The following is a 72,089-nucleotide window of genomic DNA, read 5'->3' as shown; positions in this document are numbered from 1 at the left end:
CGTTCGGACACAGTCCTTGTTCATTGTTTGCCTAATTGAGAGGGAAAGGAGCCGCGGATTACCTGAAGTGGAGGAGAATCCGAGGAGGGTGCGAGCACAATCAACAACCGCCGCGGCTCCGCTGTTCTTCGTCGTCACTGCGGATTGGGCTGGATGAGGCGGGCAATCGAGGCGGCGATGGAGGCGGGCAAAGCTGCTTCTCCTCCTCTGAAGAGCGTCCGAGAGTCTGATCTGAACAACGGAGCAGCAAGAGGAGAGCTCGCACGAAGCTTCCTCCATGCCCATTTTTGGAAGGAGCGCGTGCGTGCTCTAATTTTGGTAGCCATATGCTTTTAGTTCAGTTTCATGATTCTTTCTTGATGAGTGTAGGAGGTACAAGGGGAAAAAGGGAATAGACGAAGCACAGAAGACCAATATGATCTTTAGTACTAGAGTTCAGCCAAAGGAAAGGGGAAGAAATTTTTTGGAGCATTTTATTGCAATAGTTAATTAAGTTGCACAATTGCTTTGGTTGATATTAGAGATAAGTGGGGAGTAAGGTTAGTCAGATCAGGTGACCTGTGTCACGAAATAAGCCCAAACAATATTCTCTATATTTTAATTTTATCCATAGTATATTTATCACGCGGTATAAATTCCGGATTTTTAGAAATATGAAAAGAAAAATCCCGAGCATTTAATATTTTTCGTGATACTAATTAACCCTATTATTAATGACCCCGTCAAAAGCGTCACAATCGAAGCGCGAAGATCGTTCCCTCTTCAAAGTCGCAAAAGTACACAAAACAGCAAAGAAGGAAACATCTCTCTCTCTTTCTCTCTCTAAAACTACGTTGCTTTTCGTCGTATGCGCGGGACGTGCGTCAGCCGATCTCTGCCCCCGCCCGCCGCCAGCCGCCGGCAATCCATGGCTCACCCGCGCTTCCGTGCCGGAGCGGAGGTGGAGATCACCAGCCCCATCCACCGCCTCCGGGGACCCTCTTCCCCGGGAGGATCGTCGCGCCGTCGCGCCGCAAGCCCAACTCCTTCCTCGTCGAGTACCGGACCCTGGTCGCCCCCAGCAACGCCGGCCGCCCCTCCCGGCCCTACCGGGAGGAAGTCCCCCTCGGCCTCCTCCGCCTCGCCCCACCCGCCGAGGTGGAGGCCAGCCTCGGCCCCGGCGGCCGCAGGTTCCGCCTCGGTGGTGGGAGGGCGCGATCACCAAGGAGCTGAAGAGCGCGCGGTTCATGGTTTACTTCCGGTGCGTGAAGCGGGAGTACCGGTTCGACGCGGCGGAGCTGCGGCTGCACCATGTTTATTTGAAAAGGCATTGGGCATTGCTTTCTTGATTTCATTTACCCTTTTTTAATCCAAAATGGATATATTTAGAAAGGTAATTCTTCGATATCTCTCAAAATTATTTCCTAAATAGGCTTTTCATCGCCCCCACCATGTTTGAAAGTTGCCTGTTCATCATCATCCTCCTTTTACCTCTCTCCTCCAATTATTAGAATAAATTTCAACAATTTACACAACCTCTGTTTTTATGTTTTGATGGAATTAATCCATCATAAAAATTTAAATTTTTATATTTATTTGTTTTTTTCTTCTTATTCACGGACCACTGACCGCCGCTCGCTACTACACGACGGCCACTTGCCGCTGCATGATCGCCGCACAACGGCCGCACGATCGCCGTACGACTGCCGCACGACCGCTAAACGCGAAAAGAGGATAAATTAATTATAGATAAAACATAACAACATGAAATAAAGAAGGAACGAAGAAGTACTTTCTTGAACTATATCATAAACAGATCTTCCCCTCCACACCAAAATCCCCAAACCCTAAGTTCATCCCACGATTCCCACCCCCACGGCGATTGATTCAGAGAGCCTAACCTGCGGATTGGTCTGGATGAGGGGGCGACCGAGGCAGGCGAGGCTGCTTCTCCTCCTCTGAAGAACGTCCGACCTGCGGATTGGATTGGATGAGGGGGCGACCGAGGCGGGTGAGGCTGCTTCTCCTCTTAAGAACGTCCGAGACTCTGAACAACGGAGCAGCATAGGAGAGCTGGTTACGTTAATCAACGCAGCAGCTGGGAAGCAGAGAGCTCGCACGAAGCTTCCTCTATACCCATTTTTGGAAGGAATACGTTATTGTTGCTAATTTTAGAAGGCCAACTTCTCATCTGCCAAGGTATTTCACGTTCCATAGACATGAGAACCTTCTGAAGCGGACCTTTCCTTTTCCATCTACCATTTTTTCTTCTTATTCACGGACCACCAACCGCCGCTCGCCATTACACGACCACCGCACGACCACCGCCTGCCGCTGCACGACTATCGCACGACGGCTGCACGATCGTCGCATGATTGCCGCACGACCACCGAAAAAAGAAAGAAATAATAGATAGTAGTTGGATCACAAAATAATAGATTTCGTTCATTGATTAAAAATTCTTTAAGTTCGTATATACATTCAACTATACTTTCAATAGAAAATATCATAAAACGTACGTAATTACGAAGGTTATAACCGAAGACATACTACTTACCACCCTTACTAATTGTCAATATCACAAACTGAGGAAGTACTCCTCATTTCTAGGAAAGTATTCAAACAAGTAGTTTGCTCTGTCCAACGGAAAATATCAGGTATTTCACCAATACCACATAGGCTATACTTGCACTCTTCAAAAATTTATTCTCCTTTTTCGCTTCCACAGCTGGCTCATGCGACTCGCTCCCCGGATGGTGCCGCAGCCACTGCCGCCGCCAGTGTCGGACCACTACCTCTGCGCCTGCCCCAACTCCAACAGCGGAGGGCCATGCCAATAATGGCCATCGCGAACAACACAAGCAAGAAGCTCAGTGCCGCGATGACTAACCCCCGAGGGTAGTCCCTATCGTCCACATATGGTGGGTAACGGACCTCAGTCTGAATGTCACCTGACATCTGCAAGAGAAAATATTAGCTTGCAAAAAACGAGTCCATTCATACATCATTGAATTTTATTAACCATATACATAATTTGAGTGCAACGGTGGAAAAGCACGAGTCACCTGGATTTAGTTTGATGCAATTCTATTCCTCTCAAGGACTAATCCAAATTTGAAATAACCCAAATTTGATACCCGAATATTCGGTTTGATAACCTGCTACTAATTCTTCCTCTGCTTCTGGTAAATCGAAAGGTAATCTCTCACATTCTGCTAGGGATGCATGAAACGGTCAAAAGAACTATGAACCGGCACTGGTGCAGCAAACAGAGCACGACACAGACGGTAATATATCTATGTACACTCGAAAGCAAATATATTACTCCAGAAAAATGTGGCCATTTTAAATGTAGCGTAAGAAACCATGCAAGCCCAATATGTCTAAATCCCTAAAATCCCTACATTACCCTGAAGCTGCAAGGATACCCCATGCACCCACCTCAATGTCGAAAGCAGATAAATAGTAGAATCTACCTCCTAAATGTGCCTGAGTTTTGCAGTGTCTTCGCATACTCTGCAATGATCAATGAATTCTTCACTAATTCCCATATCTTTGCGGAATTTCTCAACCTATCTCGTTCGGACACAGTCCTTGTTCATTGTTTGCCTAATCGAGAGGGAAAGGAGCCGCGGATTACCTGAAGCGCAGGAGAATCCGAGGAGGGCGTGAACACAATCAACAACCACCGCAACCTGCCGTTCTTCGTCTTCAACTGCGGATTGGGCTGGATGAGGCGGGCGATGGAGGCGGCGATGGAGGCAGACAAAGTCCTCTCTGAAGAACGGAGCAGCAAGAGGAGAGCTTGCACGAAGCTTCCTCCATGGCCATTTTTGCGATCCAACTGCTATCTATTATTTCTTTTTTTTTTTGGCGGTCGTGCGATGATCGTGCGACGATCGTGCAGCCATCGTGCAATGGTCGTGCAGTGGCGGGCGGCCATCGTGCGGTGATCGTGTAGTGGCGAGCGACGGTCAACGGCGGCGGAGATCGGCTGATGCACGTCCTGCGCATACTACGAAAAGCTACGTAGTTTGAGAGAGAAAAGAGAGAGAGACGTTTTCCTTCTTTGCTGTTTTGTGTACTTTGCGACTTTGAAGAGGGAACGATCTTCGCGCTTCGATTGTGACGCTTTTGACGGGGTCATTAATAATAGGGTTAATTAGTATCGCGAAAAATATTAAATGCTCGGGATTTTTCTTTTCGAATTACTAAAAATCCTGAATTTATTTCGTGACATAGGTCACCTGACCTGACTAACCTTATTTCCCACTTATCTCTAATATCAACTAAGGCAATTGTGCAACTTAATTAACTATTGCAATAAAATGCTCTTTTAGAACAAATTGAATGATTATAGATACTCTAGTCATTTTGACCTCTATGAAAGGATAGGGAATCAAATTCTACTATTGCACACTGACTTGTCGAGCAGTCAGTGAGCAAATAATCTGCAGCCTTCTATGAATTTTGGCTATTACTTTGTTCATCCATCGATCACAGGTAGTCTTATTCTCACGTTCTAATCATTAAAGGTGAACATTATCAAGGTCAGAGACACTAATGCACATGATGCTGTTATCGGCATATGCCTGCACTTCTAAAATTAATAATAGGGTTAATTAGTATCACGAAAAATATTAAATGCTCGGGATTTTTCTTTTCATATTTCTAAAAATCCGGAATTTATACCGGCGTGATAAATATACTATGGATAAAATTAAAATATAGAGAATATTGTTTGGGCTTATTTCGTGACACGGGTCACCCGACGACTAACCTTACTCCCACTTATCTCTAATATCAACCAAAGCAATTGTGCAACTTAATTAACTATTGCAATAAAATGCTCCAAAAAATTTCTTCCCCTTTCCTTTGGCTGAACTCTAGTACTAAAGATCATATTGGTCTTCTGTGCTTCGTCTATTCCCTTTTTCCCCTTGTACCTCCTACACTCATCAAGAAAGAATCATGAAACTGAACTAAAAGCATATGGCTACCAAAATTAGCAGCTCGCACGAGCTCCTTCCAAAAATGGGCATGGAGGAAGCTTCGTGCGAGCTCTCCTCTTTGCCGCTCCGTTCTTCAGATCAGACGCTCGGACGCTCTTCAGAGGAGGAGAAGCTGCTTCGCCCGCCTCCATCGCCGCCTCGATTGCCCGCCTCATCCAGCCCAATCCGCAGTGACGACGAAGAACAGCGGAGCCGCGGCGGTTGTTGATTGTGCTCGCACCCTCCTCGGATTCTCCTCCACTTCAGGTAATCCGCGGCTCCTTTCCCTCTCAATTAGGCAAACAATGAACAAGGACTGTGTCCGAACGAGATCGGTTGAGAAATTCCGCAAAGATATGGGAATTAGTGAAGAATTCATCAATCATTGCAGAGTATGCGAAGACACTGTGGGTGCATGGGGATATCCTTGCAGAGGGTAATGTAGGGATTTTAGGGATTTATATATATTGGGCTTGCACGGTTTCTTACGCTACATTTAAAATGGCCACATTTTTCTGGAGTAATATACTTGCTCTCAGTGTACATAGATATATTACCGTCTGTGTCGTGCTCTATTTGCTGCACCAGTGCCGGTTCATAGTTCTTTTGACCGTTTCATGCCTTTAATTTGGATTACGTACATTTTACGATATTTTCTATCGAAAGTATAGTTTAATGTATATACGAAATTAAATAATTTTTAATCAATAAACGAAATTTATTATTTTGCGATCCAACTGCTATTTATTATTTCTTTTTTTTTTTTTTTTTTTTTTTGCAGTCGTGCGGTGGTCGTACGGCGATCGTGCGGCCGTCGTGCGATGGTCGTGCAGCGGCGGGCGGCCGTCGTGCGGTGGTCATGTAGTGGCGAGCGGTGATCGGCAGTCCGTGAGTAAGAAGAAAAAACGGTAGATGGAAAAGGAAAGGTCCGCTTCAGAAAGTTCTCATGGCTATGGAACGTGAAATACCTTGGCAGTTGAGAAGTTGGCCTTCCAAAATTAGCAACAATAACTCGTTCCTTCCAAAAATGGGTATAGAGGAAGCTTCGTGCGAGCTCTCCGCTTCCCAGTTGCTGCGTTGATTAACGTAACCAGCTCTCCTCTGCTGCTCCGTTGTTCAGTGTCTTGGACGTTCTTCAGAGGAGGAGAAGCAGCTTCACCCGCCTTGGTCGCCGCCTCGGTCGCCCCCTCATCTAGACGAATCCGCAGTGAAGACGAAGAACGGTAGGGCCGCGGCGGTTGTTGATTGTGCTCGCGCTTCATCGAATTCTCCTCCGGTTCAGGTAATCCGCGGTTCCTTTCCTCTCAATTAGGGAAATCTATTGATAAGAGTTTGTGAGATAGTTTGGGACGAACAAGAACAGTGAGGCATGATTTTCTATATGCTGTGTTTGATAAGGTAAAGAACATGTGCCTCGACCTTGTAGCTTTTCTTGTAAGGCAGGTGCAAATTTTAAGCTGATATAGGAAGATGATATCAGATTAGTACATTGAGGCATTTGACGTTTCAAGTGTTCTGTTTTAGATCTAACTGTGTAAAAATTTATAAATTTTTGTATTTATTTATTTTTCTTCTTATTCACGGACCGTCGACTGCCGCTTGTCGTCGCACGAACGCCATACAACGGCTGCCCACCGCTGCACGACCACCGCACGATGGCCGCACGACTGCTGCACGATCATCGCACGATCGTCGCACAATTGCCGAATAAGGGACATAACTGTAATTTTAGAAAGTAGGCCCATGGCTTAAGTGCCAGTACTCCTTTTTTTCAATGTTGGCGTCGGTGCTAATATTGGAAATTCTCTTTAAAAAAGAATTTCGTTTATATTGACACTTGATTGAAGCTCATATCTAATCCATGCAAAAGTTAGGATATGATTCCACAAGTATATCAATCAAGCTTCACTAAGTCTTTCACCGTGTGAATTAACTAGAGCCACAAAGTTGCTGCTCATGATTAACACATGACCTCTCATTTATCGCAGATGACCGATCAAATTGTTCAAAAGGTGCAATCCAATAGATCATCCCTATCTTTCATCTTGACTTCATTTTCAGCAGAGGCGCCCTCAATAGCCTACAATCTATGAATCAATGGAGTTTGCATCTTTGCGTGTGTCAAAAGGCCAATGTTGCTCTTACCATCAAGCTTTTCAGTCCCAAACTTTGTATTCGGGGTATTGATGTTTGTTTGATGTACACGATTCGATTCGGCCACTGCGAGCTACATCCATTGTCCGTAGATTTGGGGGTAAGGAATGAATTTCTGACTATTGGTTCACAAGTTTCGATGACAGATTTGGTTGGGGAACGTTTGCCTTATGAAGAAGCTACATGGGACCATATTCGTAAGGGGTTTGGTCCAAAGTTTTGCTTAGAAAATGCTCAAAACCTGGTGTGAGCCCCCTTTGGTTTGGCTCTGGCACTTTCAAGAAGAACAACTTCCCTCAATTACTAAATATTTTTTATCCTTGAGTTTTTTCTTTTTAATAATTTACATGCATTTTTTATCTTCTTCAATTTACAAAAATTCACAAAGAAAGAGGCGAGTGCTAATAGTTGGAAGTTTGTTTGTAAAACAAATTAAATGTATGTTTCTCCTACCCTTCTAACCCATAACTCCATCCATTCATCCACAAGCTCCACCTGCCTCCTTAGGCGCCTCCCTCGGTGCCTTGAGCTCCCCCTGCCTCCTCAGGCGCCTCCCCCGGTGCCTCGAGCTCCACTTGCGTTGGTGCCTCTACTGGCACCACCGGCGTAGCTATGACAGACCGACGACCACATTTGTACATCCACCAAAAAACGAAGCTGCCGATGACTAGAACGACAAATCCTATGATCACGGCCAATACCGCCATAGGATAGCGCTCACTGTGGTCATCGTAAGGTGGGTAGCGTGTGGTCGTCTGAATGTCTCCATGAACCTGCAATTCAAACCAAGAAAAGAGTTAGAAAATATTGAAAAATTAATAAATTTTAAAAAATAAAATAAAATAATATTAAAAAATCCACTATCGCCGACGAGTGTCCACATCAAAAATTTAACCCAAACTAGAGCTCGAGTTTTCTCAGCATCCAACTTTAACAGATTTGGCTCCCATTTTTTAAGAAGCAGGGGAAAATGCGCAATATGCCAGGACCCCTTTTTAAGAATTCAATCTTATATAGAAGAATTGGCAAATATGATCATGAATAAGCCATTTTCCAATCTCATGAACGTCAATACTCCCATCTCTGCACCGCAAATCCTACTACCAGACCCACGAAAATATATACATAAGTACCCACTCACCATAGTAATCTACCTTCAATATGCCGTTTCTTTTCCCTGTCGTAGTAAATCAAAGGCTAACCCTCCATAATTTAATAAGAACATACTGAATTTTTTCATTAACACGTGAAGCTAAACAATTACAAACATAATCAAACACAGAAAACCACAGCAACCAGCTCGTATCAGGTCATTTGCACAAAAGGTCATCTGAAACAGAGAACTAATTAGAACAACAAAATTTTAAATAAGGTCAGGGATATTCTAGACATACTCGGCCTGGGTAAATGATCTTCAATTATCACGACATTTTTATTTGATATAAATTGGAACCTAATGAACATCTTTCATTTAGGCATCAACTTTAGAATCTAATCACAAAAAATCATGTGAAAATGCCAAACAGCACAGGTCATTAAAGGCATGAAAACAGAACACTTAATCATTTACAAACTGTAACTCTGTTTTTAACAATTGTTGAATCTAGTAAATGCTGACCAAATCCAAGAGCTCTCGGCATTTATTACAAAATATCAAGAAAGAAGCAAAATCTATCCAGACATGCCTGCATGTTGACACAATCATAACGTCTACAGATTGAAATTAGCAGAACTTCATCAAAAGGACACATTACAAAGTGCACATTCTTGTACCACATGAGGAGGTAGACAAAAGGACTCAAAACAACATAAACCATATAGAACAGAGCAGCAAAACAGCAAAACAGAACCAAGCTTTTTTTTTTTTTTTTTTTTTTTTTCTGATGTTGGTGCTTTTGGTGCCTAATTTCTATCAAACGGATGAAATTTATACAAATGATCAAGCGGTGTGAGGATGCTCTTGATTCATGTAGATATTAATAGCAATACCTTTACTATGTACTAAAGTTACACAATTTAGGCATGGAACTCTTCCTCAGTATGGAACTAAAGAAAACAAGTTTTTTTGGGGGAAGGTCTACAAATTGTGTCATAAATGCTTCTGTTATGTATGCGCTTTGAGAGAGAGATTCTAGTTTTCTTGTATACTCTTTTCCTAACAGAATCTGTTCCCTTTGATGTCCTATTTAACGACATTTACTTCAAGGAAGATGCACATGTGGAAGTGGATGGCATTTGATCATGGTGATTAGCTCTTTGAATCAGGAGCAGAGAATAACTGTGGTGAATTGGTACTCAGATTATCGTCGCAGGTCAATCATGTATTCAGGTCAATCATGTACTTAATTTCCTCTCTTTATTTTATGTTGTTATGTTTTATCTATAATTAATTTATCCTCTTTCGACGTTCGGTGGTCGTGCAGCGGTCGTGCGACGATCGTGCGGCCGTCGTGCGATGGTCGTGCAGCAGCAGACGGCCATCGTGCGGCGGTTGTGCAACGGCGAGCGGCGGTCGGCGGTCTGTGAATAAAAAGAAAAAAAAAACAAATACAAAAATTTATAAATTTTTACCAAACGCATTTCTATTCCAAAATAAAAATTTTGTATAATTACCAAATATCTTATTTTACTCATAAAGAATATAAAGTTGGATGTCTACGCGCAGCTCCTACTAAGAATTTTGGCTATTACTTTTTTCATCCATCTATCACTGGTTGTCTTATTCTCACGTTCTAATCAATAAAGGTGGCCATTATCAAGGTCAGAGACACTAATGCACATGATGCTGTTATAGGCATATGCCTGCACTTCTAAAATTAGAGCACGAACGCCGTCCTTCCAAATATGGCCATGGAGGAAGCTTCGCGAGCTCTCCTCTTGTCACTCCGTTCTTCAGATCAGACACTCGGATTTCTTTAGAGGACTTTGCCCGCCTCCGTCGCCGCCTCGATCGCCCGCCTCATCCAGCCCAATCCGCAGTTGAAGACGAAGAACGGCGGAGCTGCCGGCGGTTGTTGATTGTGCTCGCGCCCTCGTCGGATTCTCCTCCGCTTCAGGTAATTTCCTCTCGATTAGGCAAACAATGAACAAGGACTGTGTCCGAACGAGATTGGTTGAGAAATTCCGCAAAGATATGGGAATTAGTGAAGAATTCATCGATCATTGCAGAGTATGCGAAGACACTGCAAAACTCAGGCACATCGACATCGAGGTGGGTGCATGGGGTATCCTTGCAGCTTCAGGGTAATGTAGGGATTTTAGGGATTTAGACATATTGGGCTTGCACGGTTTCTTACGCTACATTTAAAATGGCCACATTTTTCTGGAGTAATATACTTGCTTTCGAGTGTACGTAGATATACTACCGTCTGTGTCGTGCTCTATTTGCTGCACCAGTGCCGGTTCATAGTTCTTTTGACCGTTTCATGCACTTTAATTTGAATTAGTCCTTGAGAGGAATAGAATTGCATCAAACTAAATCCATGTGACTCGTGCTTTTCCACCGTTGCTCTCAAATTATGTATATGGTTCCGAACTTCTGAGTCTCCGTGTGCCAGTCTTTATAGCCTGAATGTGCAATTGCGTCCTTGGGGCAATTGTTTGACAGGTCCGTTACCCACCGTATGTGGAGGACAGAAGGGACTACCCTTGGGGGTTAGTCATCGCGGCGCTGAGCTTCTTGCTCGTGTTGTTTGCGATGGCCATTATTGGCGTGGCCCTCCTCTGTTGGAGTTGGGGCAGGCGCAGAGGCAGTGGTCCAGCACCGGCGGCGGCGGCGGCACCATCCGGGGAGCGAGTCGCATCAGTTGTGGAAGTGAAAAAGGAGAATAAATTTTTGAAGAGTGCAAGTATAGCCTATGTGGTATCGGTGAAATACCTGATATTTTCCGCTGGATAGGGCAAACTACTTGTTTGAATACTTTCCTAGAAATGAGGAGTACTTCCTCAGTTTGTGATATTGACAATTAGTAACGGTGGTAAGTAGTATATCCTCGGTTATAACCTTCGTAATTACGTACATTTTATGATATTTTTTTTTTATCAAAAGTATAATTTAATGTATATATGAACTTAAAGAATTTTTAATCAACGAATGAAATCTATTATTTTGCGAGTCAACTGCTATTTATTATTTCTTTGTTTTTTCGGCGGTCGTGCGGCGGTCGTGCGACGATCGTGCGGCCATCGTGCGATGGTCGTGCAGCGGCGGGCGGCCGTCGTGCGGCGGTCGGCGGTCCGTGAATAAGAAGAAAAAACAAATAAATACAAAAATTTATAAATTTTTACACAGGTGAATGTCTACACATAGTTACCGGTATATCATAGATGTTAAAAATGAATAATTCTTGATTTGTTTTGCTTTAACCACACGTGTGTTATAAATTATTGCTATCTTGATTTGTTCTACCATTTTTTTTAATCCAAAATGGATATATTTAGAAAGGTAATTCTTCGATATCCCTCAAAATTATTTCCTAAATAGGCTTTTCATCGGCCCCACCATGTTTGAAAGTTGCCCGTTCACCATCGTCGTCCTTTACCTCTCCTCCAGTTATTAGAATAAATTTCATCACTTTACACAACCTCTACTCTTATGAAATTAATCTATTATAAAAATTTAAATTGCAAACGAAATTGCACTCATACAACCACTAACTTTTGTATTCATTGATCATTGTCTTTACATATGTAATTTTTTAGGATAAAATAAAAACCTAAAATTTCATTAAAAATCATGACACATATCATAATTTCCACAACTGGCTCATGCTATGCTCCGACTTGCTCCCCAGATGGTGCCGCCGCTGCAGCTGGTGCCGGACCTCCACCTCTACGCTTGCCCCAACTCCAACAACGGAGGGCCACGCCAATGATGGCCATCGAGAACGAGAAGCTCAGCGCCGCAATGACTAGCCCTCGAGGGTAGTCCCTTTTGTCCTCCACATATGGTGGGTAAAGGACCTAAGTCTGAATGTCGCCCGACACCAAAATTCAGGCGATGTCCACAAAAGGAAAATATTTTCCGGCCGGTCAAAAAGAAAATTCTCCACACGAGGCGGCTCTCGCTTGATCTCTCTGGTTCTTCGTTTTTCTCTCTCGGTGGCTCTCGAGCGGGTTCGGCTCTCTGATTGGCGACATCGACGACGACGGCGATAGCAGATCTGTCTCTCTTTCTAGAGATCGGAGGTTAGCTTGCTCAAGCAAAGAGACTCTCGGTTCTCGATTCTCTCTCAGAGCTCCCTCTCTGAATCTCTCGGTTTTCGCTTTTCTTTCCTGAGCTCTGGTCGGAGGCGACCAAATAACATATTTGGTAATTATACAAATTTTTTATCTTTGGAATAGAAATGCGTTTGGTAAAAATTTATAAATTTTTGTATTTATTTGTTTTTTCTTCTTATTCACGGACCACCGACCGCCGCTTGCCGCTACACGACCGCCACATGACGGCCGCCCGCCGCTACACAACCATCGCACGACGGCCGCACGATCGTCGCACGACCGCCGAAAAAGAAAAAAGAAATAATAGATAGCAGTTGGATCGCAAAATAATAGATTTCGTTCATTGATTAAAAATTCTTTAAGTTTGTATATACATTAAACTTTACTTTCGATAGAAAATATCGTAAAATGTACGTAATTACAAAGGTTGTAACCGAGGATATACTACTTACCACCATTACTAATTGTCAATATCACAAACTGAGGAAGTACTCCTCATTTCTAGGAAAGTATTCAAACAAGTAGTTTTCCCTGTCCAGCGGAAAATATCAGGTATTTCGCCAATGCCACATAGGCTATACTTGCACTCTTCAAAAATTTATTCTCCTTTTTTGCATCCACAACTGGCTCATGCGACTCGCTCTCCGGATGGTGCTGCCAGTGCCGCCGCCGCCGCCGCCACTGGTGCCGGACCACTACCTCTGAGCCTGCCCCAACTCCAACAGCAGAGGGCCACGCCAATAATGGCCATCGTGAAAACGCGAGCAAGAAGCTCAATGCTGCGATGACTAACCCCCGAGGGTAGTCCCTTCTGTCCTCCACATACGGTGGGTAACGGACCTCAGTCTGAATGTCACCTGACATCTAACCCTGAGGGTAGTCCCTTCTGTCCTCCACATATGGTGGGTAACGAACCTCAGTCTGAATGTCACCCGACATCTAACCCCGAGGGTAGTCCCTTCTGTCCTCCACATATGGTGGGTAACGGACCTCAGTCTGAATGTCACCCGACATCTGCAAGAGAAAATATTAGCTTGCAAAAAACGAGTCCATTCATACATCATTGAATTTTATTAAGCTATGCTATACTGAAGAAAGAACAGAGAATTCTTGAATTTTTTCCCTGCCGCTGGGAAAGAATTTCTTCTTCAGTTCAAGTTCATTTCAAAATACTTCAATCGGTACGTGCAAGAAATAGGCCAATTCGCCAGATCGGCGAGGCTCAAGGCTCGCCCGACGCCAGCAAGCTTGAGGCTCGTCAGATCGGGCGAATTCTTCTTCAGTGCCTTTTGATCATAATCGAAGAGATTAAACACTTGGGAAAGAGGATCTCCGATCGTGCTTACACAATTCTACAGTGCCTGTCTCCCGAGAGCTCAAGCACATTGATAAGATCTAAAACAGAAGAACACCTGAAACGTCAAATGCCTCAATGTACTAATCTGATATCATCTTCCTATATCAGCTTAAAATTTACACCTGCCTTACAAGAAAAGCTACAAAGTCGAGGCACATGTTCTTTACCTTATCAAACACAGCATATAGAAAATCACGCCTCACTGTTCTTGTTCGTCCCAAACTATCTCACAAACTCTTATCAATAGATTTGCCTAATTGAGAGGAAAGGAACCGCGGATTACCTGAACCGGAGGAGAATCTGACGAGGTGCGAGCACAATCAACAACTGCCGCGGCCCTGCCTCTTCACTGCGGATTCATCTGGATGAGGGGGCGATCGAGGCGGCGACCGAGGCGGGCGAAATTGCTTCTCCTCCTCTGAAGAACGTTTGAGACTTTGAACAACGGAGCAGCAGAGGAGAGCTGGTTACGTTAATCAACGCAGCAGCTAGGAAGCGGAGAGCTCGCACGAAGCTTCCTCTATACCCATTTTGGAAGGAACGCATTATTGTTGCTAATTTTGGAAGGCCAACTTCTCATCTGCCAAAGTATTTCACGTTCCATAGCCATGAGAACCGTCTGAAGCGGGCCTTTCCTTTTCCGTCTACCATTTTTTCTTCTTATTCACGAACCGCCGACCGCCACTCGTCACTACACGACCACCGCACGACGGCCGCCCGCTGCTGCACGACCATTGCACGACGGCCGCACGATCCTCGCACGACCACTGCACGACCGCCGGAAAAAAGAAAAAGAAATAATAGATAGCAGTTGGATCGCAAAATAATAAATTTCGTTTATTGATTAAAAATTCTTTAAGTTCGTATATACATTAGACTATACTTTTGATAAAAAAATATCGTAAAATGTACGTAATCCAAATTAAAGTGCATGAAACGGTCAAAAGAATTATGAACCGGCACTGGTGCAGCAAATAGAGCACGACACAGACGGTAATATATCTATGTACGCTCGAAAGCAAGTATATTACTCCAGAAAAATGTGGCCATTTTAAAAGTTGTGAAATGGTCATACTTATAAGGATTGATCCCGCAATTGCAGATAAGAGAAGGTCGACTACAAGAAGTTGGTTAATGCCTTGTTCGAGAATACAGAATGGTTTGCCATGTAATGCGAGGCCAAGTCAGCAAGGACTTTGTTGAGGTTCTGTTATTTAATCAGATGATTATTGTATAGTTTTGTTTGAATTTAGGTAATAAATTGACAATTGTTTGTGTAATGCAGGGCTGCAGAGCCTTACTCTTGGATAAGGATAAGAACCCAAAGGTTCGACAAGTGTTCTTTTTCCATTTTTCAGGGATCGCTCCTTCCTTGTTTATGAGTTGCTTTACAACGATTTTCATTCTTCTCTGTTGTAGTGGGAGCCTCCTAGATTGGAGCTTGTCACTGACAAGATGGTAGAAAGCTACTTCTCCAAGGTGGATGATGAAGACTGGAAAGATCTAAAGCTGCCCCCCAGATCAAACTTGCCTGTATCTGCAATTGCAAAGCTGTAACTCTCGGCATCGCAGATATTTTCACTATCAATAGATTCAATGGTGCGAGGACCAAGCTATTTGGCATTACTATATGTAAATTCAGGTGCATGGTACACATCGGTGCTCCAGTGCATTTCTCCCTCTGATTCAGAATATATATGTTTTCGAACCCTCTCTTTCAAATTGAAAGTGTATGTTCCATGTTCGCGCGCGAATTTCAGCAATCACTTGTTCTGATTCTACATATTGATTATTTTGAACCAAAAGAAAACTTTTTGGTGGAATAGTCATGTTATGTAGAATATCTTCACTCTCAATAGTTACATACAAGTCTATAGAACATAGAAAGGCAGGATGCCCATGACGCCTACGTTGCTTGCTATCAAGATAAGTACTTGTGGGTCATGGAAAAGGCTGTCACACCAGTGAACTTTAGACACAAGAACATCTCCTAGGATTCACTGATTAATTGATCTGTGATGGATAGCTCTCTAGTTGGAATAACTCCCGTATGTGTTGTTTTAATAAAATATATGTTAAAGTGTGATGCATATCATACATTGAACTTGGCACTGCTAACTTATTACACTCTGGCATAAGCTTTACCTTCGCTTTGGGATAAGCATAATAGTGCAAATCGATTAATTTGGTCTGTCAACTTTATTTTCAGACCAATTAGGTATCTTTTTCTATTCTAACCAATCTTTCGAGGTTGGGACTGGAGTGCCATAACTTGACACGGAGAGACACTTAAGTGCCATAACTTTAAAATGGTACACTTAAGTGCCACTCAGAAAATCTGGCCAAATGGGCGACGTGGCAATTTTCCGGCGAGGTTGGTCCAAACGGCGTCGTTTTGCGCGCGACGTGGCGGAGAAAATGCAAAACGACGCCCGTTTCGGTCGATGTGTAAATAATAATATAAAAATAAATTAAATTAGATTTAAAATTAATTTTATTTAAAATATTCAAAAAAATTTAAAAAATTTAAAAAATTTAAAAAATTAAGAAAAATTAAGAAAATTTTAAAAAATTAAGAAAAATTAAAAATTAAAAAAAGGGGGAGGTTGAATGGGGCGGGAGGGTGAGCCCTCACTGCCGCCGCCACCCGCCGTCTTGGGAAGGGGCGGCGAGAGAGGGGAGGGTCGGCCGGGGTCGCGGGCCCTCGGCGCCGTCGGCTTGACCCCAGCCAAGGCCGTGAGGCCGGCCGACCCTCCCACTCTGTCGCTGGCCCTTCCGGTGGCGGCGGGGGAGGCGGCGAGGGTCGCGGCCCATGCCCGGATCTAGGGTGAGGGTCGCGGCCCTTGCCTAGATCTAGCGGGCTCGCACGCCTCGCCGCCTCCCGCCACCGCCAGGAAGGGTCGGCGACGGAGTGGGGGGAGGGTCGGCCGGGTCGCCGGGCCCTCGGGCCGGGGGCGGCGGGCGGCGAGCCCTCGCCGGATCAGGGCGGGTCGCGGCCTCGCCGCGATCCGGTGAGGGCTCGCGGCCCTCGCCGTCGGTCGGTCGGGGGCGCGACCCGGCCGACCCTCCCCCCCTCCGTCGCCGGCCCTTCTCGGCGACGGCGGGCGGCGGTGGCGAGGGCTTAGCCCTCGGCCACCTGTTCGACCTCCCCCTTTTTTTTAAATTTTTCTTAATTTTTTAATTTTTTTTTCTTAATTTTTGAAATTTTTCTTAATTTTGAAATTTTCTTAATTTTTAAGATTTTAAAATATTTTTTTTAAATTTTTTGAATATTTTAAATAAAATTAATTTTAAATCTAATTTAATTAATTTTTATATTATTAATTACACATCAGGCCGAAAGCTTGTGTTTGCATTTTCTCCGCCACGTCGTGCAACGACGGCGTTTTTGGACCAAACTCGCGAAATCGCGTAAGCCATTTGGCTGGATTCGCCGAGTGGCACTTAAGTGTCCCATTTAACTTCAAAAGCGGCACTCGAGTGTACTATTTTAAAGTTATGGCACTTAAGTGTCCCTCCATGCCAGTTATGACACTTGGGCTGTTCTTCTGTCCCAATTCTTCTAGTCAAAATCGTGATATAAATCGTTGATATGACCATAAAGTCGGTACACAGGCAACATAGCAAAAACATCATCCTTTACTTAGGCGTCCAATTGATTTTCATCGACGTGTCGACCAATGCTACAATAAAAGAGAGGGATTAAGACAGAAGAGAAAACATTCTAAAGGCACTATTGTGCTTGGACCAAGGGAAATGATTGAAAGAAATGAGAAGCGATTAGTTGGTGGATTTTATATTTATTTCAAATCCTGCGGCATCCGTGACATATGGAGGGATTCGGAATATCTGGAACAGTCACCACTTAAGATGGTGCCGCCGCTGCCATCGCCGGTGCTGCCGCCGGTGCCGCTGCCGCCGATGCCGCCGACAGTGCCGGACCGCTGCCTCTGCGCCTGCCCCAACTCCAGCAGCGGATGGCCACGCCAATAATGGCCATCGCGAACAACGCGAGCACGAAGCTCAGCGCCGCGATGGCTAACCCTCGAGGGTAGTCCCTATCGTCCTCCACATATGGTGGGTAACAGACCTCAGTCTAAATGCCACTCGACATCTGCAAGAGAAAATATTAGCTTGCAAAAAACGAGTCCATTCATACAGATTACAAAGTGCACATTCTTGTACCACATGAGGAGGTAGACAAAAGGACTCACAACAACATAAACCATATAGAACAGAGCAGCAAAACAACAAAACAAAACCAAGCTAAGACAGAATTCATCGCATCTATACTTAATCCACAACTTCCAGCATGTACGGAATGGTAACAGAGCATACGAACTGCAAATTGTGATTCTTTGATGACAAATTGCCATGAAATTGAAGCTATATTTTCTCACAAGCATGAATGAGTCTACTTGATCAAAATGGCATCAATCCATAACCAAACTAGCCTCAAGTTGGAATCAAATGCACACCCAATCATGGGATATTAAAACATGGTCAGCATCTGGTATATGTAATCTCGTAACTACTACAATTGCAAAAAATGCCAAGAACAGCCGAGAGCAATCCCAACATCATTATTTGCTTTAAAAGCTTTCAAACATAATATGAATGGCAGCTTAAATCAAAGGTTATGATCATTAAAATTTGCTGCTAGAATATCTACACCAGAAAAAGTCAGATGCGAAGGAACCAGCAACAATTTTCTGTTCACCTCAAGTTGGAATCAAATGCACACCCAATCATGGGATATCAAAACATGGTCAGCATCTGGTATATGTAATCTCGTAACTTAAGATGGTGCCGCTGCTGCCGTCGCCGGTGCTGCCGCTGCCGCCGTCGGTGCCAGACCACTGCCTCTACGCCTGAAGTCAATACAAGACTTTCATAAATTTATTGTGCATACACTTATATGGCCGCACAACTGCCATACAACGGCCGCCCGCCACTGCACGATCACCGCACGACGGCCGCACAATTGTCGCACGACCGCTACACGACCGCCGAACACGGAAAGAGGATAAATTAATTATAGATGAAACAGAATAACATGCAATAAAGAGAGGAAATTAAGTGGAAACAAGTGCATTTTTACAAAACCATGGACTTGTCGACATTGCACAACTTTATATCCTTTATGATATGCCGGTAACTGTGTGTAGACATCCAATTTTAATCAAGAAGCTTGAGGGCTAGCGTCGGATCTTGCTGAAGAATAGATTTGATCAATCGATTAGATGGTTGGATCCTTGTACGATTCGAAGATTTTATGAGGATATTTGTTGGCAATGTCAAGTTATGTGAGCTATTTGAACCACTTTGTTCATTTCATCAATCGGACTTTTCCGTCGTCCAGTTCTGTAAGGGGCAAAGGAAATTAAGGTCATGATTTTGACAGAAGGATCAACTCGGATGAAAAAAGAAATAGCATATGATTCAAGGACCTAATTGTCAAAATAGAAAGTCAATATGCCAAATTGATCAATTTGCAGTAGTTTAAAGATCTCTGGTTTTTACCTCACGTGTAAACAAACAGAAAAGCAAGTAACGTGGTCTATGCATTAGGAAATGGTCTTTGTGAAACAAGTCCTATCACTTACGCATCCTATCCCATTTTAAGCATGATCCTGCACTTCACTTTAATTGAGGCTCACCGTTTGTTTCTCGAAAAATGAATAATTTTAAAAATATTTTTCTAAAATGAACCGGTTTGTATCGCTTAGAAAAATGAATAAACGAAAAATATTTTCATCTTCCATGAAAATGTTTACATATAATTTGTTCTTCAAGCGAAATAAGTGATCATTTTACAATCATTTGTGTTGCTTAAAATAATCAATTAATGAAAAATGCTTTGAATATTGATAACAATGCATGTCTTAATATTCATGGGCAATGAATATAATATTTTTTATTCATTTTTCTAAGCGATATAAGCGAATATTTTGGGAAAATTATTTTTCAAATCATTTTCATTTTTTTATAAAAGAAACGGAGCCTAAGTTCACTAATTTCGAATTTTGGTTTAACGAGGCCCAAATCTTATTTTTTGGTGAGGCCCAAACCTGTTTAATAGAGTTCAATTGACGAATGTCTTAGACTTTTAGGCCCAGCTTAACCGTCTAGGACTGCCTCATTCGACAAAGCTAAACGGTTTCGACCATTTCCCTTAATTTTCATTTTAAAAAGGTTTTTCTGAAATTTTACATTAATTCAAACATTCCCCCATATAATTTTGGTTGAAATAATTTTATTATTGGACCAAATGTGCTTGGTAAAGAGTTTTGGCCCCACGGAAATTATAAGCCACGAATCCACGTCTTCATGCTATGGCTAATAGAGAGGCTAAAGCTAATTTGGATAATATCATATGTTTGGGTATCTATTAGGAGAAAATCTTAGGATAGGTACAATCGAAATACCTAAAATTGATCATAAAAATTCAATCAAGCCACAAAATTTTTAATTTATGCAATCAAGTTATAAATCTAGTCCAATTTGTTGCAATCGAGTACCTATGATCGCTTTGTCCAATTAGACTGACGGAAGATGCCAAATTGACTTTTATTTATTTATTTATTACTTTCTCTTTCCATGATTGCCATTATGTTAACGAAGAGTGCAACATTGATAGCAACAATGCCACTTTGTACCTAACTTTAATTAAAATTAGATTAAGAAGGCAAAAAAAAAAAAAAAAAAAACATACTCTACGAGATCCTGATATGCACTTTAATTTCAATTTTGGCTTTATAATTTTATTTTTTTTTCCTCTTTTTTTTCGTTTTCTTATCCTTTTTTTCCTTTTATTTTTTCAAATATTTTCCCATTTTAATTTTGCAAACTTTATTTTTCCATGCAATGCCAATCAATGCCATTTTTACTCAAGAAGCACGGAAAAGTGTCACATCAATGTTTTCAATAGCCAAAGTGGGCAGAGCTGATGAAGAGACTCGATTGTACCAATTTGACAAATATTAGGATGTAATTGCACTTTGATTGCACCATCTTTGAAATCTAATAGCCAATGTTAGAATATATGATTTGCCCAAAATGGAGTTAAAGCTGATGCTCAAGTGTATCTTTTTATAGCAATGATAAGGTTCAAAATATTGAATACATCATACTTTAACACGAGTCATTAAAATAACACATATGGGTCGCGCCAACTAGAGAATGTCCTGTGCAATTCATGACTTCTTTTTGAGGATTGAGATAATATTCAGTTTGCATATAAACCTTTAAGTTGAAATTTAGAATTCTAATTAACCAACCTCAATATTTTTCGAGGGCCATTTTCATTTTCAAGAGAAAAGTAACCCAGAAATTGTGAAAATCCTCACGCATTAAACACACTTTTAGTGATGAATGCAAATGGATCTCTGTTTCCAATCAAGACACTTCCAAACTCTTACATCTAATTTGTTCCGGGCAGACTTTCATTCATTGATGAGAGCAATTGCTCTATTAGATATACAACACAACTATCGTCAAGTTAATTTTCACGTGTCAATCTCCAACCATTGACCTCATGTCAGAGTGATAGTTAAATTGGATAAAATTGACGAAATTAACGGAATGACTATATCCCGCTAATTGACAAGTTTTAGTATATAACTGCACTTTCTTCTATGACTTAAATCCCACTTATTTCTAAAATCTCAAAGCCAGTGTTGGAAAAAAGTAATTCGCCCAAGGTGGAGGTAAGTTTGATGCTAAAGCGTATGTTTTTACAGTGGTAACGACTTTGAAGTTTTTATTTTTTTATTTTTTGAGAATTGAGAATTGAGATAATACTTCGTGAGCATATTACCGTCTATGTTAACCAACCCCCATGGGCTAAACCCAAACATGTGTTCAGAGTCTGCTTCATTTTCCAGAGAGAAGGAAAGCAGAAATTAGGGATGAATGCAAATGGATCTCTCTTTCCTACCAGAGACACTTCCAAACTATTGCACTCTGCTGAACTCACTGTATTGGCCAAATTCAACACGACATGTGCACCTGGCAAAAGAGAAAGTGACCCTCTATAAATACAGTACATTCCTCTTGGAAGACGGTCCAGCAAGCCGAGTACGTCATGTGTCGTATATGATGTTTACCAATCCTAATACGAAAGGGGATTTCTATAGGCCAATAGATAGTAACAAAGTCAATAGGATTCCCTTATAAGTTAGGCACAAACTCTTGCAGAAGCATGTATCTGCGCCGTGCGCACTGTATGCATAAGCTCTACCTATATGCAAATTAAAAGTTTTGAATCAAAACCATCTGAACAGGAAGAACCCTTTTCTCATTAAGATTATTATGATTTTGCTTTGGGAAATCTATAAAAGATAGATGATTCACTCAAAAGAAAAAAAGAAAAGAAACTGCAATGCTTGCCATGATTTTAGTTCTTAAGAAGATTAATTTACCAAGATCATATACAAGAGCTGCAATAAGATTAATGAGTCACAAGTCACTCATTGATGAATGGAGCAATTGCTCTAGATGTACAATGCAAGAATTGTTTGACTTAAATGTTCAGTCGTCTATCTTCAGCCATTGACCTCATGTCCGATCATGTCTAAAGTTCGTTGTAGCGACAGCTTATTCCATACCTCATTATCTTGATAGTTATTCCGCGTCATGCAGCTTAGTCCTAATGGCACCACCGAATTAATTGACAGTAAAAATCTGCCATACTGAGAGTTACAGCTTTGCCATAGCAGATGCAGGCAAGTTCGATCTAGGGGGCAGCTTTAGATCCTCCCAGTCTTCATCATCCACCTTCGAGAAATACTTGTCTACCATCTTGTCACTGAGAAGCTCCAATCTAGGAGGCTCCCACTACAAAAGAGAAGGATGAAAATCTCCGTAAAGCAACTCATGACAAGGGAATAAAAAGAATAGGAATGACGCTGAAAATTGGAAAAGGATGCTTGTCAAACCTTCGGGTTCCTATCCTTATCCACGAGTATGGCTCTGCAGCCCTGCATTACATGGACAAGTGTCACTTTATCAACTGGATTCAAATTAAACTATACAACAATCGTCTGATTAATTGCAGAACCTCAACAAAGTCCTTGCTGACTTCGCCTCGTATTACGTGGCAAACCATTCTGTATTCTCGTACAAGGCACTGCCCAACTCCTTGTAGTCGACCCTCTCTTATCTGCAATTGCGAGATCAATGCTCATAAGTATATGACCATTTCACAATTTTTAAACAGGTCACCTGACTAACCTTACTCCCCAATTACCTCTAATATCAACTAAGGCAATTGTGCAACTTGATTAACTATTGCAGTAAAATGCCCTTTTAGAACAAATGAGTGATTGTAGATACTCTAGGCACTTTGACCTTTATGAAAGGATAGGGAATCGAATTCCACCATTGCACATTGACTCGTTGAGTAGTCAGTGAGCAAATACTCCGCTGCCCCATTATGAATTTTGGCCATTACTTTGTTCATCCATCTATCACTGCTAGTCTTATTCTCACGTTCTAATCAATAAAGGTGGCCATTAATGCACATTATGTTGTAATAGGCATATGCCTGCACGTCTAAAATTTAAATCAAGAATACAGTTGTCACGATATTCATTCCAGTAGGTGATCTAAGGCAAAAAGAGAAGAAAAGTAAGTCTCGGTTTTCCAGTACAGTAATGATGCCATTCCCTTTAGTTGACTTTACAACAAGAAGTTGGTGGGGGCATATTAGATGAAAATCATTTGAACATGTTAACAATTCACATTATCTACAAGTCATTAGTTGTGTTGAAAGTTGCACTGCTGACATATCATCCAAAGATTCAGCAATCTCACCGATCTAAGAGAAATTTTAAGGCTTGTTGGTGATGCTTTCTTTAATGACTGAATCGAGGCAAGTATCCAACCATCTACCTTATTTGTGGCTTCTCGCTCCTGCAAAAGAGACATCTAGGAAATGTTGAAATCAACATAATGTGGATCAGCTTTCAGAAATTACCCATAAAAGAGCTCATGCATGTAAATAATACATCAGCAGAGGTCCTCTCATGAACACAACGAGGACTCGAAATGGAGAACAAATCACCAACAGCTTACAAGAGCAGATAGAATGTCTTCCACTGTTCTTCGTGAGAAGCACCTATTGATGACATCCAACCTGTCAAAAACACAAATGGAAAATGATGAATGAGACATTGATTGTGAGAGTGAGTCAGCAGGATCCGACGCTAGCCACTCGAGCTTCTTGATTAATGTTGGATGTCTACATGCAGTTACCAGTATATCATGGACAATATAAAGTTGTGCTATGTTGACAAGTCCATGGCTTGGTAAAAATGCATTTTTTCCACTTAATTTCCTTTCTTTATTTCATGTTGTTTTGTTTTATCTATAATTAATTTATCCTCTTTTGCTATGAATAAGATTTTCAGGTTTCTTGATGAGAACATTTGTGCATGGACTGCTAGACATAACCATTCAGAGAACTCGACAAGAAGATATAGGAAGTGGTAGGTTGAAACTAACCGATGGTATGCACTCTGCTCTTTCAACATAGGCAGCTCAGAGTATTCACCAATGATTGCTGAAATTACAGCTTGATCGCTAGAATCTACTGTGTGTAGAGCTGCTTCGAGTGATGGCAATTTCTGAACAATGTCATGAACATACAAAGATAAGTCAAATAACCACAGGAAATGAACACGAGAATGAACATCTATTGTCCAGCACAACAGTACAGGTAACTACTATAAATTTAGCATTGGCCAAGCTTTCCAAATTAGCAACAACATGACAAAGTGTTTTCACATACTATCCTTACATCAGCATTCCTTCTTACATATATTTCAAAGATTCCATCCCTTACAAGACCTCAAATGCTAGGATTTTCCCCCAAAACTTTGAACTTATGCATAGTCTATCGACAGATCCCAACATGACCCACTTGCAAACTGTCACATTTTATCCATGAAACATGAGGAGGCAATTGTTTAACAGATCTAAACCTTCTTAGGTTGAATTTCACTGGTCTTACCGATAGGAATATCTTTTGAAGCTTTATAGAATGCGCATTCAGTTCTAATTCTTTCATTTGTGCACATCCACCAAGCAAGCAGTTCTCTCAGCCACACTGTCTAATTTTCAGATCTAAACTATTATCATGTAATATTCAATGATATTCAGAGTCACTATATCTATCACTACCAATGTGGTCCTATATGATTTTCAGCCAACATACTAGATTCCACATCCACCCAAAAAAATGAAAGAGAGAACTTTTCTCTCCAAGAAGACATATAGCTGAAAATAAAAGGACTCGAAAGGAAATCATTTTCCTGTTATAAGACAATATAAAGAAATAATCCACCTTTCAGCACATCTCGTTGCATCAACATGAACAAACAATCAGACATTCCCCAGCTGTGAGTATCAAAATGAATTGAAGGACAAGGCATGCCTTCTCTAATAAGCGCTAATTATACGGGTTGTACTGGTCTTCTATACTTCCTATTTTCTTTGCTCCATAAAACTTCATCACCTTTCCTTTAGCTGAACTTTTCTAACACCCTCTAGTACTAAAGATCATATTGGTCTTCTGTGCTTCATCTATTCCCTTTTTCCCAGTGTACCTTCTACATTCATCAAGCAAGAATCATGAAACTGAAGTAAAAGCAGATGGATACCGCTGAGGGAACAAAATGAGTTGCAAGGCCACATGCAAGCATCTCTGCTCCATCCAATCTAGCACCAGTAAGACCAAGATATTCCCCTGGCACAGATAACAAAGAAGCATGATAGATTTCAATATTTAGACAAGAAAGTAGAAGACTATATGAGCTGTAATCTTGTGCATGATTTTTATCTTTAGTATTGCAAGATATATAAGTTGAAATCTAGTCCACAGGAAAAATGGTTCTTGCATGTCAAGATCAGGTTTAGTTGCTCGAGAGATTCTCTAATTTTGATAAAAGAGGATAAAAGAAGAAGAATAATCGAGAAAAGACATCATTATGCAGGTTGATACAGAGAAATTAAAACTATAAACCTGGACTTGAGGTTAAAGATGTGCATATCAGATTCTTCTCTTTTCTAAACACTAAATCCAATAACATAGTCTCAGATCCAAATCTATCAAAATCAACATCAGGAATCTCTTCCACTAGTTCTCTTGTGCAATTTCTGACTGCTATTAATGATTCAAGGCACCTAAAATTTATGATTTTTAACTCAAGATCCCAAAGCCACAAATGAAGTGCCAGTAGAAGCAACTGAAAGCAGTCACACTGGTGTGATTCATATTTCAGCTATAACAGGAAGAAAAAGAAAAAGAATTAATGTGCATATCCCAGCTGGGAATTTTTCCATCATCCATAGAGGAGTGACTGAACCAAGGATTAACCCAAAACACCAAAAGGAATGTCACTTCCTTCTCATCACCTTCCAGGTTATAATCAGTGTAAAAAGTGGATGGTCACCGAAGTATGTCAACCCTGTATATCATTAAGTAGCAACAACATGGCCATATAGCCATATAATCCTGCATTTGTCACCTCCATCGATTGCACTGTTTGTCCTCTTGACATATGATTTGAGGCAAATTTCCTTATCTCAAGTTATCCAATCATCTGAAGAATATGCTTCCAAAATACCATATCAACACAGTAGCAAATCTGCTATATTTGCAGAATACAAGATGGAAGCCCACCAGCTTATGATATGTTGACTCAAGGACTCAATTGTTTTGGTTGTCACTTAAGTTTCTGAGTCATCCATAGTTAGGACTAGCATTTCCACTGGTACTGCCAGTAGAATGCTATTGACACAATAACAAGCGAACCTCTACCCAATAAGTATATCTACATACTTACAGAAGTTAGAAAGTTTTTATCTTCAATCAGAATTGACTCACAAAACTCAATGAGAAAATAAAGTGCCCTTTTCTATTGTTGATCATTACCAAAATGTCCTGGGAGCCTTGACAGGAAATATGAGGCACCTACGTCTGGAAAGAGACCCAGAGCTGTTTCAGGCATAGCAAAAACCTGCAGTGAGATTAACCAAACTATGCTGATAAAAGCCGCTAGAAATCTTGATATGATGTTAAGGGAACAAGAAACTGGACAATCAAAACGCGATGGCACCCGCGAACTGCTTGCTTACAATAGGCACTCAACTCGACACATATCTGCAGTACTGGTTAGATAATCTAGGTTATGTAACCAACTGCATGACAAGTGGTAAAGTTACTGAGAATATAATCATTTTATGTTCCACAAGCAAACAACTGCTTTATGAATTGCCAATCGACAAGTACCCTGCCTTATTTATTAGGCAAACAAGAATTTTAATCTCATTAAGCGGGGTCAACTCAGCTCAAGTCACCATTTCAGATAATATATGGGTCCATATAAGTGTATGCACAGTAAATTTATGAAAATCTTGTATTGACTTCTGTGGAATCTTACCCACCTAAATATGTATATTATCCACGTATTAAAGTCGGGGTAACATTGTGCTATTCAAATGTATGTGCTCTTTAGGGACTAAGCAAATTCATGAAATCCCTACATGTAGCCCAAGAGGGGAAAATGGCAGGCTATGTTCCATTTTACATTCTCCCCCAAGAACTGTAACCTTCAATGATACTGTAAAGTTTTTCATTCATGGTGTAAAATGAGGGTCTATGCTTGAAGAGTCTAGAACAATGTAAGAATAACTACTTAATTAGGCATCCTTCATGTGTTGTAGTTAAGAATAACTTCTTCTGCTGTCACCTTATTTGTGTACCTCCTATCATCATCCTGCCACGAACTCATGTTGATGACAGTCGGAATAATTGATTTATTTGGGTTTGTGACTGCATGATTCACCAAATCTTGTTCAACTCCACTGCCAGAGATAATAATCTTAAGTTCTTTTATTTGCTCTACCAACCACCCATGATTGAGTGTACATTAATATTATATCAAAATGCATCATCATGATCTTTTTTCCAACCAGAATTTGAAACAAGGAGAACATGTTCTATTTTATGGGAGATGTCAATTAATTAAAACAATTTCACCAGCATTTTCGGTAAATTATTAAGCTTTGGATCAGCCATAATTAGTGAAATGGTAAGCGAGAGTAATGCCATCAACAAAATGCCTAATGCCCAAAAAAAAAAAAAATCGTTTTTTCTCTCTAAATTGGACAAGCTTAGAAGTAACCTATGTGCTACAACACACCACTGACTGCCACAGTCTATAACAGTAGGTTTTGTAACAAAAGAAAAAAGAAAAAGAATTGTAAGCCGACATAAAGAGGCAATACCGAATTTTCTGTTGCCACGCGAAAACTACCATGTATGGAACAACCAGCCCCTCCTCCCATGACAATGCCATTCAAGATTGAAACCTTCAGTAAAACCAGCATGTAAAATGTAAGACTACACATATGGAACAACCAGCCCCTTCACTAGATGTCACTATTATGAACTCCCAAAAGACACACGAAATAATATCAGATCACCTGAGGTTTACTGTATGTTGCCATCAGATAATTTAAAGTGTACTCCCTCCGAAAGAAGATTGCAGCTGACTCCCATTTTCCTAGCACATTTACAGAAACCTATATCATCAACAATCATGCGTTTTCCAAGTCCGAATGAACGCCATATCAATTGCATATATCAGAGATCAAGCTCATCTGAAACTGATGCACAATATGATCATTTTGATAGGTTAATCAAGGATGGATCAAGAGGATGACATGATTGGCACATGAAACTTCACTGTGAAACATGGGAAAACTAAGTGCATCTACTTATAATGAGATAAAAGTACAATTTGGCCCTATTTTTGACTTTACAGTCAGTATGAGATGAACCATGTAACAACTAAAATAATCTGTACCATTGTTGATATCACGAACAACAGCTGCAACATCACCACCAGCACAAAAAGCTCTCCCTTTTCCCTACAGAAACAAAAACACAAACAAAACAGTCAATTCCAAGAAGATAACAGCCACAAGATCAAAAAATGTCAAGCTATAATTAAGTTATTGCAATCTAAAGGAGCCAACAATTGTCTCCTTAATTTCAATCAATGCCAACAAGACCAATCTGACAACTGTTCTTCAATATGATGTCAAACTTGAGAAAAGTATGGCTTTGTAGCCTTATATAGATGAGCACTTTTTTGTAGCTGATATGAACTACTTAAATTACAGACATCTTTGGGTTGTATGCCCTTCCAAATGATTGACCAGTGCAAAATTTGTTAACAGCCAACAATAATTCGAAGCCATAGTACACCCTCTGCAACTTGGAACCAGACATTTGAAAGGCCATCCAACTCCCAAAAGCTCCAGAATTATTTCCTTTATTGTATATGACTAGTCCCCATGTATATGATATGTTACCCAAAAAATAGGTCTTTAAATGCAGTCAAAGAAGCTAACGAAACATAATTTACCTCACTGCTCAAGCATATTAATAAATTGAATATACATTTTGTAAAATATTTATATATGAGAGCACGGGCCCTAAATGGTACTCCAGCAAAAGAATTTGAACCAAGCTAAGTCCAATAAACTTACCAATCTTCATAGTGGGCAAGAAAAGTCTATCAATCTCCCAAAAGACAATCTCAAGGCTAACGATTCTGATATTTCCACTAGTACAAATTCGAGGGCTATTAACAGTCATAAAAAAAGCTTTGTAGGAAGCAATGTACCTTTATGATTACCAACTTCACATTAGAATTCTTCTCATAAAGAAGGAAAAGTTCCCAAAACCGAGATATCTGCAAGTTATACAATAACCACATAAGCAAACAAAGCTTGATAAAAAAATGTGAACTATTGAGGTTTGAGACAACCAAGAGAAGTAAAAATTGTCACATATACGGACTTATATTATTGACAACAGAACCCAACTGCCAACAAAGTGACTACCACAATCAAGAAAGGCATAAAAGGTATTCAAAAAGCAATAAACAATGGTACTGCTGCATGACAATTCCACAGATATAATTTGGTGGATGCAACAAAAAGAGGCTATTCCGGCTGAACTATTCTACAAAGAGACTCGCGTATTTACAGCATCATTGACATGTACTGGGCGTTGCTGGATTTGGTTTGTGATCTTGTAAAACAACTTTCTTTCCCTGTGACCTTTCATAATGTGTGTTTCCAAAGTTTGGATAAAAGGTGCACATGCATTACTGCCTAGCAAAAGAATAATTAAACCCAAAAAGTTAGGCAGAACACTTCTCCTGCTCTTAGCAAAACCCATGCACTCTCCAACGTATTCATCAAATGCAAGATGAGGCCAGGAAAATGTACCAACTTCAAATGACAGAGTAGATAATGCTATCAGATATTTAGTTGATCCTGTATGATAAATGCTGATAAAAAAGTTTTTTCATTGCGGAAAAAGCTTTCTTGAGAGTGCAGGGTTTCAGGTGCTATATGATAGGAAAGCTCAACATATAAATTAGATGGCCATTTCGTAAAAGCAACACCCATGAATAGATTGTAAAGCCTTGACAGCGAGACAGCAAATTGGCAACAACATAACAAAAGAACCGCAAGCAACACTCCCAACCAAACAGTAAGAATGAAGGAAGTCCAAACTGCACAGAGTATCCAGCAGCCAGATAAGACACTTACCATATAGTCCGTAGCAGCATTCAGCTGCTTGGGTCTGTTCATTATCAGCGTCCTGGCAAACGACTTCTCCTCCACCAAAACCTACAAACGCAACGTACATCGAATCTCCATCACAAGTTCTCAAAGGAGTACAACTCAGTTCTGTCGTGCTATAATCATCCAGAAAACACTACTCTGACGCTCTAGAGCACAAAAAACGCAATGTTCCAATCAGTGGAACAGTAGCCCATGCTTCATCCCTTGGTAATTCCCGCTAAAAATAAGATTTTTCAAACACCCATCATCACTTGAACCATGAATGCGTCGCTAAGATATAATCCACAGGCAATTCACGGCTCACCCATTACCGGAAGAAACAAGAACCACTCTCTGCACAGCATAATCGCTCGTTCTGTAAAGCAATGAAGCCTCAGTACCTGATCTTCCTGGTCATTACTGGAGGAGAACGAAGCCATGGAATTTCTCCTTCTCCTTCTCCTTCGTCTTCGTCTTCGTCTTCTTGATCGAGCGTTGAGTGACTACCCTTCTCTGCCTCCCGAGAGGGCAAGTCAAACACGACTCGATCAAGAAACTCTTCTTCCCACGATGAAGCTGACGGAGAAACCACCCACAAACGGCTTTACCCAACGTCCGCTCAAGAACTCAAATCATTCAAAGCCCAGAAACGATCAGTTGAAACCTTGAACTGGGTCTTCCTTTCCTCGTACCCAATCACACGCAGAAATGAAAGACAGTCGATGCTCCAACGAAGGATGCTTCCGTGTGTTTGGAATCTGGAAAAGAAGGAATTTAGATAATTATAAAAAAAAAAAAATTGGGATTTGTAGGAATTATTGTTAGTATAAAAAAATGAATAAAGGATGTATCATGACATAAATATTATTTTGTGTATTTATGAATAGATGTAAAATACGGATATAAGCAAGAAAGAATAACAAATTGAGCAAAATTCTGTTTGTTTCGCTAAAGATAAATGTTGAAAAATATTTTCTTAAAAATAATTGTTTATATTATTTGAAATAATCGGTTAATAAAAAATATTTTTATTAATAATAATAATTTATATCTAAACTTTTTGATAGATAATGAATACATATTTTTGTTTATTTATTTTGTAGGTGATATAAGCGATCATTTTTTAAAATTAATGGAAGGATTGTATAGCACTAATTGACAAGTTCTAGTATATAATTGCACCTTCTTTTATGACTTCAATCCCGCTTATTTCTAGAATTTCAAAGTTGGTGTTGAAAAAAAGTAATTTGCCCAAGGTGGAGGTAAATTTGATGTGAAAGCGTTTCTTTTTACCGTCGTAACTAGCTAAAAATGAGAGCAAGTCACTAGACTAAGGTGACCTTGTTGACTAGTGGCCAATTGCCTTGTCGGCTAGTGGCAAGGGCTCGCCTCACCAATGACTAGGTGAGCTCACCCATGCCCAGTGGCGAGGCTCACCTCACCATTGGCTAGCGAGGTTGCCTTTGGTCGATTGCCTCAATCTGGCGACTACCTAAAGGAAGGAGGAAGAGGAAAAAAAAACAAAGAGAAAGAAAAAAATAATTGAAAATATGAAAATATAATTAAAAATTATTTATGTCATTATCAATTGGCCAAATTTGATCGGATAGATTGAATTGGCACTATTGTAAAAATTTGGGATTCAATTGGTCAAAAAAAATAAATTTATAATTGATGCCATAATTACAATAGATTTAAAATTTATCAATGAATTTAAAATTTTTCAATAATTCTTTCCAAGTTTGACGACTTCCTAGTAGTATGGCATGAGTTACTTTAGCATCGTAGTGCTTGGTACTCAAATATTGGCTTGGGCATTTTCTCTATCCCTTCTTACCCTAAACAAGACTTCTTTGAGAATTGAGGAGTGCCGGAGATCTGGAGTGCCAAAACTTGGCACAGAGGGATATTAAGTGTCAAAACCGGAGCAAAATGAATCACTTAAGTGACAATTTGGCTAAAATATTGATGTAACGATTTTCCGGCAAATTAAGTGTAAAATGACGTCGTTTTTCATGTTAACGTGGCTAGAAAATGCAAAATTAATGTCGTTTAGTCTCGATGTGGTAAATAATTAATATAAAAATTAATTAAATTAAATTTAAAACGAAATTTATTTAAAACATTTTTTAAAAATACAAATGTTAAAAGGGAAAGGGTGGAAGCCCTCGCCTACCATCACCGGAAGGGCTAGCGATGGTCGGCCGGGATCACCGGCTCTTGGCTAACCGGCGGCGAGGGCCCATGAGCCCTCCTCGGATCTAGGCAAGAGCTGCGAACCCTCACCCCAAATCTAGGCCCTTCTTGGGATGGCGGGGGAGGCAATGAGGGCTTGCAAGCCCTCACCCAAATTTGGGGCGAGGGATGCGGCCTTGCCTTGCGAGGGTCGGCAAATCCGGCCAAGGGTCGCCGCCACCGAGGCGACCCCCAGCGAGTAGTGGCCCTTGGCTCGGTCAAGGAGGGTCGCCGACCCCTACCGAATCTAGGCGGGCTCATGGGCCCTTGCCGCCGTTGGTCAAGGGCAACGACCTCGACCGACCCTCCCTCTTGTCACCGGCTCTTCTCGACGGCGGCGGGAGGTGGTTGAGGGCCGAGCCGACCCTCCCTCTCGTCGAAGCAAAATGAATCACTTAAGTGACAATTTGGCTAAAATATTGACGTAGCGATTTTCCGGCGAATTAAGTGTAAAACGACGTCGTTTTTCATGTTAACGTGGCTAGAAAATGCAAAATTAATGTCGTTTTGTCTCGATGTGGTAAATAATTAATATAAAAATTAATTAAATTAAATTTAAAATGAAATTTATTTAAAACAATTTTTAAAAATACAAATATTAAAAGGGAGGTGGCTCGAGGGCTAGCCTCGACTCCCTACCATCATAGGAAGGGCTAGCAATGGTTGGCCGGGATCACCGGCTCTTCTCGGCGTCGGCGGAGAGGCGGTTGAGGGCTGAGCCGTCCCTACCTCCCCCCTTATTTTTTTTTAAATATGTGTATTTGTATTTTTAAATGTTTTAAATAAATTTAGTTTTAAATTAAATTATTTAATTTTTATATTAATTTTTTATTACATTAGCATCAAAATGACGTCATTTTTGTATTGTTTGGCCACGTCAACGTGCAAAACGACACATTTTTGCACTTATTTGGTCAGAAAATCGCCATGTCAGCATTTTCGTCGGATTGGTACTTAAGTGATCCATTTTGTTACGATTTTGATATTTAAGTGTCACTTTCCTAATTCCTAATTTTTGGTACTTTTAAGTGTCTCTTTATGCTAAGTTTTGGCACTTGGGGCGTATTTCTTCTGAGAATTGAGATAATACTTTGTTAGCATTTTACCATCTAAATTTAACCATGGGTTAAACCCAAACATGTGTTCAGAACCTGTTTCATTTTCAAGAGAGAAGGAAACTAGAAATTAGTGATGAATGCAAATGGATCTCTCTTTCCAACCAAAGACCTTGCCAACCTCTTGCACTCTGCTCGACTCACTGTATTAGCCTAATTCAACACCACAGATGGCAAAAGGGACAGCGGCCCTTATATATACAATACATTCCTCTTAGACAACGGTCTAGCAAGCCAAGCATGTCACGTGTCGTAGATGTTTACCAATTTTAAGAAAGTCGATAGGATTCCCTTATAAGTTAGCCACAAACTTGTGCAGAAGCATATATTTGCGACACGCGCACTGTAAGCTTAAGCTCTACTTAGATGCAAAGTATAAGTTTTGTGTCGAAACCATCTAAACAGGAAGAACTCTTTTCTCATTGAGATTACTACAATTCTGCTTCGGGAAATCTATAAAAGATAGATGTCTCGCTCAAAAGAAAAGAAAAGAAGACACTACAATGCTTTCCTTGATTTTAGTTCCTAAGAAGATTAAATTTACCAAGATGATATAAAAGAATGTGTCGCGACCTACCCTCGAGGGAGGAAATAGGTTTAAGAGTATTGCATAAATAACAGACTAAGGCTCATGATTAGGCGTGGGCTCCCAAGCCCATATCCGCGTGATGTTAGGATATATTTTAGGAATTTTGCACAAAAGGAGTCATCACTAGCCTATTGGGGGTCGCCTAAAAATCAAGTGAGGCATGTGAGTATATCTCACTTTCTACGCAACTAGAGAATCTAGGATCGGAACTTGATCGGGACTTGATTACACTAGTTGACCAATTAATGCCATTTCGGTGCCTAATCTTGTTAGTTTTAAAAATAAAAATTTTTGTCAAGCAGTTTGGATTAATTTTATACCTATTGACTAACATGCGATGTGATTATATATGTGTGCAATCATTAAAGTAACAACCATAGCTACCAAGATCCGAATTGCCATAAAACTAAGTATGTGCAATTAATAAATAAAATATGAGAACTAAACATGCGATATAATCAAAATATGAGTAAACAAATGCCTAATTATGCTAACAAGGCAATATATGGCATTTCCTAACCAAATCCTACATTTTTATGATTTTCGAATTTTTTTTTAAATTTTTAAATTTTTAAAATTTTTAAAAAATTATTATTTTTTAATATTTTAATTTTTTTCAATTTTTTTGGGCGAACCGGGTCCGGTCCGGTCTGACCCGACCCGGGTTCGGCCCGGTCGATGCGGTTCGGGTCCGGTCCTCTTGGGGAGGGGCGGCCGGTTGGCCCGCTCGGAAAAGAGCAAGCCCGACCAATGGTCGGGCCTGCAATTAAGTGCAGGTTGGGCCCGTTCGACGGGCCCAACCCCTTTCGCAAAAGGGGCTCCTCGCAGGCCCACGACCTAGACCAAGTCTGGGCCGTCGGCCTGCGGGGTGAGAAGGGCTGAGCGGGCCAGATCCAGGATCTGGCCCGCTCGACCGACCTCCCTCTGGTCGGTCGACTTCCAGTCGCGACCAGAGGGAGATGACGCCGTGCCCGGGCGGTTCTCCCTCCTGGGCACGGCGGTGCCGCCTCGGCTGGGGCAGGGGACGACGCTCGTCCTCCGGCCAGACAACAGCATCCCTTCCGGCAGCCTAATGGTCGAGCTGGATCTCCAACTAAAGGAAACAAAAAAAACAACTCCCGGTTGGGTATCTTGGCGAGCAGGTGGAGTGCATGGACGAGACCAAGAGCCTCCAGCTCAGCCGAAGCACGAGCGCGGACCTGAAGACCTAAGGAGACCTACCGGCGTTCAAGGAAAGTAATAGGGACGGACAAAGGGGCCGGAGCTCGCTCGAAACAGGCGAAACGAGCTCCGGCCAACTCAAATAAAAGTCGCACGCCAAGTGTTCGATAAAGGGCCAACCTGGATTCCGGGGAATACGGCGGCGAACGGCGACGAACGGGCGGCTCTCCGGCGATGGCGAGGCATCCTGGGGGCTCCCTACTCCTTGGCTGATCTCCCACGGCTGTCCCACTCTCTCCTCTCTCTCCCTCCCGTCGCCCTCAGTGTTTTCCCCTCTCTTTTGCTCTCTGTTCACTCCCTTTTTTTCTTCTTCTCTGTTTCGTTCTTCTTCTTCTTTTCGTTTTTTTTTTCCGCCCAGCTCGCCCGCGTGACCTCGTCCGACCAATCAGACGCCCCTGCCCGCCGACTCTCCCTCGAGGATTCCAACGCTCGACTGCCCCCGCGAGATGACGCTGTCCCCTGCTGCCCTGCAGCTTTTTTGGGCTTCGCGGATTCCCCGTGCAGGCAACGGCCGAGGGAGAAGAAGAGGCGAGCGCGGGCCGGGCCAGAAGAGAAGAAGGGCTTTGGGCCACGAAAAAGAAAAAAAGAAAAAGGAAAGAAAGGGGGGCTGGGCCCAAGCCCATGCGGGAGAAAGAAGAGGAAGAGGGGCGGGCCGAGCCAAGGCAGGATCCGGCCCGACCCGACCCCCGGGGCCTTTTTTTTTTTTTTTAAATCAATTTTTTTCAATTCATTTTTTTATGTACTTAAAAATATAAATTAGGGCGTGCGTAAACGTTCCGAAAAACGTTTAACACTTCTGTATGGATTTTGTTCTTTGAACAAAAAGAAAAGAAACGCGTTTGGTTGCGTTTTCGTTCTTTTTTTTTTTTTTGTTAGAACAAAATAAGAACAAAAAAAGAACAAGAAATGTTGTTTTTTTATTTAAAAACAAAAATGAAGAAACGTTTCTCTTCTCTCTCTTCTTCTTCTCTTCTTCTTTTCTTCTTCTTTTTTCTTCTTTTTTTTTTTCTTCTTTTTTTTTCTTCTTTTTTTTCTTCTTTTTTTTTCTTTTTTTCTTTCGCCGGTCGCCGGCCTCGGCCATGGCCGGCGACCGCCGTCGAGGGCCGTCGAGGGTCGGCGACCTCGCCGGAGCCTCGCCGCGCCGACGAGGCCGGCGAGCCTTGCCGTGGCCTGGGCCAGCTATGCCCGCCCCATCGTTTGATCGCCAGGAGGCGGGACGGCCAAAAAAGAAAAAAGAAAAATAAAGGAAAAATGAAAATAAAATAAAAATGTTTAAAAAATTAAAAGAAACAAAAAAAAATTTACCAAACGTGTTTCTATTCATTTTTTATTCCGGAACAAACGTTACCAAACGCGTTCTTTTGTTCAAAAATTGTTAGAGCAAACACTTTTTTTTGTTTCTGTTCCCTGGAACAAAAAAAGAACAGAAATGTTACTAAACGCGCCCTTAGGTGTCAATAAACTGCAATAAGATTAACAAGTCATGAGTCACTCATATTGATGAATGAAGCAATTGCTCTAGATGTACAATGCAAGAAATGTTCGACTTAAATCTTCAATTGTCCATCTTTAGCCATTGACCTCATGCTGGATCGTGTCTAAAGTTTGTTGTAGCAAAAACCTTTTCCATAACTCATTAGTTTGATAGTTATTCTGTATCATGCAGCTTAGTCCTTATGGCACCACCAAATTTATTGACAGCAAAAATCTACCATACCAAGAGTTACAACTTTGCAATAGCAGATGTAGGCAAGTTCGATCTGGGGGCAGCTTTAGATCCTCCTAGTCTTCATCATCCACCTTGGAGAAATACTTGTCTACCATCTTGTTACTAAGGAGCTCCAATCGAGGAGGCTCCCACTACAAAAGAGAAGGATGAAAATCTCTGTAAAGCAACTCATGACAAGGGAATAAAAGAATAGGAACCACAATGAATATTGGAAAGACACTTGTCAAACCTTTAGGTTCCTATCCTTATCCACTAGTATGGCTCTGCTGCCCTGCATTACACGGACAAGTGTCACTTTATCAACTGGATCAAATTAAACCATACAACAATCGTTTGATTAATTACAGAACCTCCAAAAAGTCCTTGCTGACTTCGCCTCGGATCACGTGGCAAGCCATTATGTATTCTCGTACAAGGCACTGCCCAACTCCTTGTAGTCGACCTTCTCTTATCTGCAGTTGCGAGATCAATGCTCATCAGTATATGACCATTTCACAATTTTCAAACAGGTCACCTGACCTGACTAACTTTACTTCCCACTTATCTCTAATATCAACTAAGGCAATTGTGCAACTTAATTAACTATTGTAGTAAAATGCTCTTTTAGAACAAATTGAATGATTATAGATACTCTAGTCACTTTGACCTTTATGAAAGGATTTCTACTATTGCACACTGACTGGTCGAACAGTCAGTGAGCAAATAATCCGCATCCCTTCTATGAATTTTGGCTATTACTTTGTTCATTCATCTATCACAGGTAGTCTTATTCTCACGTTCTAATCATTAAAGGTGGCCATTATCAAGGTCGAGACACTAATGCACATGATGCTGTTATAGGCATATGCCTGCACATCTAAAATTTAAATCAAGAATACAGTTGTTACGATATTCATTTCAGTAGGTGATCCATGGCAAAAGGAGAAGAAAAGTAAAACTCGGCTTTCTGGTACAGTAATGATGTCATTCCCTTTAGCTGACTTTACAACAAGAAGTTGGTGAGCACATATCAGATGAAGATCATTCCAACATGTTAACAATTCACATTATCTCTAAGTCATTAGTTGCTTCGAAAATTGCACTGCTAACATATCATCCAAAGATTCAGCAATCTCACCGATCTAAGAGAAATTTTAAGGCTTGTTGGTGACGCTTTCTTTAATGACTGAATTGAGGCAAGGATCCAACCATCCACTTTATTTGCGGCTTCTCGCTCCTGCAAAAGAGAGATCCAGGAAATGTTGAAATCAACATAACACGGAACAGCATTCAGAAATTACCCCATAAAAGAGCTCATGCGTGTAAATAATACATCTGCAGAGGCCCTTTCTCATGAACACAATGAGGTCTCGAAATGGAGAACAAATCACTAACAGCTTACAAGAGCAGATAGAATGTCTTCCACTGTTCTTCGTGAGAAGCACCTATTGATGACATCCAACCTGTCAAAAACACAAATGGAAAATAATGAATGAGACAATGATTGCGAGAGTGAGTCAGCAGGATCCGACGCTAGCCACTCAAGCTTCTTGATTAAAGTTGGATGTCTACACACATTACTGGTATATCATAGAGGATATAAAGTTGTGCTATGTCGACAAGTCCATGGTTTCGTAAAAATGCACTTGTTTCCACTTAATTTCCTTTCTTTATTTCATGTTGTTATGTTTTATCTATAATTAATTTATCCTCCTTCCGCGTGAATAAGTTTTTAAGGTTTCTTGATGAGAACATTTGTGCATGGACTGCTAGACAAACCATTCAGAGAACTCAACAAGAAGATATAGGAAATGGTAGGGCGAAACTAACCGATGGTATGCACTTTGCTCTTTCAACGTAGGCAGCTCAGAGTATTTGCCAATGATTGCTGAAATTACAGCTTGATTGCTAGAATCTACCGTGTGTAGAGCTGCTTCAAGTGACGGCAATTTCTGAACAATGTCATGAACATACGAAGATAAGTTAGACAACCATAGGAAATGAACACGAGAATGAACATCTAGGCTTGCATGGTAACATTTCTATTTCTCTTTCTTTTGTTCTTCGAACAAAAAAAGAATAGAAATCTATTTGTAATGCCAACTTATTTTTCTATTTTCCGGAATAGAAAAGTGGCAGAAAATAGATTTGGAATAAAATCATGATACAAAAAAAGTTTCTAGAAATATTTTTTTTTTTTTCTATTTTTCTTTTGTTCTTCTTCCTTGTTGCAGCCATCGCCAGCCATCTGCTAACCGTTGGCTATCTCCTGCTGCCATCAGCAGTCGACTGCCAACGATGGTTGCCGCTGCCCTTAGCCCATCGGCCAAGGACTCCACCGTCCGTCGGCAGTCTGCTGTCGCCAACTACCGCACGGCCGCCACTGCCGCAACACGACCGTCGCTTGCCGTCGCATAACCGCTAATCGCTGCCGCAAGATTGCTGCCCACAGCTCATCGGCCACGGCCCCTCCCACGGCTAGTGGGGCGGCAATCCTACGACGGTCAGCGGTTGTGCGGTGGTCGTGCGTTGATCATGCGGTGGTCGTGTGGGTGTCGATCGTACGGCAGTCGTGCGGGCAGCAGTCGTGTGGTGGCGGGCGGCGGTCTATGAATAAGAAGAAAAAAAACAAATAAATACAAAAAAATATAAATTTTTACCAAACACATTTCTATTCTTTTTCTACTCCAAGAATATAAATTTTGTATAATTACCAAACATCTTATTTTACTAATTTTTTTTTTTTTTTTCTTTGGAAGAACCGTTTTGGCCGACAGCCGCCACGTAAACCCTCAGGTGACGCTAGCGGGGAAACCACCACCCCGACGCCACGCGTCAATCACCTAATAGCCTGCCAGCCCCCTTGCAATACACCTAATAGCTTGCCAGCCCCCTTGCAATTTGTATTGCAAGGGCTTCGAACTCCTGACCTTCCTTCAAAAGACTGAAGCCTACCCAGCGGAGCCACCATGGCTGGTGGTTTTTTACTCAAAAATTGTTCCTAGAGTAGAAATAGAAAAACAATTTCTGAAAAAGAAAAAGTTCCCCGGAATAGAAACGTTGCCATGCGCACCTCTATTGTCTAGCAAAAGAACACAGGTAATTATTATAAATTTAGCATGGCCTAGCTTTCCGAATTAGCAACAACATGACAAAGTGTTTTCACTTCTATCCTTACATCAGCATTCCTTCTTACATATATTGAAAGATTCCATTCCTTGCAAGACCTCAAACGCTAGGATTTTTCCCCAAAACTTTGAACTTATGCATAATCTATCGGTAGATCCCAACATGACCCACTTGCAAACCGTCACATCTTAACCATGAAACATGAGGAGGCAATTGTTTGACAGGTCTAAACCTTCTTAGGTTGAATTTCGCTGGTCTTACCGATAGGAATATCTTTTGAAGCTTTGTAGAATGTGCATTCAGTTCTAATTCTTTCATTTGTGCACATCCACCAAGCAAGCAGTTCTCTCAGCCACACTATCTAATTTTCAGATCTAATCTTTTATCGCATAATATTCAATGATATTCAGAGTCGTTATATCTGCCAGTACCAATGTGGTCCTATATGGTTTCCAGCCAACATACTAGATTCCACATCCACCAAAAAAAAAAAAAAAAAAAAATGAAAGAAAGACCTTCTCTCCAACAAGACATGTAACTGAAAATAAAAGGATCTGAAAGGAAATCATTTTCCTGTTATAAGACAATATAAAGAAATAATCCACCTTTTAGCACATCTCATTCCGTCAACATGACAACATTCTTCCAACAAAAAATCAGACATTTCCCCAGCTGTGAGTATCAAAATGAATCGAACGAGAAGGCATGCTTCCTCTAACAAGCGCTAATTGTGCAGGTTGTATTGGTCTTCTATACTTCCTATTTTCTTTGCTCCATAAAATTTCTTCACCTTTCCTTTAGCTGAACTTTTCTAACAACCGCTAGTACTAAAGATCATATTGGTCTTTTGTGTGATCTTTAGTACTACGTCTATTTCCTTTTTCCCCTTGTACCTTATACATTCATTGAGCAAGAATCATGAAACTGAATTAAAAGCAGATGGCTACCGGCGAGGGAACAAAGTGAGTTGCAAGGCCACATACAAGCATCTCTGCTCCATCCAATCTAGCACCAGTAAGACCAAGATATTCCCCTGGAACAGATAACAAAGAAGCACAATAGATTTCAATAGTTAGACAAGACAGCATGCTAACAAGTGTAACTGAACACATAACACATCCAATCTAACACAAATATGTGCAACTTCCCCAAGAAAGTAGAAGACTATATGAGCTGAAATCTAGTGCATGATTTTTATCTTTAGTATTGCAAGATATATAAGTTGAAAAATCTAGTCCACAGGAAAAATGGTTCTTGCATGTCAAGATCAGGTTTAGTTGCAGATTGAGAGATTATCTAATTTTGATATAAGAGGATAAAAGAACAAGGCTAATTGAGAAAAGACATCATTATGTGGGTTGATACAGAGAAATTAAAACTATAACCCTGGACTCCAGGTCAAAGATGTGCATATAAGATTCTTCTCTTTTCTAAACACTAAATCCAATAACATAGAGTCTTAGATCCAAATCTATCAAAATCAACATTGGGAATCTCTTTCATTAGTTCTTGCTTGAAATTTCTGACTGCTATTAACAATTCAAGTCAAGGCACCAATGATAAAATTTATGATTTTTAACTCAACATCCCAAAGCCACAAACGAAGTGCTAGTAGAAGTACAAAACAACTGAAAGCCGTCACCTTGGTGTGACTCATCTTTCAGCTATTAACATGAAGAAAAAGAAAAAGAATTAATGTGCATATTTCGGCTGGGAATTTTTCCATCTTCCATAGAGAAGCGACTGAACCAAGGATTAACCCAAAACACCAAAAGAACGTTATTTCCTTCTCATCACCCTCCAGGTTATAATCAAAGTGTAGAAAGTGGATGGTCGATAAAGTATGTCAACCCTGCATACATTAAGTAGCAACAACTAGCCATATAGCCATATAATCCTGCATTTGTCGCCTCCATCGATTGCGCTGTTTGTCGTCTAGACATATGATTTGAGGCAAATTTCCTTATCTCAAGTCATCTAATTATCCAAAGAATATGCTCTCCAAATACGATATCAACGCAGTAGCAAATCTGCTATATTTGCAGAATACAAGATGGAAGCCCACCAGCTTATGATATGTCGACTCAAGGACTCAATTGTTTTGGTTGTCACTTAAGTTTCGAGTCATCCATAGTTAGGACTAGCACTTCCAGCTGGCACCGATAAGAGAATGCTATTGACACAATAACAACCGAACCTCTACCCAATAAGTATATTTACATACTTCTAGAATTAGAAACTTTTTATCTTCAATCAACATTGACTCACAAAACTCAATGAGAAAATAAAGTGTCCTTATATCTACATACTTCCAGAAGTTAGAAACTTTTTATCTTCAATCAACATTGACTCTGAGAACTCGATGAGAAAATAAAGTGCCCTTTTCTATTGTTGGTCATTACCAAAATGTCCTGGGAGCCTTGAAAGGAAATATGAGGCACCTATGTTTGGAAAGAGACCCAGAGCTGTTTTAGGCATAGCAAAAACCTGCAACAAGGTTAACCAAACTTTGCTGATAAAAGCTGTTGGAAATCTTGATATGATGTTAAGGGAACAAGAAACTGGACAGTCACATGGCACCCATCAACTTTTTTCTTACATTAGCCACTCAAATCGACACATATCTGCAGTACCAGTTACATACTCTAGGTTATGTAACCAATTGCATAACAAATGGTAAAAGGTACTGAGAATATAATCATTTTATGTTCCACAAGCAAATATCTGCTTTACGAATTGCTAATTGACATGTACCATGCCTTATTTATTAAGCAAACAAGAATTTTAATCTCGTTAAGTGATTGACATGTACCCTGCATTATTTATTAAGCAAATGAGAATTTTAATCTTGTTAAGTGGGGTCAACTGAGCTCAAGTCACTATTTCAGATAATATATGGGTACATATAAGTGTATGCACAATAAATTTATGAAAGTGTTGTATTGACTTTTGTGGAATCTTGCCCACCTAAATATGTATATTATCCATGTATTAAAGTCAGGGTAACATTCCACTATTCAAATGTGCGTGCTCTTTAGGGACTAAGCAAATCCATGAAAATCCTAGATGTAGTCCAAGAGGGGAAAATTGGCTGGCTAGGTTCCATTTTACATTCTCCCCCAAGAACTCTAACCTTCAATGACACTATAAAGTTTTTCATTCATAATGTAAAATGAGGGTCTATGCTTGAAGAGTCTAGAACAATGTAAGAATAACTACTTAATTAGGTGTCCTTCGTGTTTGGTAGTTACTCTTTTGGGCACATGAGTCTGCTGTCACCCTATTTGTGTACCTCCTATCATTATCCTGCTACGAACACATGATGACAGTTAGAATAATTGATTTATTTGGGTTTGTGACTCTACGTGATTCACCAAATCTTGTTCAATTCCACTTCCAGTGATAATAATCTTAAATTCTTTTATTTGCTCTACGAACCACCCATGATTGAGCACACAATGAAAACATGTTCTATTCTAAGGGTGATGTCAATTAATTAAAACAATTTTTCTAGCATTTTCGGTAAATTATTAAGCTTTGGATCAGCCATAATTAGTGAAATGGTAAGCAAGATTAATGCCATCAGCAAAGTGCCTAATGCCAAAAAGAAAAATTCATTTTTCTCTCTAAATCGGACAAGCTTAGAAGTAACCTATGTGCTACAACAAACCACTGACTACCATAGTCTCTAACAGCAGGTTTTGTAACAAAAAAGAAAAAAAGAAAAAGAAAGAACAAGAATTGTAAGCCAACATAAAGAGGCAATACCGAATTTTCTGTTGCCACGCGAAAACTACCATGTATGGAACAACCAGCCCCTCCTCCCATGACAATGCCATTCAAGATTGAAACCTTCATTAAAGCCACCATGTATAGTAAGACTACACCTATGGAACAACCAGCCCCTTCACTAACATCGATGTCACTATTATGAACTCCCAAAAAAACACAAAATAATAGCAGATCACTTGAGGTTTACTGTATGTTGCTATCAGATAATCTAAAGTGTAATTCTTCCGGAAGAAGATTGCAACCGACTTCCATTTTCCTAGCACATTTACAGAAACCAATATTATAAGAATCATGTGTTTTCCCTATTTTTGACTTTACAGTCAGTATGAGATGAACCATGAAACTTCACCATGAAACAAAGGAAAACTAAGTGCATCTACTTATAATGAGATATAAGTACAATTTGGCCCTATTTTTGACTTTACAGTCAGTATGAGATGAACCATGTAACAACTAAAATAATCTGTACCACTATTGATATAACACACAGAAGATGTGACATCACCACCGGCAGAAAATGCTCTCCCTTTCCCCTACAGAAACAAAAACACAAACAAAACAGTCAATTCCAAGAAGATAATGGCCACAAGATCTATAATTGTCAAGCTATAATTATGGTATTGCAATCTAAAGGACCCAACAATTGTCTCCTTAATTTCAATCAATGCCAACAAGACCAATCTGACAACTATTCTTCAATATGATGTCAAACTCGAGAAAAGTATGGCTTTGTAGCCTATATAGATGAGCACTTTTTTGTGGCTGATATGAACTACTTATAGAAATCTTTGGGTTGTGTGCCCTTCCAAATGATTGACCAATGCAAACTTTGTAAACAGCCAACAATAATTTGAAGCCATGGTACACTCACTACAACTCAGAACCAGACATCTGAAAGGCCATCCAACTCCCAAAAGCTCTAGAATTATTTCCTGTATTATATTACTAGTCCCCATGTATATGACATGTTACCTAAAAAATAGGTCTCTAAATGCAGTCAAAGAAGCTAACAAAACATAATTCATCTTGCTGTTCAAGCATATTAATAAATTGAATATACATTTTGTAAAATATTTATATATGAGTGCACGAGCCCTACATGGTACACCAGCAAAAGAATTTGAACCAAGCTAAGTTCAATAAACTCTACCAATCCTCACAGCGGGCAAGAAAAAGTATCAATCTCCCAAAAGACAATATCAAGGTTAATGATTATGATATTTCCACTTGTGCAAATTGGAGGGCTATTGACAGTCATTAAAAAAAAAAAAAAAGCTTTGCAGGAAGAAATGTACCTTTACGATTACCAACTTCACATTAGAATCCTTCTCATAAAGAAGTAAAAGTTCCAAAAATCGAGATATCTGCAAATAAAAGCAATAAATAGTTATACAATAACCACATAAGCAAACAAAGCTTGATAAAAAATGTGAACTATTGATGTTTGAGACAACCAAGAGAAGTCAAAAATGTCATGTATACATACATATATCATTGACAACAGAACCCAACTGCCAACAAAGTGACTACCACAATCAAGAAAGGCATAAAAGGTATTCAAAAGGCAATAAACAATGGTACTACTGCATGACAATTCCACAGATATATTTTGGTGGATGCAACCAAAAGAGGCTATTCAGGCTGAACTATTCTACAAAGAGACTCTCGAATTTTAAGCAGGATTTACAGCATCATTGACATGTACTTGACGTTGCCAGATTTGGTTTGTGATCTTGTAAAACAACTTTCTTTCCCTGTGACCTTTCATAATGCGTGCTTCCAAAGTTTGGATAAACGGTGCACATTCATTATTGCCTAGCAAAAGAATAATTAAACCAAAAATTCAGGCAGAACACTTCTCCTGCTCTTAGCAAAACCCCATGCACTCTCCAAGGTACTCATCAAATGCAAGACAAGGCCAGGAAAATGTACCAACTTCAAATGACAGAGTAGATAATGCTATCAGATATTTAGTTGATCCTGTATGATAAATGCTGATAAAAAAGTTTTTTCATTGTGGAAAAAGCTTTCTTGAGAGTGCAGGGTTTCAGGTGCGATATGATAGGAAAACTCAACATATAAATTAGATGGCCATTTCGTAAAAGCAACACCCATGAATAGATTGAAAAGCCTTGACAGAGAGACAGCAAATTGGCAACAATATAACAAAAGAACCGCATGCAACACTCCCAACCAAACAGTAAGAATGAAGGAAGTCCCAACTGCACAGAGTATCCAGCAGCCAGATAAGAGGCGTACCATATAATCCGTAGCAGCATTCAGCTGCTTGGGTCTGTTCAGTATCAGCGTCCTCGCAAACGACTTCTCCTCCACCAAAACCTACAAACGCAAGGAACACCGAATCTCCATCACAAGTTCTCAAAGAAGTACGACTCAGCTCTGTCTAGAGCACAAAAATATACGCAATGTTCCAATCAGTGGAACAGCATCTTATGCTTCATCCCCCAGTAATTCCAAAAACCCGTCATCACCTGAGCCACGAATGCGTAGCCAAGATTTAGTCCACGGACCATTCACGTCTCACCCATTACCGGAAGAACCAAGAACCACTCTCTGCACAGCATAGTCGCCCGTTCTGTAAAGCAATGGAGCCTCAGTACCTGATCTTCCTGGCCATCACTGGAGGAGAACGAAGCCATGGAACTTCTTCTTCTTCTTGTTCTTGATCGAGCGTGGAGTGAGTACCCTTCTCTGCCGCCCGAGAGAGCAAGTCAAACATGACTCGATCAAGAAGCTCCTCTTCCCACGATGAAGCTGACGTAGAGGACAAGTCAAACACAAAGCCATGGAACTTCTTCTTCTTCTTGATCGAGTATGGAGTGACTACCCTTCTCTGCCTCCCGAAAGGGCAAGTCAAACACGACTTGATCAAGAAACTCTTCTTCCCACGATGAAGCTGAGGGAGAAACTACCCGCGCACGGCTTTACCCAACGTCCGGCTCAAGAACTCAAATCAGTCAAAGCCCAGAAACGATCGGTCGAAACCTTAAACCGGATCTTCCTCGTCCCCAAATCACACGCAGAAATGAAATATAAGATGCTCATGTATGTCTGGATTCTTGGAAAAGAAAGAAGGAATTCAATCTATTTAGATAATTACCAAAAAAAAAAAAAAAAAAAAAAAAAAAAAAGGATTTGTAGGAATTATTGTTGAGAAAAAAACGAATAAAGAAATGTACTGTGACGTAAATATTACTCTGTGTATTTATAAATAAATGTAAAATAAGGATATAAGCAAGAAAGAACAACAAATAGGCCAAGACTTCGATTGTTTTGCTAGAAAATAAATTACTTGTAGAATTTTTAGAAAGCATTACTTATATCTCTTGAAATAATTAGTTAACAAAAAATATTTTTATTGTCAAGAATAATTTATATCCTAACGATGAAAGAAGAACTTATATTTTTGGTCATTCATTCTATGAGTGATATAAGCGATTAGTTTTAATTTTTTTTAAATCACTCATTTTCTGTGAAATAACTACAAGATTCCTCTAATTTTCTGAATCCTATGAAAGGAATTTAAATGAATATAAAATTAACTGAAATAATCACTCCTAACTTATTTAAATCATTTGGAAAAATTGACACATCATCTTTAGAGACCGTGTTCTTTCTTTCATCTAAACACGGTTATGCTTGTAGAACCTTTTTCTCTTCCCTCTTATTTCATCCTAACAAATGCAGAATTGACGATACGTTCAGTTGGAGTAAAGGTCTCACATTTGGCTCTTCTTAATATATTTCTTCTTCCCAAAAAAAAAAAAAAAACTAAAATAGGTTCTTTCTTTCATCTAAACGTTTTGCGAGACTAACAAATGCAGAATTGACGATACTTTCAATTACTAAAATAGGACGTTTTTGAGAAGTAACTTTAATTACTATGGATTTGGAAGGGCGGCTTAACATTTGCGTTAGCAATTTTAGATCATAATTTTGATAGAAGGATCACTTCGTATATAATTGACGGGCCTAATTGTCCAAAAAGAGAAAAATAAAAGTTGACAGATCAAATTGCTTGGCTCGCAATGATTTTGGGTTTTTTTTTTTTTTACGCCCACATGTAAAAGTTGCATTAATCTTAATCTAAACTTTCCATATATAAATTTGGCTCTGATAATTTTATCATTTTGCGTACTTGGTAATGAATTTTATCTCACGTAAATATTTAGACATGTAGTACTCCTCGCGACCGAGTCTGTGTGTTATGGTGATGCATTGGCTAATAGAGGGGCTAAAATTGATTATATAAAAAAAAAAAAATCAGTTGTCTGGAATCAAATCTTTCAATTTTTGAAACTTATCATGATAATGAAATCAAGTCATAAAACTTTTAATTTATACGATCAAATCTTAAATTTGTTCAATTTATACAATCAAATTTCTATAATATTTCATTTTTGTGATAATGCAATCAAGTCCTTTGATCCAACCTCCGAATCCCCATCTACACTTTTATTTCATTTTTGGCCTTTCCATTTTAATCCTTTTGCTTTTTTTTTTAAAGTTTTATATCCGTTTATAATTTTTACTTCAATTTTTTTTTTTTAACTTTTCTTTAATGTTTCAAGTTTTTTTCTAACGTAGCACCAATCGCCGCCTCGTGTTTTCCAAAGACAATAAATCGTGTTAGAAATTCTCTTTTAACTAAATTGGAGGGAACTCATGAAAGAATTTAATTGCATCAATATGATAAATTTTATAACTTACTTGATTATACTTTGACAATAAATTTTAGAATTTGGACAAAATCTAATAACCAATGTTAGAATAATATAATTTGCCCAAAGTGAAGGTAATGCTTATGCCAAAGTGGAGTATTTTACTGGCGACAAGTTCATAGAATAGCATGCATCACTTTTTAAGTAATGTTTTATTGAAATAGCACTTATGGGTCACTTCAACTAGAGAGTGATCTGTGCAAATCATTTCTCTTTTAAGAATCGAGACCTAATTTTAGTTTGCATATAACCAATCAAATGAAATTTCAGATTCATTTTATTTCTATTTAACCAACCCCATGGGTTAAACCCCAACTATATTTTTCAGTACCAAGAGTTACAGCTTTGCGAAAGCAGATGCAGGCAAGTTCGGTCTGGGGGGCAGCTTCAGCTCTTCCCAGTCTTCATCATCCACCTTGGAGAAGTAGACGTCCACCATCTTGTCAGTGACAAGGCCCATTCTAGTGGGTTCCCACTACATAAGAGAAGGAGAAAATCTTTGTATAGGAACTCATGACAAGGAAGTTAAATCAACGACAAATGATTACGAGACGATTTTTAATTTACTATTAAAATGACCATCTATTCTAGATTATAAAAAATCAAATAATAAATAATTATAAATTATTATATAACTTACTCCTTTAAGAACTTATAGTTTACAATAAATTGTTATTCTCATGATAATTCAAAAATTATTTTACTAACAAAACCCTTAAATGAATAGGAATGGACATCCGAAAATAGAAAGAGAATGCTTGTCAAACCTTTGGGTTCTATCCTTATCCTAGCTCCAGCCCTGCATTCAATTTACCGCCAAGATCACAGAACCTCAACAAAGTCTGCAGCCCCATTGCATCATCATGTGGCAAAGCGCAGTCGATTTACCGGCCTGAATTGACCATTTTCACAATCTTCAAACTATCAGCTCAATTCCCAATCTCTACTATCCAAAAGTTCAAATGCTCTTTCAAAATACAGAACCAAGGTGCTTTAACTTTATAAAAGTCCTTGCTGACGAGTTGTTCGCCTCGCATTGCATGGCAATCAATTTTCTGTGTTCTCGTACAAGGCACTGGCCAACAATTTTAAAAATATTTTAATATTTTTGAATATTTTTTTATTTTTCTCTTTTTATTTTTATTTTTATTCTTTTATTTTCTTTTTCTTTTTCTTCGATCCTTCTCTTATCTGCAATTGGCGGATCAACACTTAGAAGTCGCCCATGACCATTTTCACAATCTTCAAACAGGTCGCCCAACTGCCTCGGAGAACCCGGGAATAGCGAATCAATTCCCACTGCGCGATATCTCTAACTATCAACAAAGGGAGTGGGATCGGAGAACGGAGTCAGGACTGGCCTCGCGCCGAGCTGGTGGGGCTCGACCCTCGCCGGCCATGCTCTTTCAAAATAATGACGTGATTATACATACGGCGAGGTGGCAAGGTGCTTTGACCTTTATAAAAGAAGATGAGAAGAAAAAGGAAAAATAAAAAATAAAAGAATAAAAATAAAAATAAAAAATAAAAGAATAAAATTAAAATTAAAAATATTTAAAATATTTAAAAATATTAAAATATTATTAAAAATTGCACACTGATTCGCCAGTTGTCAGGTTTAGCAAATCGGCACTAAAAAAGGTTTGCACAACTACTTTTCCCAGAACCTTTTCAGCCCTACTATGAATTTTAGCAATTACTTGGTTCATCTATCCTATCACAGGTCTTTAAGTGAATTTGTGAATGACTTCCCTACGTTTTAATCAATATTGGTGGCCATTATCCAGGTCAGAGATTCATGCACGAGGTGTTGTTAAAGGCATATGCCTACACCTCTATATTTAAATCAAGCACACGGTTGTCATGATATCTGTTCCAGTAGGTAATCCGAGGCAATAAGAGAAGAAAAGGAAATTTCGGTTTTTCAGTAGAATGTTGATGTCATTCCTTCAGTTGACATCAGAACAAGAAGTTGGTCCACGCATCTTAGATGGAAATCGTTTGAACATATTCACAATTCACATAATCTATAAATTGTTAGCTGTATTAAAAATTGCACTGTTGATATTTCATCAAAAGATTCAGCAACCTCACCGATCTAAGGGAAATTTTAAGGCTTATAGGCGATGCTTTCTTTAGTGACCGAAGTGAGGCTTGGATCCAATCATCTACCTCATTTGTGGCTTCTTGCTCCTGCAAAAGGGACATCGAGGAAATCTTACATCAAAATAATGTGCACAGATCAGCATGGAGAGATGACACCATCAAAGAGCTTAGAGCTCATGCATGCACACATGCAGAGCCCTTTGCAGGAGCACAATAAGTACTCCAAATGGAGAACACAATCACCAACAGCTTACAAGAGCATATAGAATGTCTTCCACAGTTCTTCGTGAGAAGCACCTATTGATGACATCTAATCTGTCAAAAACATAAATTGAAACTGATAAATAAGACGTTGATTGAGAGTGAGTCAGCAGGGTGTGCTGCTAGCCACTCAAGCTTCTTGAGTTAAAGTTGGAAGTCCACACACGTGTTACCAGTACATAAAAGTGGGAATAAAGTCATACAATGTTGACACATCCTTGGTTGGGTAAGAATCCACTTTTTTCACTTGACTTCCATTCTTTCTTTCATGTTATTTTGTTCTCCATACAACCAATTTATCATCTTTTCACGTAATAAAATTTTCAAGGTTTCTTCGTATTTTCGAGGATAAGAACATTTGTGGACTGCTAGACAAAACCATACGGAAAACGCAAGAAGATAGTGGGAAATGGTAGGTTAAAACTAACCGATTGTATGCACTTTGCTCTTTCAACATAGGCAGCTCAGAGTATTCCCCAATGACTGCTGAAATTTTGGGTTGATCACTGGAATCTACTGAGTGTAGAGCAGCTTCTAGCGACAGCAATTCCTAAACGATGTCATGAATATACAAAAAGAAATCAGATAACCATAGGAAATGAGAGCAAAGATGAACGTCTGTGTCCAGCACAAGAATACAGGTAACTCTAATGAATTTAGTGTTGCCTTAGCATTCCCAAATTGGCAACAACAATTTGACTGAGCATTTTCACTTCTATCTGAGGTTAATTTTCATAAGCATTCCTTCTCATACATCTTTCTAAGATTCCATCCTTTACAAGAACTCAAATGCGATGATTTCCCCTCGACACTTTGAACTCGAGCATAGTCTATCCACATATCCCAACATAGCCTACTTCCAAACGGTCACATTTTATCCATGAAACATGAGGAGGCCATAGTTCGACAGGACTAAACCATCTTAGGTTGAACTTCTGATGCAGCTCGCATTGAAGACCAGCTCTCTCGACCAAGAAGATCGGCTCGCATTCAAGCTCGACGAAACCGAGAAGCTGTATTGACATCTTGAGTCCATCCCGGAAGCTTGAAAGACACCTTGAAGCTTGCATGATGCTTTTACTAGCTTATAGTTTCCATGCTCTTTACTATTTCTCCTATTTTCAATGCTTTGTTTTTATTTCTCCTAGTTTCAACGCTCTGTCTTTATTTCTCCTAGTTTCAACGCTCTGTCTTTATTTCTTTGACTATATCCAATCCCTTGTGCAAGACATACGACTTTTGATAAATGAAAAATTTTGTTTGAAGCAAGTATCGTGAACCTTGAAGAGTTCATATCCTTGAAAACCTAGAAGAGTTCATATCCTTGAAAACCTAGAAGAGTTTTCACTTCGTCCTTGAAGAGTCAGAGCTTTTCGAAACCTGCATCCTTGAAGAGTTGCAGTCATCGATCTAGAAGAATCGGTGCCCCCTTGACTTCCTTGGAGGCCTAGAAGAGCAACCAACGGAGTCTCTATCTTTTCCTGTTCTGTTCGTTACTTCCAACCCAATTTCGACCATCCTACAGTGCTTAATTCAAAAAACCAAAAATAGAGAAATTGTAGATCCAGAAGTCTTTGTTCATTTGGCTTTGGAATCAGGTCGATCCGATCTGTATCGACAAAGATACGACTGTTCTCCTGAGCTCGTGCAGTGCTGAAATTCCTGTTCGTCCCGTTTCCCGTGTGCGAGTCACTCTCCCAATCCTACTGCTTGAGAAAGCCTACCCAAGGCTTACATCAATTTCCCTGGTCTTACTGCATACGGGTATGTCGTTGAAGCTTTCTTCAATGCGCATTCACTTCTAATTCTTTCATTTGTGTGCATCCACCAAGAAAGCAGTTCTCTCAGCTACACTATTTAATTTCCACATCTAATATTTATCGTGCAATATTCAATGATATTCGAGATGTCACTATAGCTACTGGTATTAATGTGGTCCTTTATGGTTTCCAGCCAACATATAATGACTCCAAATGCACCTCACTATGGGGAAGAGAACCCACCCCCAACCCCAACCCCCAAACCAAACAAGACATTTAACCCAAAATAAAAAGGACATGAAAGAAATCATTTTCTTGTTGTGAAACAATATAACAAAATAATCCACCCTTTAGCTTCTGTCAATATGACAATCTTCATCTCCTCACACAAACAAAAGTAATGAGAACTATTCAGTGAGAACAACAGTCTATAAATATTAATGCTTGTACTAGAGAATAGCCATAAGCTATTTATTTTGCACTCCCGCAGACAATCAACAATAGTATCAAATTGATTCTTTCCATGATGGTCTCTATCTCCAACCTCGCCATTTCCCATGAAACATGATTCCGTGGAGTTATGTCACATTCACGCCTATGTAGCAATCTAAGCTCTTTTGTCTTATTTTGTTCCACCTCTTCTTTAACATTACCTTGATAAGCAATCAGACATTTTCCTAGCTTTGAGTATCTAAAGAAAGGACGAGGCAAGGTAGATGCTTTCTCGAATGAGTGCTAGTTGTAAAGGTTGTATTGGTCTTCTATACTTCATTTTTCCTGTCCCCAAATAACTCCTTGGCCTTTTCCTTTGGCAAAAATTCTCTAAAAACCTCTAGTGACAAAGATCTTATTGGTCTTTATGCTTTCCCCTTTCCCCTTTTTCCCCATGTAGCTTCTACATTCATCAAGCAGTAATCATAAAACTAAAGTAACAGCAGATGGATACCGCTGAGGAAACGAAGTGAGTTGCAAGGCCACATGCAAGCATCTCTGCTCCATCCAGTCTAGCACTAGTAAGACCAAGATATTCCCTTGGCATGGATAACAACAAAGCATGGTGGATTTTAATATAAAGACAAGACATTGGTAACAAGTGTAACAAAATACGAACAATCTAACTCGAATATGTGTGACTTCCCCAAGGAAGCAACAAGAATATTCGAGCTGAAATGTAGTGCGTGATAGTACTGCAAGATATATGAGCTGAAATCTAGTCCACAGGAAAAATGGTATGTCAAGTTCAGGTTTAGTTAACCCTTTGCCGTGCAAGCTCAGGCTGAGAGGCAGCTGGTTCCTATAGCGGGACTTCTCCCTCACCCTGTACTTACTCCTTACCCAGTAATGGGAGAAGGATCTTTCAGCTCTTCCAAGCCAAAGAAATCTAAGAGTCATAAGCTAAGCACCAAGACAGGGCCAATTAAAAAATTAAAGCGTCCAAACCTGCTGGAAGAGGGACTTGACGAATCACTCCTGATGGATACTCCAATCTTTGATGCTGTTGAATCCGACACTTGGGCTATGGTGGCTGGCCCTAAAAAGCCACCATCGGACAAATGAGGTTAATAAGTTGGAACTATCAGGGGTTGGGTAATCCCCTGACAGTTCAAGCCCTTCGGGTGTTGGTGGCCCGAGAAAAGCCTGACATCCTTTTTTTGATGGAAACTAAGAATAGAAATGTGGTGCTAAACAGTTTACAAAAATGTCTTAAGTTTCCAAATAGTTTTTTGGAAGAACCTTCTGGCCTTGCTGGCGGCCTAGCTATTTTCTGGTAGGATTCTGTTCACCTGACTTTGGAGCATCAATCCTCTGACTTCTTTGATCTTCTCTGCCTTATTAGGGAGTGTGGAATTTCTATGCGGCTCACGTGTCTTCGGGCGCCGACTCTTGTCTCTCTTCGGCTCCTGTTCTGGGATAAACTGAAACTCATTAATACTCATAATACTTTACCTTAGCTATGCATTGGAGATTTTAATGAGGTAATGTATCATTGGAAAAACAAGGTAAATGACCAGTAAATTTTCAACGGATGCATACCTTTCGAGATCTGGTGAGTGACTCTTCCCTCTTGGACCTAGACAGTAAGGGATGCTCCTATACATGGTGTAACAATAGAACATGAGATGATTTAGTTAAAGAGCGTCTTGACATAGCTCTCTGCAATATCTCTTGGCGTCTCACCTTTCCAGCTGCTGAGGTGATTGCTCTTCCGGCCATCGGTTCGAATCACAGTCCCTTGGTTTTACATTCCTCTCCAGCCCATCCTCGACGCCCAAGGCTTTTTACGTTTGAATCTTTTTGGCTGCAAGACCCGGAATGTCATTTGGTTATTTCAGATGCGTTAACTCAATCTCGGTCTTAGCATATTACCTTAGCTCAGAAATTAAGCCTTATTTCAGCGGCTCTTTCCCGATGGAGCAAAGCCAAATTCTCTAATGCCCATAAAAGAATCTCCGAGCTTCAATAGCAGCTCCAACTCCTGACCAACAAAAGAAACAGTCAATCTGACAAGCCTCGAATGGATGCTTTAAAACTTCAGATTCACACTTTATGAACTCAAGAAGAACAATATTGGGCCATGCGTTCTAGAGTCCAGTGGCTAAAATGGGAGGACAAAAATTCAAAATTCTTCCATGCTACCACCATCCAGAGACATCAACGAAATAGAATTAGCTTGTTATTAGATCAAGAAAATCAGTGGATCAGAAATGAAACAACTTTACAAGAAATGACTTAGCTTTTCTTCCAAAATCTTTATACCTCTGTTGGGCAACGCAATTATGGCCCCTTTTTAAGTCAATGCCCGGCAATTGTCACAGAGGAAATGAATAGTAAACTTATAGTTGAAGTTACCCCTGAAGAAATTCAGCAAGCAGTTTTTCAGCTTGGGGCATCCAAAGCACCTGGCCCATATGGTTTAAATGGTCAATTTTATCAATCTCATTTGGATATCTTAAAGGCAAAGGTCATTACCTCGGTGAAAGCTTTCTTTGACTCTGGTGTGTTGGATCTTGTTGTCAACAGAACTTTCCTTACTTTGATCCTAAAGATCTTGCAACCTGAAAGGCTGGACCAATTCAGACCGATTAGTCTTTGTAATTTTCAGTACAAAATCATTTCCAAGATTTTAGCCAACGGATTAAAGGCTCTCCTACCTGCACTCATATCTATAGAGCAAAGTGCTTTTGTTAGTGGACGTCAAATCTAGGATAACATCCTAGTAGTGCAGGAAGTTCTATATCAACTCAGAATCCGAAAAAGAAAAAGAAAATTTTAGGGGGTCCTCAAACTCGATATGCAAAAGGCATATGATCGTGTCGATTGGGATTTTCTCCGAGATTATCTAAAACAGATTGACTTTCATGCAGATTGGATCTACAGGGTTATGCAATGTGTCACGACTGCTTCTCTTTGTATTAAGTTCAATGGTCAGCCTCTTCAGCCTTTTCCTATGACGAGGGGTCTTCGACAGGGTGATCCCCTTTCTCCCTATTTATTTATTCTAGTAGCAAATGCTCTCTCATCTCTCATACATCAAGCTATTGCTATGGGAAACATTAAAGGTATTCAACTTACCCGGAGCTGTCCTAATCTTTCACACTTATTTTTCGCCGATGATGCCATTTTCTTTATTGAAGGAAAGCTGCTTGAATGCCAAAACTTGTCAAACATTTTAAATCAATACTGTCAAGGATCGGGATAGGCAATAAATCGAAATAAGTCTGGTATATATTTTAGTCATGGCTGTCTAGCACCTCTTCAGGAATATCTGGTCAGCGAATTGCGTGTTCCGGTGATCCACAAGACAGGGAAATATCTTGGCATACCTTCGGACTGGGGTAGGTCTAAAATAGAGATGTTTTATTGGTTATTAGCTAAGGTGAATTCAAAAATGGATGGCTGGAAAGAAAAACTAATTTCGAATGGTGGCAAGGAAGTGTTGATTAAAGTTCAAGGTGCCTCAATACGCTATGTCTATCTTTAAAATTCCCATTTCTCTTTGCAAAGCTATTGAGCAGAAAATTTCTAAATTCTGGTGGCAAACTTAGAGTGAAAAATTAGGAATGCATTGGAAAAATTGGGAATCATTGAAGAGACGTAAAGATGCAAGGGGTCTTGGTTTTCGAGATCTAGTGGCTTTCAATAAGGCATTATTAGCAAAACAAGCTTGGCGTTTGTTTCAAAACCCTGATTCACTGTGGAGTCGTATCTTTCAAGGGCTTTATTTCCCTTCAAAAGATTTCTGGCATGCAGAAAGAGGAGCCAAGTCCTCTTGGGGTTGGCAAAGCATTTTACATGGCCGTGATTCTATGTCTAATCATCTACAGTGGTCAGTAGGTAATGGCCAGCATATCCGTATTAGAGAGGACAAATGGCTATCTATGGGTATTATTGGGGGACCTGCAACGCGCAATGAACCTACTATGGTTGCTAATTTCATTAACCATGAACAGTAATCTTGGAATATCTCTTTGCTCAAAAACAGTTTCACCGATCAAATTATAACTGAGATTCTCCGAATATAGGTATGCCCTCAGTTTACAATTGATTCTTTAATCTAGACAGGGAGACAAAATGGCATCTATACTGTCAAAAGTGGTTATAATTGTCTACGATCAGGCGAATCCAACTTAGATCTTAACCAGGCATCTTCTTCTTTTACGCTACCCAGGCGTTTTTGGAATACTATCTGGCAGGTGCCGATGAGCCCTAAAATACGAATCTTCCTATGGTCTCTGTGCCATAATGCTGTTGCAACAGGTGAAAACCTGTATAACCGGCATATTTTATCAGATCCAACTTGTCACCTATGTCAAAATTGTGGTAGTCATCCTATCCCTGAATCAACAAAACATCTTTTCTTTCACTGTCTGTGGACCAAAGCAGTGTGGTCTCATCCACAGTTTCACATAAACATGCGACAGTTTGAAACTAACAGATTTGATGCCTGGCTTCAACAACTCATGTATAGGAAGGATTTATTACCTGATTTGGCTATTGTAGCAGCTATTTTGTGGCATATTTGGAAGGCCAGGAATGATTACATCTTTCGTAAACGACTCCCCAATCCTAATCTAGTGGTCTTCAATGCCATCGCCTACGATTGCTCTTACAAAACCTATAACTCCAAGCCCCTGCATCAAAATAAGCAGCCTGATTAGTCCACTCCTAATTGGAGCTCAAATCAGACTTAGCCTTTGCCAGATCTCACAGCCGCTGCCGAATCTGCTTATCCGCCCTTTTCTTCGACCCGGAGGTGCCCTTCTCATTTGCCCTCTGTATCCTTTGGCTGCCATCCTCCAGATCTGGGTGTACTGAAAGTTAATATCAACGGCTCCTTTCACCCGGGTTCTTCTGAAGGCTCCGTGGCAGGTGTTTGTCGAGACTCTGTAGGAAGGTTGATCGATGGCTTCTACCTTACCATCAACGCCGCCTTTGCCCTACAAAAGGAACTCCAAGCTTTCACATCTACACTCCGGTATCTGCTACAAATAGGATGATCTACAACTCACCTTATCCTCGAATCGGATTGCCTTCAGCTGGTTGACTCGGTTCAAGATCAGAATCGCTTTCCTTGGGACTCTCATGCTCTGTTTGTGGAAGCGGTAGCTTTGCTTCGTCTTTTCCAAACCCTAGAGGTGAGCCATTGTCAAAGGGAAGAGAATACGGTCGCTAATTGGGTCGCCCGAGCCCATGGGCTTCATATCCTCCCTCCCAATTGGCCTGAAACTCCCCCTCCCTTCCTTTTTTCTCTTTTATGTACGGATGCTTTAAATTGTTGTAATCCTCTTGCCAGTTAATACTATTTCTCCGTTCTCGTCCAAAAAAAAAAAAAGTTCAGGTTTAGTTGCAAACCAGGAGAATTTTCATTTGATAGAAAAGGATAAAAGATCATGGTAAACGACAAAAAAAATCATTATCCAGGTTGATGTATTGAAACTTAAACTATAACACTGGACTTCAGGTTAAAGATGTGCATATTAGATTTTTCCCTTTTCCCAACACTAAATTGAATGACATAGAATCTTAGATGCAAATTTATCAAAATCAACATTGGAAATCTCTTCAATACGTTCTCTTGTGCAATTTCTAACTGCTATTAACAATTCAAGTCAAAGCATCAACAATTTAATTTAGGTTTTGTAACGTCAAGATCCCAAAGCCACAAATGGAGTGCCAGTAAAAGCTCAAAACAATTGAATATAGTCACCATTGTGTGATTCATCCATCAGCTTTAAACATGGAGGAAAAGAAAAAGAATCAATGTGCATATTCCAACTGGGAATTTATCAATCTCCATAGAATCGAGGTTTAACCCAAGACACTAGAAATAAATTGTTTTCTTCTCATCACCCTCCAACCCCCAGGTATCAAAGTGTAAAAAGTGGATGGTCGCTAAAGTATGCTAACCCTGCAATCCATTAAGTAGCATTATTATGTATCATTTGTCGCCTCCATCAATTGCAATGTTTGTCCTCTTGAAATATGATTTGAGGAAAATTTCCTTGTCTCAAATTTCCCAATCTTCAAAAAATATGCTTCCCAAATACCACATCAACACAATAGCAAATTGGCTATATTTGTAGAATAAAAGATGAAAGCCCACCAGATTATGATTTGTTGATTCAAGAACTCAAATGTTTGGCTATCACCAAAGTTTCTAACTCATCCATAATACAAACTCGCACATTCACTAGCACTAGCAGTAGAATGCTCCACATAATTAACTACTAAACCTCTAACCAATAAGTATATCTGCATACTTCTAGAAGTTAGAAATTTTTTTTATCTTAATTGAATATTGACGCGTAAGGCTAGATATGAAGATAAAGTGCCTTTGCCTATTTTGTTGGCCATTACCAAAATGTCATGGGATCCTTGACAGAAAATATGAGGAACCTATGTTAGGAAAGAGACCTAGAGCTGTTTCGGGCATAGCAAAAACCTGCAACGAGATTAACCGAACTATGCTGGATAGAAAGCTGCTGGGAAATCTTGATAAGAATGGTGTATAGGGAACAAGAAGCTGGACAATCAACAACCACAATAGCACCCACCAATTGCTTGCTCGCATGAAGCACTCAAATTAACACATCCGTAGTATTGGTTAGATACTCTAGGTTATGTAACCAATTGCATAACAAGTAGTGAAAGTTACTGAAAAAATAACCATTACATTTTCCACAAGCAAACGGCTGTTTTAAGAATTACCAATAGACATATCTACCCAGCCTTATCCATTAAGCAAACAACAATTTCAATCTTGATAAGGGAGGTCAACTGAATAGACCTTCTTAAGTCACTATTTCAAATAATATATAGAAACATGTAAGTCTTATGCATAGTAAATTTATGATAGTCCTACATTAACTTCTGTGGAATGTTGCCCCCCTAGATACGTATATTATCCATATACAAAGCTAGGGAACATTCTCTATTCAAATATACGCACTTGTTACAGGCTAAGCCAATTCATGGAATTCTCAGATGTAGCCTAAGAAGGGAAAATGGTAGGTTGTGCTCCATTGTATATTCTCCCTAATACCACTATATTTCAACGACACTGAAGTTTTTCATCCATGGTGAAAAATTAGGGTCTACGCTTCAGGAGTCTACAACAATGCAAGTTGCAACAATAACCACTTCATTACGTATTTTCCTTCGCATTCAATAGTTGATCTTTTCTCAACTAGAATTTAAAACAAGGAACATATGTCCTATTCTATGGGAACTGTCGGTTATTAAAAACAATTTCACCAGCAATTTTGGAAAATACTTAGGCTGCAGAGCAGCCATAACAAGTGAAATGGCAAGTGAGATTAATGACATCAGCAAAACACCTAAGGCAGAAGATTTTCATTTTTAAGATATCATTTAAATCAGACAAGCTGAGAAGTAACCTGTGCCCCACCACCCACCGTTGATTGCCACAATAGAACATTCCCAACCTAACCAAAACAATAGGTCTCCAAACAAATAAAAAGGAAATGTAAGCCAACAAAAAGAAGCAATATGAAATTCTCCGTTGCTACTCGAAAACTACCATGGATGGAAAAACCAGTCCCTGCTCCCATGACAATGCCATTCAAGATCGAAACCTTTAGTAAAACCAGCAGTGGTAAGTAAAATTTCACATAAATATCCATATGAAGATTCCTTAGATATGGTAACATCAATGTTGATATTATGAACTCCCAAAAAGATACACTGTAGTATCAGATCACCTGAGGTATACAATATGTTGCCATCAGATAAAATAATCTATACTCCTTTCGAAAGACGCTTGCACTTGAATTCCAATATCCTAACAATTTATACAAACCAACATTGTCAACAACTTACGTTTTCCAAGTCCAAATGAACACCATATGAATTGCATATAAAAGAGATCATGCCTTGGCTGAAACCGATAGACAACATGATCACTTTAAAATATTAATGGAAGATAGATTGGTAGGATTTTACTCTAATGACATATGAAACTTCACCTTAAGACAAGTGGAAATTGTATGCTTAAGTGCATCCACTTATAAATGGGATATAAGTACATTTTGGCCATATTTTTTATATTATAGTCAGTATGAGATGAACCATAAAATGATGAAAATGTATGTACCATTGTTGATATCATGCACAACAACTACAACATCATCAGCAGCATAAAAAGCTCTCCCCTTGCCCTACAGAAAAAGAAGTACCAACAAAACAGTTATCACCAAGCTAAGAAAATATTCGAAATTGCAAAGGCTAAGTATGAAAGAGGAACATGGTAACAGAAAAAAAAAATGGCCATGAGATCTAACATTGTCAAGCTCTAATAAGGTCTTGCAATCTAAAGGAGCCAACAATCATCTCCTCAACGAATCTTAAAAGCCAGCAAGGCCAATCTGACAACTGTTCTTTAATGCGATGTGGAACTTGTGAAAAGTATGGTTGTGGAGCCTAAATATATGGAGAATTTTTTTGTAGCTAACAAGAATTACTTCAATCACAGACATATTTAGGTTTCTTACTTTTCCAAATGAATGACCAATGCAAAATACATTAACAACCAACAATAATGTGGAAGCTAGAGTACACTTTGCAATTCAAAACCAGACATTTGAGGCCATCCAAATCCAAAATGCTCTAGAAATCGGAGTAAGTACACTATTAGTGTCAAAAGTTGTGTACATCACTCACTTTGGTGCCAAAAGTTTATTTTGGATCACTTAAGTGCAAAAAAGTTTGAAAAATGATCATTTTAGTGCCAACTCCGATAAGATTGATCGAAAATATGACGTGACACTTTTTTTATTAATTTTTGAAGCTGATGTGGCTCGCCAGAGAGTACAGTTAGCATCTAAACCACAAAATGATGTCGTTTGGCATCTTTCCCCCAAGTCGAAACCCTAAATTCCCAAATTAAGATAAAGAGAGAGAGAGAGAGAGAGAAGGCATGACAACATCGTCTTCTGCCCCGAAGAACAACACCAGCTCTAGCCACTCCCTGAGCAGAGCCCAATCCACCATCTCCATATGCATCCTCTTTGTTTCCCTCGCCTTCCTCATCTTCTCTCTCTCCACCTTCGACCCCTCTTCTTCCTCCTCCTCCGCCCTTGCCTCTTATTTTTCTCGAGAGAAGGCATGGCAGCAGTGTCTTCTTCCTCGAAGAACAACACTAGCACTAGCCACTCCCTGAGCAGAGCCCAATCCACCATCTCCATCTACGCCCTCTTTGTTTCCCTCGCCCTCCTCTTCTTCTCTCTCTCCACCTTCGACCCCCATTCTTCCTCCTCCTCCTCCGCCCTCGCCTTCTATTCTTTTCGAGAGAAGGCATGGCAGCGTCGTCTTCTTCCCCAAGAACAACACCAGCACCAGCCACTCCTTGAGCAGAGCCCAATCCACCATCTCCATATGCGCCCTCTTTGTTTCCCTCGCCCTCCTCGTCTTCTCTTTCTCCACCTTCGACCTCCCTTCTTCCTCCTCCTCCTCCTCCTCCTCTGCCCTCGCCTCCTATTCTTCCCATCGCTTCTTGCCCGAGAAACAACCTCAGCCTCTCCTTGCTCACCTAGTCAAGCAATTATGACGAAGGCTGAGCGACGGTGGCCAAGCACAGTGGCTGAGAGAGCTAAGTCGGCGTTGGGCGATGATCAAACCAAAAAAACCCTAATTTCAATCCCATATGCGCTGTGCGGCGTCGTTTTTGTGAGGCCATCCACATATAATGGCAAAATGACGTCATTTTCTTAAGGAGGACGGAAAACGACATCGTTTAAAAGCCATGTCAATATATTTTTTAAAATATGTTCTTAAGGAGGACAGAAAATGACGTCATTTAAAAGCCATGTCAATTTTTTTCTTAAATATAAAAGCCACGTAATCATTTTGGCCGAAATCTCTCGCTAATGGCACTAAAGTGATCGTTTTTCCTCCGATTTCACACTTAAGTGATCCGACAGAAACTTTTGGCACAAAAGTGAGTACAGTACATAACTTTTGGCACTGATAATGTACTTACCCCACATAAATCTATTTATTTCTCATTTCGTGTACCACTAGTGCCCATGTTTATGATAAATAGGTCTTAAATGCAGTCAAAGAAGATAACAAAACATAATCTACCTTGCTGCTCAAGTATATAACAAACTCAATTGAGTTGTAACCGCCATAGTGGCACACTTGATTGGGTTTGAGAAATATCAGTCTTGTATAATGATTGGAATGTCTCCTGGTCTAATGCATAATTATACTCCCAAAGGAGGTGATTGTGTATTAGTTTATGGAGAGGTACATGATGGTGTGGTGGAGGAGTAACTGATCCTAGTGGTTCATATGCTCAAAGGTGATGAATTCACGAAAATTGGAATATATTTTCATGACCGCTATCATGTAGGGAATGTACAACTGCATGTTATGTATCCTGCATAAAGGTAATTATGTGATTTTGCATGTAACTCTCTGGATGTGTACTTGTATGTCAAGTTACACAATGCTCACATGATTCTAATTATATACATTACTTGTCTTTTAGTCACATTTTCTGTAAATGGTAACTCTGTCACTATTGAGGTTCTTGCTAGTTCAAACTTTAAGAGATGGAGAGAGAATTTTTTGTTTGCTATGGAGATGACAGATTTTCATATGATTCTTATTACCGATTGGCTGGCAGATCTTACTGCCGAGAGTACAGAAGTTCAGAAAGCTCATTTTGCTGCTTGAGAAAAGAGCAATAGAATTTGTTTACTATCCATGAAGCATTCCATTCAATAACAACTTGAAAAGTGGTTTGTCTGCAGACTGCACTGCTAGGCAAATGATGGACGCTTTGATGGTTAGAAACCGTGTCTCTCTTAATGCTGAGATAGGGACATACCTGCAAACACTATTTACTATGAAGTATGATGGTTCTAGTGGAGTTAGAGATTATACTTTGAGGATGGTAGATTTGCAGACAAAGCTTCAGGCTCTCAATGTTGTTATTCTCACTACTTGCATTGTGCATCAAGCTCTAAATACTCTTCATCCTAATTTTGGGATTATCAAGATCAATTATAGTTCCTAAGATGAAACCTAGTCAATTAATGACCTGATTGCAAGGGTGGTGGTAGAGGAAGAAAAATTGAATAAAGATAAATGGCACATTGCCCTTTATGCTTCTAATTCTAGCAGTAATAAAGGTAAGAAGGTGAAAAATTATACTCATAAGGGCAATTCTGAAGCTGCCGGTCCTTCCAACAATAAAGGAAATTTCAAAGGTGCTGGACCTTCTAACAGTTTGGGTCTTAAGAAAGAATTCACCAAGAAGGATGGTGCTCTTTGCTACTTTTGCAGGGAGAGAGGACACGTAAAGAAACACTACAATAAGTATAAGGCTTGGTTGTCCAAGAGAACCAAGAGTGAGCCTAAATGTAATGATTCTTTGTTGTTAGTTTGTGAATCCAATCTATACCCTAACTAATTCTTGGTGGCTAGATAGTAGTGCAACTAATCACGTTGTGTTTACCTTACAGGGGTTCATAAACTGAAGGATGCCAAATCATGATGAATCAAAGCTCACTGTGAGAAACAACATTGAAGTTGACGTCGAGTTCGTGGGAGACGTCATTTTGATTTTAGATTCTGGTTTTAGGATGATGTTGAGAAACACCTTTTATGTACCCTTTTTAGGTGGAATTTAGTTTCTATGTCTTGTTTGGACATGTGTGGATACTCTTTTGAAATAAAAAGCAATTCTATTTCCATGTTTTATGATTCAAATAAGATTGGGTGTTGCAATTTATCCAATGGATTGTATCGATTGAGCTTATCTCCCAATGACATGAATGTTTCTTGTTCAGTTGAAAAAATTGTTTCCAAAAGGCCTCTACCTAAAGAACAGTCTTATGCACTGTGGCATAAACGTCTTGGTCACATCTCTAAAGAAAGAATAAAAATGCTTATAAAGGCTGACATCTTGCCTACTTTTAAAAGTGATCTAAAGACTTGCTTAGACTATTATAGAGGTAAGATAACTAAGATAAAGAAAAATCCATCATATGAAATTCTGACTTGTTAGAGGTCATTTACACTGATATTAGTGGACCGTACACAGCTATTTTGTACAGAAATTTTTATTTCATCACATTTATTGACAACTTTTCCCGATATGGATACTTATATTTGATTAAAGAAAAGTCCGAGTCTCTCAACAAATTTAAGATTTTTCAGATTAAAGTGGAGAAACAATTGGGAAAAGTTATAAAGGTTGTCAGATCTGATCATTGTGGTGAGTATTTTGGTAGACACGGTAATGCTGGACAACTTAAATAGCCATTTGCTAAATACTTAGAGGTTTATGAGATAATAGGTCAGTTTACTATGCCCATAAGTCCTGAATAAAATTGTGTAGCTAAAAAGCACAATTGTACTTTTATGGACATAATGAGAATTATGATTAGTATGACCAATTTACCTGATTTTATGTGGAGTGAAGCTTTGAAAACAACTCTTTATTTTTTAAAACAGCTCTTTATATTTTAAATTGTGTTCATACTAAAGCGGTTCCATTGACTCCTTTTGAGTTATGGACTGAACATAAACCTAGCTTGAATCATCTTGAAATCTAGAGATTCCAGCAGAAGTGAAGTTATATAATCCAACATTGAGTAAGTTGGATTCCAAAACTACTAGGTGTTACTCCGTATCCTACCTAGATCATTCAAAGGGGTATTGGTTTTATAACTTTAATGGAGATAAAAAAAATTGTGGAATTTCAAGTTGCAAAATTTCTAGAATTTGATGTAATTGAAAAGGGTAGTTGCTCATGAACTATTGAAGATGATAGTATGGTGGGAATTACTAGATCCCTATCTCATCCTGTGCAGACAATTATGGAGCCTCCTACGCCATAAACTGAGGCTGTTGTGGCCTAAGATCTTATTGTTGAGACAGTTCTCGATGAAATTCCTCAAGCCCCTCAAATTCAAAACGGGATTGAAGTAGCTCCACTCAGAAGATTGACTAGGGAAAGGCATTCAGTTATACCACCAGACTATGTTGTCTACCTAGGAGAGCATGATTATGATATCGGTTATGTCATTGATTCGGTAACTTATACGGATGCCATCTCATGTCCTCAATTAGATTTGTGGCTAAATGCGATGAAAGATGAGATACAATCTATGAAACACAATGGTGTATGGGAGCTTGTTGAATTGCCTAAATGTTGTAAACCTATTGGCTGCAAATGGGTATTCAAGACTAAAAGGGATTTCAAAGGGAAAATTGAAAAATTTAAAGCCAGACTAGTAGCTAAGGGTTTCACTCAAAGAGAAGAAAGAGATTATGAAGTAACATTTTCTCCAGTTTCTTCTAAATATTCATTTAGAGTGATTTTGGCATTGGTAGCTCATTTTGATATGGAGTTATACCAGATGGATGTTAAAACTACTTTTTAAATGAAGACCTTAATGATGAGGTTCATATGGTGCAACCTGAAGGTTTTGTAGCATATGACTCAGGTAAGTTTGTATATAGATTGAAAAAAGTCTATTTATGGTCTTAAACAAACTTCTAGATAGTGATATTTAAAGTTTCATAATATTGTCACTTCATTTGGATTTATTGAGAACAAAGTAGATTGGTGTATATACACCAAGGTTAGTGGGAGGAAATATATTTTTCTCATACTTTATGTGAATGATATCTTGCTTGCAAGTAGTGACATTGGTTTACTACATGAAATAAAGCGAATGTTATCAAAAAATTTTGACATGAAAGACCTTGGTGATGCGCCTTTTGTTCTTGGCATTAAAGTCCATAGGGATCGTTCTCGTTGTTAATTAGGTTTATCTTAGAGGGCATATATTAATTGCATTTTAGAAAGATTCAATATGCAGCATTACAAACTAGGAAATGCTCATGTTATTAAGGGTGATAAATTGAGTCTTTCACAATACCTTAATTCAGATTTTGAGAAAGCTCAAATGAAGAATGTACCTTATGCTAGTGTGCTTGGAAGTATCATGTATGCCCAAGTTTTCACTAGACTAGATATTGGCTTTGCGACAGGACTTCTAGGCAAATATCAGTCAAATCTAGGAGTGATCACTAGGTTGTTACCAAGAAGGTTTTAAGGTACTTAAAGAGAATAAGAGATTATATGCTGATTCATAAACATGTTCCGGGCTTGCAACTAGCAGGGTATTCAGACGCAGATTTTGCTGGCTATCAAGATGATAAGAAGTCAACAACATGATACATATTTATGTTGGTAAGAGGTATAGTATCATGGAAGAGCAAGAAACATAAATTTATATCTTCTTCTACCATGCAAGCGGAGTTTGTAGCATGTTTTTCAACTGCTACTTAAGCTATTTGGCTCTGGAACCTTATTAGGGAGTTAACAATTTTTGATTTTGTGGATAGGCCCATACAGTTATATTGTGACAATAATTCTGTAGTGTTATTTATTAATAACAACAGAAGTCTCAAAGGGTCTAAACACATGGAGGTCAAGTTTTTTACCATAAAGAAATCGGTACAGAATGGTGATGTTACAGTAGATCATATTCCTACAGATGGTATGGTTGTAAATCCACTAACTAAAGGCCTACGCCCGTGTGTATTTGAGCGACATGTCATTGGCATGGGCTTAGGAGCATCTTGGGATGTTGTTTTTTAGTGGGAGTTATGTTTTATTTTTCCTTGAATAAAGTTTATATTTGTATTTGTTACAATTTAGTGACACTTTGATATATATATATGTCAACTTTTGCATTCAATAAAATATTTTTGAATGGATTGTTATTATGTTGAATATATATATTGTTAAAAGTCTCAAGATATTGCTTAAACCTTGAGGGAAAATTAGGGGTATCAGGTTATTAGCCTTGAGCATATGTCTTGTTATACATAAAGAAATGTTAATCATAAAGACAAGGCATATGTAGGTTCATTGGAACCATAAAGACATTATCTAGTGGCACAAGTTTTTAGTATGCTTAAGGTAAGAGAATGGTAACCGACAAATAAGATCTCTTTATGAAAGATGTTATCAATTTGCCACACTATCATATTGAATCTGTATTAATAAAGTTGAAAGTACTCATGACCGTGGAAGGCTCTATGTGTATACATACAATTACCGCCATCATTCGGTGTTTGAGACTTTTTGGGATATGATTGACTATCAAGAATTATCTCTAAATCAATTTGCGCACATACAATACAATTTCAATTTATATAGCTCAAGTGGGAGAATGTAAGAGTTTTCCTGATGTGGGCTATATTAATTGATGTTGTAATTTACCGTTTTACGGGATTTGGTTTAAGGTGAGATAGAAGGTTTCTTAATTAGTTTAATATGGGGCTAGCTAGTGTGGGCCGAGTTGAGCCTGACCCGTAGTGAGAGGGCCTGGTTAGAAACTCTATAAATAATGCTCAAGTCTCTCCTCTAACCCTAACTCTTACAAGTATTTTCACATAAGGAGCGTTTACCTAGTGTTAAAGGTGAGGGGGCTGTCTCATTGAGCCAGTGATACAGAGGACAATAGAAGAAAATGACTTGGGAGTGGAACATTAGTTTTTTTCGCTTTTGCTTCAACAACGATGGATCTCAAAATATGTACGTTAATCTTTCTACTCAATTATATATGTTATTGTTCTGGTTATGGAGATCATGGGATTGCATGATTTGCGTCCAACACAAACTGCACAGAGTACGCAACAGCCAGACACCAAACAAGGAGTACTTACCATATAATACGAAGCAGCATTCAACTGCTTGGGTCTGTTCAGTATCACTGTCCTCACAAATGACTTCTCCACCAAGACCTACGAAAAAAGAAAGCCAACCGAATCTCCATTACAACTTCTTAAAGTACTGCTATTAGTCTTCCGATGCTGTAACGCGCACACAAAAAGGGGAAAAAATGCAACTTTTCCGATCAGCCAAACACCATCCCACGCTTCGCCAATTCTTGACTCTAGCCAAAAAGACAAGATTCATCAACAACCACCCAGCACCCTTTGAACCCCCAATGGCGTTGCCATTCTCGCAGCATGAGCACGACTTGACCAAACTCGCGGCGCATGCAATACCCGAAGAAACGAAAGGACCCCGATGCCTCCCTACGTGGTAGAGTTTGCATTCTTTGCAGAGCGACAGAGCTCGGTTACCTGATCTTCCTTGCCATTGCTGGAGGAGAACAAAGCCATGGAACTTCTTCTTTCTTCTTATTCTGCTTCTACCATTGTTACTATCACTTTTTCTTGCTTTGGTTTCCAAACGATCCTCAAGTAAGTTTGAATTATGGAAAATAAGGCATTTTAATATATTTGTCTGTGACACCCCGAACCCTTCGCAGGTCGTCACCAGCACCGATGTTACACTTTAATACCTTCCTTTTTCTTTCGAACAAGCGTCCTAATTTGCAGACACATTTTTTTTTTGAAACAAAACGGTCCCAACGCGACTCATAGCGGAAGCAAATTAAACATCACCATCTATCCCCCTACCAATCCATGATACAAATACACACCAGCTAAACATCGGGATTTTTATAAACAAACGTCGACACATTATTTACATATATTTTCAAGATGGGACTACTCTCGGGTCGGTACATAACAAGGAAAAGCTAGGACTCAGCCATGTCCAGCCTAAAACCTCAAAAAGAGACCTCGACCCTCAACATCATGCAAGCACAAAAACCCCCCATCGAAAGTGTCGACTATCTACATCAAAAAAGAGATCCAGCTCCTACTCATCGCGCGCGGGTCTCACACCCAACCCGGTGCATCGGGTGGTGGCAGCGGCAGCATCCTCGCATAGCTCCATCCCGTCGAACGTGCACGAAATGAACTCTTGTATGACAGGGGCTGTGGCCGATATCATACATCACTAGACATCGCACTCGGATAAAAGTCAGTCCGGGAACAGAGGGACAATCTATCTCCGCACACTCAACCTCTACATCAGACGGTAGACCATAGAATACCCCCCGCGAGACGGCAGGAAGCGGCATACCGCTAATCGAAATGTTATTCCCCAAAAGGGTGAGTACAACCACTCAACAGATAGGAAATCCAATAACAACCCAATGCATCATGCATATCATCATACATATCACCATGCATATCATATCATCATCATCACCATGCATATCATCATGCATACCATATCATAGGTGATCATCATACCACATCACATCTCATCATCATCATGCATATATCATCATTATCATGCATATATCATCATGCATATCATATCATAGGTGATCATCATATCACATCACATCTCATCATCATCATGCATATATCATCATGCATATCATGCATATATCATCATCATCATCATGCATATATCATCATGCATATCATATCATGGGTGATCATCATATCACATCACTTCTCATCATCATCATGCATCATCATGCATATATTATCATAGGTGATCATCATATCACATCACATCTCATCATCATCATGCATCATCATGCATATATTATCATAGGTGATCATCATATCACATCACATCTCATCATCATCATGCATCATCATGCATATATTATCATAGGTGATCATCATATCACATCACATCTCATCATCATCATGCATATCATCATGCATATCATATCATGGTTTAATTTTTCATCTTTATCTTTCAATTTTGATCACCACATCACCCATTCATCAATCTCATCATCAACCCTTCGGGCAAAAACCTCCGACAGGGCTCCCGGCAAACTCAGCCATCCCATGGCCACCGGGCTTCCGACCCCCCACATTCCGAGCATCTCGCATCTCAACCAGCATCACGAGGCATTCCCTTCTGGCAGAAACCTCTGACAGGGCTTCCGGCCTTTACCCTTCTAGCTAGGCATCCCGCACCCAAATCCTGGCATCACGAGGCATTCCTTTCGGGCAAAGACCTCCGACAAGGCTTCCGGCCCCCCACATTCCGGGCATCCTGAATCTCCCAGGGAATTCCGGCAATGCATCTCTGTACATTCCGGCCACATCCTCCACCACAACCTCTTACTCACATATCACTTTCCGCATCATCCATTTATTCTCATTATTACATGGCATATGATTCACACATGCATCACAATTCATGATCATACATACACCAATGTCATATAACAATGCATAATAAATTCTATAGAATTCATGGCCAATAAAATAATCCACCTTTATTTTATTATTATTTTATTATTATTTTATTATTTTTATTTATTTATTTTCATAAATAAATATTACATTTAATATTTATGATTTTCCCAAAATCATAATATTCAAGCAATCATTAAACAAACCAATAAGATGACAATTCCATACAAAATTCATGGCCAAATTGAATTTCACATAATTTCACAATTTTCACAAAATAGCACATGATATTCGGATAATGGCCAGATTGCACAGTTTCTAAATAAATTCGATTAAAATACTCATATGGCCTCCAAAAATTACGAAATTTTACAGAGTGATAGCCAAGACATTTTCGCACAACTTTCATGAAGAACTCCAAGCCAGAATATTTTTATATTAATTTATACAACCCCACGAAACCTCTAGAACCACTACCGTGTCGTCCAGAATACACTTCTCCGAAAT

At 39.7% G+C, this 72,089-nt stretch overlaps 4 protein-coding genes across 4 annotated transcripts; 1 reads left to right on the top strand and 3 right to left on the bottom strand.

The window, feature by feature from the left end:
- Nucleotides 1-14,802: 14,802 nt before the first annotated feature.
- On the top strand, nt 14,803-15,289 carry LOC104429713 (probable 3-hydroxyisobutyryl-CoA hydrolase 2). Its single transcript, XM_010042549.3, has 3 exons — nt 14,803-14,905; nt 14,987-15,028; nt 15,121-15,289. The coding sequence occupies exons 1-3, from the start codon at nt 14,858-14,860 to the stop codon at nt 15,256-15,258; spliced, it is 228 nt and encodes a 75-aa protein (XP_010040851.1). The 5' UTR covers nt 14,803-14,857; the 3' UTR covers nt 15,259-15,289.
- Nucleotides 15,290-22,094: 6,805 nt separating this feature from the next.
- On the bottom strand, nt 22,095-35,766 carry LOC104444522 (3-hydroxyisobutyryl-CoA hydrolase 1). Its single transcript, XM_010058204.3, has 15 exons — nt 35,632-35,766; nt 30,753-31,109; nt 30,337-30,417; nt 29,400-29,468; nt 28,575-28,638; nt 28,192-28,271; nt 27,994-28,077; nt 26,639-26,723; nt 25,365-25,450; nt 24,208-24,329; nt 23,779-23,839; nt 23,518-23,616; nt 22,763-22,864; nt 22,641-22,682; nt 22,095-22,539 (listed from the first exon to the last, which is right to left on the bottom strand). Exons 2-15 carry the CDS (start codon nt 30,789-30,791, stop codon nt 22,402-22,404), a joined length of 1,152 nt encoding a protein of 383 aa, XP_010056506.2. The 5' UTR covers nt 30,792-31,109; nt 35,632-35,766; the 3' UTR covers nt 22,095-22,401.
- A 1,815-nt stretch (nt 35,767-37,581) lies between these two features.
- Nucleotides 37,582-47,112, bottom strand: LOC104444523 (3-hydroxyisobutyryl-CoA hydrolase 1). Its single transcript, XM_039312437.1, has 12 exons — nt 46,693-47,112; nt 46,400-46,480; nt 45,436-45,504; nt 44,610-44,673; nt 44,317-44,396; nt 44,117-44,200; nt 42,751-42,835; nt 41,296-41,381; nt 39,050-39,171; nt 38,622-38,682; nt 38,358-38,456; nt 37,582-37,692 (listed from the first exon to the last, which is right to left on the bottom strand). The coding sequence occupies exons 1-12, from the start codon at nt 46,798-46,800 to the stop codon at nt 37,582-37,584; spliced, it is 1,050 nt and encodes a 349-aa protein (XP_039168371.1). The 5' UTR covers nt 46,801-47,112.
- A 2,107-nt stretch (nt 47,113-49,219) lies between these two features.
- On the bottom strand, nt 49,220-62,903 carry LOC104446419 (3-hydroxyisobutyryl-CoA hydrolase 1-like). The gene is made up of 11 exons (XM_039313454.1): nt 62,664-62,903; nt 61,624-61,687; nt 61,232-61,311; nt 61,007-61,105; nt 59,879-59,952; nt 54,540-54,551; nt 53,956-54,040; nt 51,678-51,799; nt 51,243-51,303; nt 50,977-51,075; nt 49,220-49,357 (listed from the first exon to the last, which is right to left on the bottom strand). Exons 1-11 carry the CDS (start codon nt 62,901-62,903, stop codon nt 49,220-49,222), a joined length of 1,074 nt encoding a protein of 357 aa, XP_039169388.1.
- Between the last annotated feature and the right edge of the window lie 9,186 nt (nt 62,904-72,089).

The sequence above is a fragment of the Eucalyptus grandis genome, chromosome 5, assembly GCF_016545825.1.
Source record: "Eucalyptus grandis isolate ANBG69807.140 chromosome 5, ASM1654582v1, whole genome shotgun sequence".
NCBI classification, from domain to species: Eukaryota; Viridiplantae; Streptophyta; class Magnoliopsida; order Myrtales; family Myrtaceae; genus Eucalyptus; species Eucalyptus grandis.
This window is presented reverse-complemented; position numbering and strand designations above follow the sequence as displayed.

What these genes read in the sequence shown, in the direction of transcription:
- LOC104429713 (XM_010042549.3), top strand. Translation starts at nt 14,858, where the DNA reads ATGGTTTGCCATGTAATGCGAGGCCAAGTCAGCAAGGACTTTGTTGAG. An exon ending in TCAGCAAGGACTTTGTTGAG is followed by an intron (nt 14,906 to 14,986) that starts GTTCTGTTATTT and finishes TGTGTAATGCAG; the next exon opens with GGCTGCAGAGCCTTACTCTT. An exon ending in ATAAGGATAAGAACCCAAAG is followed by an intron (nt 15,029 to 15,120) that starts GTTCGACAAGTG and finishes TCTCTGTTGTAG; the next exon opens with TGGGAGCCTCCTAGATTGGA.
- LOC104444522 (XM_010058204.3), bottom strand. Translation starts at nt 30,791, where the DNA reads ATGGCTTCGTTCTCCTCCAGTAATGACCAGGAAGATCAG. An exon ending in GTAATGACCAGGAAGATCAG is followed by an intron (nt 30,418 to 30,752) that starts GTACTGAGGCTT and finishes TTGCGTTTGTAG; the next exon opens with GTTTTGGTGGAGGAGAAGTC. An exon ending in TTAAAATTTCTCTTAGATCG is followed by an intron (nt 22,865 to 23,517) that starts GTGAGATTGCTG and finishes TCGCAATTGCAG; the next exon opens with ATAAGAGAGGGTCGACTACA.
- LOC104444523 (XM_039312437.1), bottom strand. Translation starts at nt 46,800, where the DNA reads ATGGCTTCGTTCTCCTCCAGTGATGGCCAGGAAGATCAGGTACTGAGG. An exon ending in AAGGCTCCCAGGACATTTTG is followed by an intron (nt 41,382 to 42,750) that starts GTAATGACCAAC and finishes TATCTGTTCCAG; the next exon opens with GGGAATATCTTGGTCTTACT. An exon ending in CTCACTTTGTTCCCTCGCCG is followed by an intron (nt 39,172 to 41,295) that starts GTAGCCATCTGC and finishes GACATTGTTCAG; the next exon opens with AAATTGCCGTCACTTGAAGC.
- LOC104446419 (XM_039313454.1), bottom strand. Translation starts at nt 62,903, where the DNA reads ATGGAGATGGTGGATTGGGCTCTGCTCAAGGAGTGGCTGGTGCTGGTG. An exon ending in CAACATATTGTATACCTCAG is followed by an intron (nt 61,106 to 61,231) that starts GTGATCTGATAC and finishes GTTTTACTAAAG; the next exon opens with GTTTCGATCTTGAATGGCAT. An exon ending in GAGCAAAGTGCATACAATCG is followed by an intron (nt 51,304 to 51,677) that starts GTTAGTTTTAAC and finishes TGTTTTTGACAG; the next exon opens with ATTAGATGTCATCAATAGGT.